At 38.8% G+C, this 72,089-nt stretch overlaps 2 protein-coding genes across 3 annotated transcripts; both read left to right on the top strand.

Moving 5' to 3' along the window:
• Positions 1-40,815: 40,815 nt before the first annotated feature.
• LOC131151506 (uncharacterized) lies at positions 40,816-41,736 on the top strand. The gene has a single exon (XM_058102747.1). The coding sequence runs from the start codon at positions 40,816-40,818 to the stop codon at positions 41,734-41,736; it is 921 nt and encodes a 306-aa protein (XP_057958730.1).
• Positions 41,737-51,327: 9,591 nt separating this feature from the next.
• On the top strand, positions 51,328-54,526 carry LOC131150786 (peroxidase 46). Of its 2 annotated transcripts, none has more exons than XM_058101745.1 (4): positions 51,328-51,788; positions 51,910-52,089; positions 52,281-52,446; positions 53,090-53,627. In XM_058101745.1, the coding sequence occupies exons 1-4, from the start codon at positions 51,546-51,548 to the stop codon at positions 53,305-53,307; spliced, it is 807 nt and encodes a 268-aa protein (XP_057957728.1). In that variant the 5' UTR covers positions 51,328-51,545; the 3' UTR covers positions 53,308-53,627. The 2 variants fall into 2 exon arrangements, with proteins under 2 accessions (XP_057957728.1, XP_057957727.1); XM_058101744.1 differs by lacking the exon at positions 53,090-53,627 and adding an exon at positions 54,000-54,526 and having other exon boundaries at positions 51,330-51,788.
• Positions 54,527-72,089: the final 17,563 nt, after the last annotated feature.

Raw genomic sequence — 72,089 nt, 5'->3', positions numbered from 1 at the left:
ACTGTCACAGGAGGCCATATGCAAGAACCTTAATACACCGAAGAAAAATGATTTTCTAATGGTATTGAATCCATTACTACTCAAAGAGATGGGTGTGATGACCTAAAAATATATATATATGATTAAAGTACAATAATAATAAAATAATAAAAATAGTCATTAAGTTAATATCAATACGGAAGTGTTTTTCTGTAGGATCCTTGATTCCATGTTTGATGCCTAAGAAAGACCTTATCTTAGCGAGTGCTCAGAGACCATTGCGGCTCAGTCGCTCCCTGGAGGTCGGCCTGGTCAAAATGGAATTTCATAGGATAAACAGGATAGACACTGTTTGTACACGTAAATAAGTATATATACATAAAATAGTGTTTTGACAGACATAATTTGTAAAAATACATAATAAGATGATAATAATATAGGTATCATATGTGGGGCCCACAAGACTATGTGGGGTCCACATGAGTCCCGGAGCCACAAGACACTGTTTATATACGTAAATAAGTACATAAAATAATGTTTTAACTTATATAATTTGAAGAAATATATGATAAAATAATAATAATATAGGTATCCTATGCTGGGCCCACAAGACTGTGTGGGGCCCACATGAGTCCCGAAGCCGTATGGAGGTTTACACAAGTCTCAAAGTTATGTAGGATGCATAAAATCGTATAAGAGTTATTTAAGTTACGTAGGATCCATTCGGATCTCGAAGTTGTGTGGGGCCCACAAGACCATGTGGGGCCCACATGAGTTTTCAAAATTTAAATTTAATTCTTGTTCAAAAATAAATAATAAAATAAATAAATACTAAAAGTAATTTAAAATTAATAACAATGATAATAATAATGATTAGGAAAAAAAAAATAATAAAATAATAAAATAATTAATTGATTAATTAATTAGGTAAGTAATTAATTAAAAAATTATTTAGTGGTATTGGTGGCAAGCACTCCCACATGGCCTCCATCCCTATCCCATACACAACCCATACCTTGCCCATTCTTTAATTTTTAATAATTATAATTTCACCCATCTCCCCACACTTTTACAAATTCCATTTCTTCCCCAAAATTTTCCTATAAATAGGGAGCTCTCAACCTTCATTTTTCACAACAATTTTCCAAGGAAGAGAAGGATTAGTGAGTGAAAGAATTTGTGGTGGAGAGAGAATTTTTGAATAAATTCTCAATCACCCACTTTTTCCGATCTCATTTCTTAAAGATAATTATTGTGTTCGTAGCACACGGTAAAAGAAGAAGGTAAGTAAATTTTGATTTTGTTAGTTTTTTTTTATTTAAAATTCATACCCGAGTTTATTTTATAAGTAAATTTCAATTATGTTAGTTCCACAAAATTTCCATGAGTTTATTTTTACGCGTATTTAATTATACCAGTTCTATCTTTAATATACTTGCATCTATTTTTGGGTTAAGAAATGTTCTAATCGCCTAGGGTAAATTTTCAGCATTTATTTCTTTTCAAAAATAAAATTATATATATTTTTAACACAAAAATTGTGTGGCATGAGTTTATTTCTACGTTACATTTTTTATGAAAATATGAGTAAAGATGAGATTTTCGCGATATTATTTTAAATTGCATAAATTATAATAAGATGATTTTAAAACCCCTTATGGTAACGAAAGTTCAAAGTTACAGATGCTCGGTACCGTAGCTTAAAGTTTATACGGATCAGAGTGCACCCACACTGTTTACAGAGTGGTTATTTATGTTAGTGGATTTCTCCTGAGTGCACACCTGGTTCCGAACCAGGACTTAATAAGGAAAATCTCACTTAAAGTTTACGTACGTTGATTTAGTTTGGTCGGCCAGCCAGCTAAGTCCAGTCTTCGGACCGCACAACCCAGTCATGGGGGTAAACATGACTTACGGCAAACAGGCCTAAGGGTGGGTTTTTATAATATATATTTATACATATTTAATTACGTGTACAAAGTTACTGATGATTTGAAGGAAAAGTGTAAGTTTACGTGAAAAGGATCATTTTGGTACTTAAATGACGATCTAAGGAAAACGTATAAGGAAAAGTATATGTATGTTTATCATTAAATATTTTTACAGTTTTAAAGTTAAAAGTTTAATTTAGCAGTTATAGTATATGATTGTAAAAATTTACTGTTGAAATTGATGACAAAAGTTTTATGCAGAAATTTTTAAATTTATGTTTATTCTAAAAGCAGTCTTGAAGTTATAGTATTAAATATTATTTTACGAAATTCTTTAAAAGCTCATTTTGACCACACACTAATAATAATCTTATTTACTTACTGAGCGTCGTCTCACCCCAATCATATTTTATTTCAGATAACTCTGAAGGACATGTCGGAAATCAGGCTTAGTAAGCATACGGGTGGGGATTAGAAAAATAAAGATTAATTAGAAATATAGTATGATTTCAGATATTTACGTTTGTGTAATTTTCTTCTTTTGAAATAAGTGATTGTAACATGAATAATTAGCGCTCTGGTTTGAATAAAATTGAGTTTATTTGCTTCCGCTGTAAATTAGTAGTAAAAAGTTAATATCCCAGGCCCCACTCGGGGTCGGGGTGTTACAATGGGATTGCCATTCAGTCCTTCGCCTTATGCAACACAGAAAGGTGAAGAGAATCGAGATTCAAGGCATCCTGAAATTAAAAGGAAGAATATTGAAGAATCTAATGTATCAAGAACACTGGGCACAGAGGACACGAATACTTCCATGTCTGACAATGGGAGAGTGTTCATGAAAAATGGTAGGAAGGTACCATGGACTAACTTATTTGCAAATAACAGGCAACGTAACTACTGTGGAGAAGTTTCTGCCTTTGATTCAACTGGCAATGGTGCAAAGATGGGCACTGAGGACGTGGAAGATCATTTAGGGCAATGGAACAACTGCTTGATAGGGTATTTTGTGGGGAAACACCTAGGTGTTATTGCACTAAATAACCATGTTAAATCATGGAATGTGAATGTTGAAATCATACATCATGGGAGTGGGTGGATAGTCTTCAAGTTCTATAGTGTGATTGATGTAAATCAAGTTCTTCAAAATGGACAATACATGGTGTATGGAAGGGCTTTGCTACTTAAGAAGATGGCTAGGTTGTTCAGATTTGGCAAGGAGGAATGAGCATATTGCCAATTTGGGTACAATTACAAAACCTACCTCTTGAACTCTGGAATCCTACTGCTCTTGGTAAGATCTGTTCTGAAATTGGTAGGCCTCAATGTATGGACAAGCTTACCACAAATAAGGAGAGGATAACATACGCTAGGATTTTGGTAGTAGTTGATGTGGCAAAAGAGGTTCAAAACTGCATTATTGTTTGGCTTCCAAATGGTGAATCTTTTGAACAAGAAGTGGTTTATAAGAACTTAGAAAAATATTGTAAAAGTTGTAAAATGATGGGGCATTCAGAGGGGTTTTGTAAGCCTAAGGTAACAACCACAACCAAGAATGCTAAGGAATGGAGACCTAAATCTCAAGACAGTACTGTGAATACAGCTAATGCAACTAATCTGGTGCCTCTGATAGAATATCCAAGAAGTGAGGAGGATGAACCTCAACCTAAGAATGATGATAAAGAGAATCAAAATCAGGATCTTGATGAGGTCTCAACTTCTGAAGCTAAAAGAAATCATGAAGGAGGAAAAGGAGATGTAAATTCAAATGACAGAGATAGAAATGAAACACTGAACCTTGATGCTCAGAGAAATGACTTGGAAGTTGTATACACTGTGGTAGGCTCGCCAAGGCTTGGGTCCTTAACTACCAAAAATAATATTTATAAACCTAACTATCCCAAGTTCAGTAGAAAGTGGGTAAGTCGGGTATCGATCCACAGGGATTTGAAGTGCAGTTCGTAAACCACTTCCAAGTTAGTTTATTATGGCCTTGTTAAGAAGTAAAAGGTGATGTTTTGCAATGGTGGATGTTTCTAACTACTGGAAAGTGATTAAATGAAAGCAAGTAAGTCTACACTATAGGAAAGCAAGTAAATTTAAGAGCTACCCTACACCTACAAAGCAATACTATGATCTTAATCAGACGCTGGACGCCATGCCTTTATCTACGTCCATCCAAACTTCCATAGAAGTACTAACCCGAGCGGGCCAAAGCGGAAGAGGGGCAATCAAGGGCACAGGGTAGCAAGGGTGCACCAACCGTCTGGAGCATGTTCGGGAACCGGAGTATACCTTGTCTCAACGATGAACAAACACCTCTGTGGTTCCGTAGCCGACTATTTCCCTCTGACTGATATGCAGAAGTGTTTATCCTTATTTGCAATCCTTCATCAAACACACAACAACTAAATGGAAAGCAGTAAACGAAAGCATGTAAATGAAAGCAATAGTAAAAAGATCATCCCTTTATTATTCAGAACGTCTGTCACTAACTTCAGGAATTAAAAACGGAGTGATCTTGTAATATACATGGATAGCACACGAACGCTTCTGGTTGTCACAAGCCGACAAACACTTCATGCACACGCCGAAATAGGAATTGAAAACTATGTTACTCCTAATCTATCTTGGCTCTCAATGATATCTTAAGTCTGTCACTAACCTAAGAGAGGCCAAAGAGGAACCCAGAGCTCGTGTTCATAGCGAATACTTATAGGCTCTAGAGTTTAGAAAGTTTGTTTTACAATTTAGGAAAGTTTGCAGCAAATCTCGCATAGAAGATCGTCACTGTCGACCAAGTCGCTCCTTCGTCATTCTTGTGCCCGCCCTGGTTGAAACCCGTAGGAAGTCAGGGATTCAAATCTCCAATGCCTTCGACTTCGTCGTGCCTCAAGGTCTTGATGGTCGAGACTTGCAGTATCTCGATCTTCAGGAAATCTCAATATCTCGACATAGTCACCCCTAAAGGTCTCCTGGTCGAACACTTCGTTGAGACTCTCGATACTTCTGAGTTTCAGTTCTTTCTCCGCATCTTAATGTGGTCGCCTCAATGGGTCACTTGGTTGAGCACTTGGTCGAACCTTGCAGCATTCTAATCTTGATTTGAACCTTGGAGTTTGCAGTGGAAGACTAAGTAGTCCCTGTGGTTTGCTGGTCGCGCCACATGGTCGAGCATCATCTTCTTGCCCATTTATGCTTTGAAGCTTCTGGAGCTTGGCTAAATGTCTGGATTCGAGCTTTGAATCCTCCAAATTCTCTTTGGCTTCTTGTAATGCTTAAATCCATGGTTTTTTCCTAAAAATACAAACAAACCTTACATAACTCTGAACAATGATAACTCTGGGTAAATATATAATAAATTGAGAATAAGCACATGTAAATGAAGGTCTAAAATTATATATTTTAGGGACTCATTATAACCCCCAACTTACACTTTGCTAGTCCTCGAGCAAAGAAAAATCTTAGAAAACTACCAAATCCTACATATATCCTCTTTCGCGGGAAACACGATTGCATTTACCATATGCAACAAGACTTTAAACCCTTAGGTTGATCCTAGTGGATGAGTTCTAGTCTCATGAGGGTTTCCAGAACGATAACCACAAACACCAGTGTAGTGAATAAAAAGTGGAAACACATGTAATATAATCATGCCATTTTATATACAGAAATATAACCTTATTACATACAAATAACTCCATACATGACTCCATCGTACACCCACTCTGCAGCATTTCAATCATGTAAAACTCGACACAACACAGCCTTTTCAAGATACTACTCACAGACAATTTACCCATGATTATAATTCAAAGTTAAGATTAGCATGCAAATCCAAGTATGAATAGGCCACCTCACGAGGCATGTGTACAAGATATGATTTGTCTCACTCAGAATGCTCGAAGGCACCTACAGAACGGTTGTCTTGACTAAACCTTACTGGTTTGTTCCCTCAAAATTCACTCAAGAGAATGGGTTCACTCTCATATGTGAGGAAGAGTGTCATGATCAAACGTCCCACATATTTGAAGAACTGACGCTAGAAGTGTGGAGTGACTAGTCTTATAAGAAAAGAATCCAGCCTTCGTTGAGGTGTCGGGTCCTTCACCCTAACATCTTCTCACTTACTCGCCACATTTAATCAAGACCACCCTAGAGGAAATTATTCCCAAGTTTTCGTGAATTCAGTAGAAGCATTGGTTAGAAGATTCTTCCTATGTGCTGACTTATAGTGTATGTTCTTAGCTTGACCTGTTTATTTTTTTCTCAGAGCAGGTGTATATTTTTGTTGTTTTTCCTTTTTCTCTACTCAAGTTTCTCTTTTCCATTTTATTTCTTACATGGTGAGTTTTTCACTTCTTTATGTTGTCTTCATGTTTTCTAATGGGAGTGTAGCTCTGAATGAGCCCATGGAAAAAATTAGTCTCTAGGGTTGGCTTAACCTTTCTGTCTTGAGTAAGCTACAAGACCTAGATTTATATCTCCCCATTTGATGTCACCTCTAGGTTAGCAAATACAAGAAAAAAAAAATACTAGTTGACAAAGGAAATCTAGTAAAATGAGGATAATTGAGTTTTGTAAACTCAGAGTTTGATGTCAAAAACTCGAGAAATGAACGGATGACTCAAATACCTCACAAGGTGTCATAGTTGTCTCATCTTGAACCTAGTAATGGGACCCAAGGGTGAATAAGTAAACTAATTCTGTCCTTGTATCATACAAATCACTAATGACACAGTACAATGAATGAGGGTCTATTCCCATGGGGTTCCTAGGCACCCTATACACATTCACATATATCACGGAAACACAGTGGAAGATAAGTCTTTCTATACACGTATAGTACCATAATAGAGTCTATACAAAGGAGTCTAACTCCACAAAATACAACAAAAATTCGGTTGGCAGTCAAAACCCCCAAAAGACCACCCAACATAAGCTTAGTACTTACCCATTTACTTCCTGTAGTACACCAACACTACGCTTCTACACTAGGTAGCTAGCTCCGGTTATCCGAAGGACTTAAAAAATATGTACGTACAGTAGGAGTGAGACACCTCTCCGTAAGGCAGATACATGTTATATTGGTGTGTGACATTTGAGTGTTATCATGATAGCAAAACATACATAGTTAAATGCAATTCGAGTACTTTCACAAAACAGTTTCAAAATAGTGCATACACGCACACACACACACATGATCAAGTAACTCGGTGTCGTCACACCCTTCGGCCTGAAGTCGGCCCGCGATACCCGGTGTTGGGTTGTAGCAGGCCCGCAATACACGACGTCCTTGGCACATGGTGAACCCCAGGCTTCCATGGCATCGTACCTGTACAAACTGGTGGATCCACACCCTTCGGTGATCAGCCAGTAAGGCTCACGCCCTTGGATATAGAGCCGGACACTCTTGTCAAACATGGCAGGCGATAAATACACGCCCTCGGATATAGAGTCAGACACTCTTTCAGTACCTGGAACAACTTGGAACCCAGGTCCTATTGCATTTCACTAAAACACAACCATGCATGCTCAGATAACCAAACAAACCACACCCACTTGGTAATCTATAAATCATGATTTTCCAAGCGTATACAGTTTAATAAATTCAAGGCATGACCATCCCTAACACAATACATAACACAGTATACCAAAGATTTTCCAACAAAACCAGGGATTGCAGCCTAGTACCTCCTTTTCCCCAAAAACTGTTACATGAAAAACCCACAGTTTTACTTGTTAGATTTCCTCAAATGAGTAACCAAAACACACATAGGACCGTGAACCACAGTTCTACCAAGTTCGATTTCAAACATAAACTGAATCGCCTTACCTTTTCCCGAATGACAAATCCTGAACTCCAAGGTCCCTAAATCGCGAACCGAGTTCCAAAACCTACAACCCGCAATACAAAACTCACTCACAACTCTATTACCTACAAGACTACTGAATCAAAACTGAAAACTGAGCCTTACCTCTATTTGGGATCAAAAACCCGAGAATACCCAAAATGAAAATCCAATTCGTAGAACTTGTAGAGAATCCTTCCCTGATCCTCGTGGTAACGTCAGATCTATGATTCCCGCAACATACAACGAAGAAATCTAGAGAGATAGAGAGTAGGTTGAGTTTCTAGAGAGATAGAGAGAGAATTTGAGTTTTCTTAGCTGAGAAGGAATGAAAATATCTATTTATAACCCTTTGACCCAGCCACTCCTCATCGATGAATGGCTTCTTCATCGACGAGACCATATAGACAGCTCGTCGACGAGACGATGGCCTCGTCGATGAGCCTGAGATTTTTGATTTTTCAAAACCCCTCGGCTTCTCCTCGTCGACGAGACTCTGCACTTCATCGCCGAGAACTATAAAGACTTCATCGACGAACTCTGGTTTCATCGACGAAGCTTGCTTACTTACCAATTTACCCCTCTTTTAATTAATTAATTCCCTATATCACGATTCTAGTTCTTACAATAGTCACCACAGTTGTTCTCTTAGTATTCTCAAAGAACCCTAAGTGTTACAAATCATGTGCGAGTGTGTTCTTAGCTCCATGAAATACCATGTAAATATAAGATTTTACATTGCAATATTAACCCAAACAAACCACTTGGTTATTGCCTAGAGTAATGTCAAGTTGTCAGTCATGTTATGCAAACTTTGTACAACTGATTTACTACATTGTTGGTGAGCGTATTGAAATCATATAATTAGAAATTTTATGCATGTACCCTTAGGTTATATGGGTGTATGTATAAAGTATAAATATGTTAGCATGGTTCCTTGGAATTTGCAAAAAAGTTTTTTTTTTTTTTGTCCATTGTGTCATTTTTATGCATGAAATAATGCCATGCAATGCACTATCCCCTACCCCCAACTTAAAACTTCAGTGTCCTCACTAAAGTCTTGAAAGAGAATAGGATCCGAGCAAAGGATAAGACAATGCATAGTGCTAGGAAGAACAAATAGTGTCCTACAAAATATAATAACCAAAGTAAATGCAAGCAAGACAATACCGTAACACATAAGACAAATATTGGTTAAAATAAAAGTGTGCTGTAAAAACACAACTCATACAGTATGAACTGAAACGTGGGTAGCCAGCCCATGCCCTAAATTAATTTTCACCAGATGAGTTGTCGTTTTCATATTCAGAGTTGCCCCCTCTTAAATCACCAGATGCATTAGATGGAGTTCTAGATGCCGATTGGTGGTCTTCGGACACCTGTACACTCGAGGCGGCCTCCTCCTTTGCTGAAACGTAAGCAGGGGAAATTGTGGCTAGTGATGGCATTGAAATGGGTGCCTGAGAAGCAGGTTCGAGTGCCTCTGGGGGAGCAGAGGAGGTCAATGGTGGAGAGACAGTCCTCGATCGGCTATAGCTACATATGATGGGAGGAGGTTGGATTTTCAGCGGGACTAGTAGCAACGGTACGTCGACCAATACGATAAGAGCATAAATTATAGTCGGGGCGGTGGGGTGAGTGCCGATGGAAGCATAAGCACAGAGGCAGGTGCTATTCGGCTAGTGGTTGTAGGAAGCTGAATGCGGGATTGAGCCTCACCCACTGTGGTAGTAATTATAGAGGTCACCTCGCCCCTCTCGCCATAGGATTCAATTTCAATCATGATTTCTGGGCTAGCTGAGGTTTTGGCATTGTGAGCAGGAAACAGATGAGATGGCGAATGTTGGATTGGGGAGACTACTGGAGACTATGGATGACCTGGAGTAGCAACAAATGCAAGAAGGTGGGATGGAGGTACATGTTGGTTTGCTGCAGTGGCAAATGTAGGAAGGATAACAAAGTCAACTGCCTGTGGAAATATGGATCACAAGATCCCAAACAAACTCTAAAAATCCTGGCACATCTCAGCACACATATCCATCAACTCAGAGGGAACCAGATCTAGATCGTGGCATAAACGGTCCAAGTCCTCCCCCGTCAGAGGCACAGAAGAGGTTGCTGATGGTGGTGGTGCTCCAGTTGATGTAGAGGGTACATCTACTACTCTCTTTTTCCTTTTCGGTGTGTGGCGAGGGGGTAGACCTAGTAAATGTATAGGTTCATCCTCAGGGATATGCCAAAAATTCAATACCAGCAACTCGAATCTCTGAGGTCCATCGAACGGGGCCCACTAATGAACTTTCAGTCTGGCGGTGGCTACCAATTGTAAACTATGCCACTATGACCTCTCAGTTGTTACCTCGCCAATGGGAGCGTGTGCCTCTGGATTCCTGAGGTTAATTCGCAGGTGTTGAAGCATGGCCATGATAAGTTGAGCATAGGGGATATATGGTCGTCGCAACTCCTTAGGGGGTTGCCCACAAGTGAGCTTAGGTCGCGGCCTTTTCAACTTTGGGTGTTTCACATGCCTCAAATAAAAATTAGTCATTTCGTCCAATATTAGCTGAGGGACATTCAATTGTATTCCTTTATGTACTGTATATAGTGCCTGAAAATGAATGCCTCGCCGCTCAGAGTGATGCCCCGAGGTGCAGATGTTGCACTAGAGAATCAAGTCCCAAAGAAGCAAATAATCAGGTAGTCTGCTGCGGGCTGTTCATGTGCCACGTACCATGTTGCCACCATCATAATACTGATCATGGAACATGTGGTGGATGATATAATGTATGTCGGCATAATCTAAAGCCTCCTATGGTGTGTTGTCAGTTTCGGCATGTGGCCAAGCCTTGTCAATTAGGGCGGAAATAAGCTCAATCCCAATTCCGTGGACCGTCGTAGACCATGCCCTAGTTGTTGGATCGTGGTGCATATTCTGATAAAACGCTAGAATCAGTAATGGATGATACAAGGTTGTTGGGGGAGTCATATAATGGTCGAATTTCCTCATTTCGAGGATATTTATGCAGCATCTTTTCTTTTCGTGTGCTTGTGTCTTATCTAATTTGAATGTGTACAGTGAGCGAAAGTTGTAATCTTCAAGGGTAATTATTTGAAGGTTCCGCCTTTCGTGGGTCCTTTCGAGCTCTAATAAAGATTAGGATGACTGACCTCTTACATTTATTGGGAGAGGTTCAGAGTCGGGTGACGTTGTGTCACGTAGCTGAGTGGGGATCCTTCTCTGCCTAGTAGGGGTTTGATAAAATTGAGGTGGGTTAGGTGCAACCCTAGATTTAGGTTGACAAGGCATTCTGGTGCTAGGGGGAGGACAAAGAAAAAAGAGTTGATTTTGAAGAGAAATGCAGGAAAGGATTCGTACCAGGACCCTAGGCGGCGCTGGACTGGTGGTGCACCTAAGTGAGAGTGTCGCTGATGTTCTAACTTCCCGAAATGACTGTCGGAAGGGTGTTGAAGAGCCACAGATGCTGGCAAAGCTTGGACGACGAAGTCTAAAGTGTGAGCAACGAAGGCGACATGGGGTGGTGGCCTGTGGAAGTTTAAACGATACGAGGGGAAAATGGATTTCTGAACGACTTTTTGTGTTGCATCAACCAAGTCGCACCGAATGCTCACATGGTTGCACTTGGTCGCCCCTTTTCTTACCCGGATGTTCCCTTATATCCCGGAGACTGTATTTAAAAGAATATATTTGTAAAGGTCATCTGGGTTAGATAGAGGGTTACTCTCAGGTTGGCTCATTTCCTTTAAAGGATCCCTCTATAAAATTGAAGGGGCAATGTCTACAACGCACTCATCGATCATATCGACGTCCATCTCATGGATGTCTTCATGTGGGTGTTGGGATGCATGGAATACATTCAGCAGAAGCTACATATTTCCAAAAGATACATCCATGATCCCTGCTCGACGTTGAATACAAGCATTTGCTGTGGCCAAAAAGGGACGTCCTAATAGAACAATGATTTGATCTTTTGTTGGGTCAGAGGGTTCCATATCCAAGACTATGAAGTCAATCGGATAGTAGAATTCATCAACCTTAACTAAGACATCCTCTATTACACTCGGTGTTTTTTTACCGACCGATCAGCAAAACTCAATGTCACCAGGGTGGGTTTCAGTTCTCCTAAATTAAATTGTTTGAAAACCGAGTATGGTAGGAAATTCACGTTGGCTCCTAAGTCCAAGAAAGCCCTATATATTGGTAATTACCAATTACACATGAAATACTTGGAGCACCGGGGTCTTTGAGCTTAGGAGGGAGGTGACCCAAAAGGATTGAGCTTGCCTGCTCGGTCAGCTTGACGTGCATATGGAATCTACGAGCCTGGTCTGCTCGCCTACCTGGATCACCTGAAAAATGATTCAACACTGGGATGAGCCAACGCTTAGTAAGACGAAATATGCTATTAATAGTGTGTGGCAAATGAGTTACAATATTATGAAAATCTGGTTTCATATAATCATGTATAACTGAATATGTAAATATAGTACAAGTGATAAAATCCACCACCCTTTCCATGTTGCTTAACATAACAGTATTGTAGGTTACTATTCAAAATACTTCTGGTGTACATAAATATATTCCCTCCTTGTTTCTGTAAATCTGTATATACGTAATAGTAACTGAAAATTTTCCTTGTGGATAACCGTGTGTCATGATTTAACCCCTAATGACAGGGTTGTGCGGCCCGTAGGCGGGATCTACACTAGCAGGCCGATCAGGGTAAATCACTATATTCCCTTGGTCTGATCTGCCCTCCTCAACCTATATCTGATGGGGAGCCTATCCACGTCTAGGGCACTATACGATCGACCTACTACCACATATTATCTGAATAGGTGGTTGCACTCTGTAAACTGTATGTAGCTACAGTATCATGCTTTGTAACTGTATGGTCCAATAAGGTGTGATACTATATAATACATCTCTATATACAACTATCTGATTTACCATGATTCTGAAATAACTGTAATAACCATGATACTGAAATAAACTGTAACTGTGTCAACTGTATTTCTGAACTGAACTGTAAGCTATAAATCATGGTACTGGAAACTGTATAATCATGGTACTATAAATTGTATAATCATGGTACTATAAACTGTATAAACATGGTATTCTGTAAATCATATCCTGAAAAATACTGTAAAACATACTTGTGTACTGTATTTATATTCTCAAGCCACACAATGATTTAATACATAGTATTCATAATTAATAATCTATATAATGTTCTGCTGTGAATAATAAACTAACAAAAATATACATTTTATATTGGAAATCATTTTAGAACTACCTAGCATAGCATATTTCCTTTACCTGATTACTGAAAAGCCCCTATAGTATACTGGCCTAACACCCACAAGGCCTCCTACACAACACCCTGAAAACAACATTTTCCAGAACAGAATATCAATATTTCTTTGCCCACATCATTTCCTATAACTGTGAGAAGGCCAAAAATTGACTAAAAGGTCTTACCCTGAATTTGGGATGAAATCCAACTTGATCCCACCAACGATCCGCCCCAGCAAACTTGAAGAGAACTTCCCTAGGAATGTCGTGGTGGCTTTAGATCGTCGATCCGGCGACTGGCAGGGACAAAATCGAAGAGAGAAGGGAGAGAGACCGTAGGAGAGAGAGAGAAGCAGTGAAATTGAATAAAAATCCGAGTTTGCACTATTTATAGGGCCAGATTCGTCAACGAGATAGATCACCTCGTCGACGAGTCCTTGAGTAAATTCGTTGACGAAACTTACCCTTCGTCAATGAAATTCAGAGTAGCCCAAATCCTTCTCTCGGTATTTTCTCTTCGACGAGACGGGACCTCGTCGACGAACCTTTGTATTCGTCGACGAAGCCTACTGCCTCCTTCTGTTTCTGTTTCTGTTTCTGTTTCCATTTCTCTCCCTCATGATTATTTAAATATTTTTATTCTTCGGGTCACTACATAGGTCCTTGAGGAATTTGGCGTATGCAGGTATTTTTTTGATTGCGTCTAAGAGAGGGATGTTCACCTTAACTTGCTTAAATGTGTCCATGATGGATTCATTAGTTGTCTCCTTTCTAGATTTAAAGGGTGCATGGAGAGCTGCAGGGTAAGGGGCTATAAGAATATGATGGGAGGGTGCTTCATTTGTTGACAAGGTGGATGCTTTGGTGTTTATTGTTGACTCATAAGGCAGGGGACGCCTATTTCTATGTGTTCGACCCTATTCTTTTCTTTACCTTTTGCTTGGCTTATTGGCTCCCTGACCCGATTATTGATCTCCCTGCCACTTCTAAGCGTGGTTATCGCCTGGACATGTATTTTATGCGATGAAGGGTCTATTGTAGTCTCACTTTCTATTCTATATTGCCTCTGAGGCATTGTTTGTTGCTGGTTTGGTGACTCAGCTTCGTTTCTCTAACTAACTATCTTGGTGAGTTATCCTATAGTGGTCTCTAGCTTAGCTATAGATTGCGAGTAAGACTGGAGTATTTTCCACTTCACGTGGTAATCTACTTCAATGCTTTGCAAAGTTTTCAACACCGTCTCTTCTAAAGACTCATGGTTAGTTTGTTGAGTAGATAGTTATTGCAACAATGAAGGACTCTGCGTTGCAATAGGGGGATCATGGATGGTTGGATATGGTCAAATGAGTGAAGCACTCGAGTTCTATGGAGATCTTTGAGCTTTAAAGCCTTGATCTTGTGGCCTCCAAGGGAAGTTAGGGTGTTGTTCCCATCCGGGACCATAGGCACTTGGGTCATAGTTATTTGTATGTTGGTATTACCAATGGCGGTTGGCCCTTACTTCCTCATGCATAAGCTCAAGTTAGGAAGGCGAATTTGGGCAATTATAGCATGTGTGGGAAGGGTCGGAGTAGATTGCACGTACCTCTGCACACGCCATTGTTCGTGGTTGTTGTTATAGAGACAAGAACTGATCAAGTTTCGGGGATATGGTGCGCAGAGTAGGGTTTAGGTCTTGGCTTATGGCTAACTCATAAACTCCTTTTGGTTTAGAGTTTGATGGATTAGGAAGTCTACAAGTGGCAACCATGTGCTGCTGAGAATTTTCTACCAGATCTTTGAAGAGAATCTAGGCCTCATTCTCGTGCTTAGTGAGGAAAGTACCTCCGCATGACGCATCAACCATAGACCTATCTCTCTCAATCAATCCTTTGTAGAAAGTTTGGACTAATTGCCACTTGGGGACCTGGTGATGTGTGCATTTATGGAGCAGGTCCCCAAAGCACTCCCAAGTCTCGAAAAAGAGTTCCCCATCCATCTATGAGAAAATTGTGTCGACTCTCTGAAGCTGATTAGTCTTCCCAATTTGGAAGTACTTTTTAAGAAATTCATGTTGTATGGTGGCCCAGTTGGTCACCAAATTCGGTTCTAAGGATGTTAGCCAATATTTGGCCTTATCCTTCAGAGAGAACAGGAAAAGCCTAAGACGGAGAGCATCATCACTAAAATTAGGGATGCGGATGGTAGAACAAATTTCCAAGAACTCATCCAGATGCTGATAAGGTTTTCAGTAGAGTTCCGATGAAAGTTGGGCAGCATCGAGATGATTGAAGTATTAATCTCAAATTGGGCCGCCTGAACATTCGGCAATCGGATGCAAGATGGCGATGTGTATGCATTAGGTACAAAGTAGTCCCTAAGAGGCCATAGGGGTTGCTCTCCCACCACAGGTAGGTGAGGAGCATGGGGTTCCAGGATTTGATCAGCGGGAACTGGTGGGTTATCTTCGGCCATTGCTTTCAGTTTAGATGACTCAGCTTTCTTTGGATTAGAGATAGGTTTCCTAAGGGACCTATAGGATTTTTCAATCTCTAGATCTATGGGAATTATCTCAGGTTCCAAAGAATGCAGCCCAAACATACACACGTATAAGCACACAAATTCATACTTCAAAAATAGAAAACAAAAATAAAGAAAGTAGAAATTAAGTAAGAAAGTGAAAACAAAAGGAAAGCATGTCACGCCCCAAACCCAGAAATGGGCCCCAGGGTGTGATTCAATAACCTAACCTATCTCTGTATCATACAACATCCATGATACTACACAAAATGAAGGTCCGGCCCCGTAGGGCTCACGAATACCTTGTACACAATCACATACACATGATATACGCAGCGGAATAATTCAATGTATTACATTCATTATACCATACCATACCAGAGTTTAGGTTCAACACAATACAAAACATAACTCCTGGGTCTCTACATAACCAAAATGATGCCCTAGCTACAGTTTAGTACTTTCACAAATACATATACAACACTAACCAGAACCACGCTCCCAAATTGCTAGCATGGTACGTTCGGCTACCTGAAGGACCTGAAACACATTTGTAGGATTGGGGTGAGACACTTTTCAGTAAGGGCGAATCAGGTTATATCAGTGTGTGAGCATATGAGAGTTATTTCAACATTAAAATATAACATTTTGCAATTCCAGCATGTTCACAAACACTTGTCCACATCGGTAATTAAACCTGATTACAACACTTGTCCACATCGGTAATTAAACTAGATTACAACACTTGTCCACATCGGTAATTAAACCAGATTGCAACACTTGTCCACATCAGAATTAAACCAGATGTCTCGACTCATCGGTATTAAACTAGATGTCTCGACTCATCAGAATTAAAATCGGATTACAACTCTTGTCCACATCGGAATTAAACCGGATGTTTTGACTCTTCATAATTAAACCAGATGTCTCGACTCGTCAGAATTAAAACCGGATTTGAGACCCATCAAAATTTAACTGGATGTCTTGGCTCATCGGTAGCGAACCGGATGCCATAGCTCGTCGGTTTTTAAACCGGATGCTAACCAACATAATAACAATCATCACATAGAACCTCGGTATTTAATCGACATTAGTTTTCCATAGTTTCCTAAAAATAATTTTGAACCACATTTCCTATATCTCATTTTAACATTTCACAACTCAAATTATTTCAAATATATTAGCTCAAGCCACACTTATTTGGGTACATAAATAATCACATAACATTTGTTCCACGGATACAGTTTAACATAAATGAAGGTACGGTTATGAAACAACCTGCTTATTTTACCACTTTTTTTCCCTAATAATAAAGACCAATATAACAAACCCAGCAGATCATAATCAACCTGAACCTGTGGGTACCAGGGATACATCAGAAATACAACACGAAAGCTTAAGCAGCAGGAAACATAAAATCATACACATCTCATAGTACCATTCAACACAATGTCAAGGTTTACTACATACATCATAAAAAATACACATAACCCAAAAATGTCCCAAAAGTGGCCTAGGGTCACCGCCCACAAATCCGTCAGACCTTAGCAACAGACTTACCCTTCAGACAGGGTAAAATGGCTGAACTCTAATGCTGCAAAGCTTTATCCGCTCTCCTACTTGGAGCTCCTGAAATGTTCATTAATTTTGGGGTGAGACACCTCTCAGTAAGGGAAATAAACTAATACCAGTGTGTGGCAACATGAGTATTTCCGTGTTATACATAAAACCATACATAAACATATTTAGTGAAACTGTTTGTATCAAATCTGGAAAAACATATATAATCATATCATGATAGAACATACTGAATTTCCATAAACATAATTCATCTCATATAATAATAATAATACAAAAGCAACCCTGGAAGGTTAGATGGCTGGTGTCATGTCTTAGCCCCACATGATTCGGTTGTGTGGCCCGAAGGCGGGACCTAACAATGGTTGGCCAACCACTACCAAGTCAAAAGTAAAAGTCTGTAAGTACGATGGGTCTGCCAGACCTGGCCCGTACACAAAGGGCGCCAACACTTCAATAAACCACATTAACTATCCATCCTCACGTTGCCCCGTACGACAGTGATAACAATAACATCATAATGATCATGATCACATAGTTACGGTACCGTGCTCGTGTAAGCCTAAATCAAATCAACCAGGTTTTGATAACATATAACATATTTCACATTGTGATACATTGCTATTCCATAATAATAATTGTCAAATCAATATCATCACATTTCATAGCATAATGTGAAAATCTTCGGCCCTTACGCCGACATTTTGTATTTTATTAATCACAGACCGTATGCTATATCACATATCAAAAAAAGGCTCGGCCCGTATGCCGGCATATCATGTAAAAACATCCTTAGCCAGTATGCTGGTATATCATTAAAACTCTTGGCCCGTACGCCGGTATATCATAGTAAAATTTTGTATCATTTTACATTTTCCTAGAAACATTAATTCATAATAAATTCTACTCATGCCACACAAAATGGGTATTACACATATTTAAAATATATTGTCATTTACAGTAGTATTTCCCCAAACATAATGCTAATATATATTTATTTTCCTAAAATTAAATGCTATAAGATCATACATATATTTTTATAAAAATAACTAGCTTAGTTTATCCCCTTACCTGATTCCTAAAGAGCCTCTAAAATATACCAATCCTGCACCCTCAGGGTTCCCCATTCAACACCCTAAAAATAACATCTCCCAGAACACAAATTCAGTATTTCTTCGACTACTACATTTCCTACAATTGCGGAAAAGTCAAATACTGAATAAAAAACCTTACCTTGAATCTAGGGTGGAATTCAAGTTAGTCCCACAACGATCCACTCCAGAAGATTTAAAGAAAACTCTCCCAGGAGTGTCGTGGTGGCCTCAGATCGTCGAATCAGCGAGAATCCGACTCAGAAACTTAGAGAGAAGGAGTGGAAACCGAAGTGGAGAGAGAGAGAATTTGTTTTGGGTTAAAACCTGCGCTGAAATCCGGATTTGAGCTATTTGTACATTGGCCTTTGTCGACGAGTCACGTCACCTCGTCAACGAGGTCATGAAGGAAGTTCGTCGACGAACGTTTGTTTCTCATCAACGAAATTTAGAGATGATAAAATAGCCTCTTGGTATTTTCTCGTGGACGAGACACGTCCCTGTCGGCGAGATCCTCATGTGTTCTCGTTAACAAATCCCCTGTGTTTGTTGATGAGATCCTGAATAATTTCCCAATTTTAATTCTTTTCTCTCCTTCTCCCATTAATAAATTATGAAAATTATCCGGGTCTCTACATTCTCCCCTCCTTATAAAATTTCTTCCTCAAAATTTGCTATTCGTATGATTTATCATCCTTTAAAGGCAGAACGGTCTACTTATTTTATTACGTATCCTCACTATTGACTTTTTGAGTCTGATCCTTGTTTTGATGCTAACAAAGCACATGTTTCTTATGTGTGTTTTTTAGCATGTGGTCAGGTCCATTAATTTAATACACACATAAGGAAACAACGGTGGAAGCTTGCAGGACTTAAATACTATATGATCAAGCGCATTCCATGAAGTCGGAAGAGCAAAAAGGTGAAGACATTTGTTTTTAATTTGTATATGCATTTAATTTTATATCTCTGGTCTGTAATGATACATGCATCTGCATGATGTGTTTGAATGCTCAAAATGACCTTAGATAAACCTTAGGGACTAGCACATCTCACCAAAAACCTTTTTCTAAAAAGACTAAAATCATACAAAGTTTTTGAAATAACTTTAGGGTCAAGATCGGGGCTAAAACGAAGTTTACGAAAGGTCGACCGACACCGAATTTTTTCAGTGTCTTCAAAAGGACCTAGAAATGACCCTAGAACACTCACCTATACACTTATATAAGTTAGTCATTTGAATAGGGTGTTTGTTGTCTGAAACAAGATCGAAATGCACAAAGTGTGCACACTCGGTCGACCGAACGTTCACGTTCAAAAGTCCCTGGTCGACCGAACCCGGACCAGGTCAATAGTTTGACCACAGTCCAGTTGACTGAGCTTATATAGTTCATTTGACCCCAGTGGACCGAACCTCTTAGGAGTCAACTTTTTGATTACCTGGTCGACCGAACTTCTCAGTTCAAAATGTCCCGGTCGACCGAACCGTGCTATTTTGAAAAATTGCCCTTTTCGATCGACCGACCCTGCAGTTCATTTTTAGCCCGGTCGACTGAGTCTCAAGAACTTCGGTCGACCGAACCCTTCCTAGTCGATTGGTGCTCTCGGGTTGGAATATTTTTTATGCTTTAAAACGTCATTAAAAGTTAATTAAACTTTTCCAAAATACCGAGCGTGTCCCTCAACGGTCAAATTTGTTGAAAACCTATAAATACCCCTTCATAACTCCAGATTAGTAACTTTGATGAATCTAAAATTTCGCTTAATCCTTTGTTAATCAAAGTTCCCCCAAACCTATTTTTATTGCAAAAATTCCTTCTTTGAGGCAAAAATTTTTATACAAAACTCTTTATCTTTCTTCCACTCCTTCATTTCAAAATTACTCTTGAAGAGAACACATTTATATTTGGGCATTTATTTTTATGTGCTTACTCTCACTTATTCTTTGTTTTTGAAAATCATTTTGAGAGTATAGGTTTGGTGTTCTCCCAAATTATTTTCTTGATAAATATATTTTGGGAGAAGTTATTTATTGCACAAATATTTTATTGAGTTTAATTCTTAGATTCTCCAAGTATCTTTGTTGGAGAACATAATACACATTTTTTCATACACATTCTATTTGAGCAAAAATCATTAAAAGAGCAAAACCTTAGGTTTTCCTATATTATTATTATTGAAATACCTTTTTGGAGAAAACATCTTATTAGGGTTTAAATATAGTTAAGCACCCTTACTCCCCTTAGCATTATTTCATATCATTGGAGTGCATACTTTTACTGAGCTTATTGTGTACATATCTGCTTGTATTTTTCAGAAGCGTTTTCATGTACAAAAATGATTTTATTGTAATGGTTGGGTTCAACCAGTTAATTGAACTGGGGAGTCTCAGCCCCGTAAATGAGACCGGTTCGGTTCAGCCCAAAATTGAACTAAAGAGTCTCAGCCCTGCAAGTGAGACTAGTTCGGCTTAGCCTAATAATTGAGCTGGGGTTTTCCTTGCCTTGTAAAGAGAGGATGTAAAAGGATTTTGCTCCGCCTAGTTAAGTGAACAGGTATAGTGGAATCCTTGGGGAGTATGCCCAAGGTGGGGATGTAGGCTGGTTTGGCCGAACCTTGATAACAAACTTGATGTCGCTCTCTCTATCTTATTTAAATTCTTGCACTTTAATTTCAGGATGTGTATGAATGTTTATTTAATGTCAAAATTATTCTCATGCACACATTTGATTTAAATAAGATACTGCACACGTGTATGTTTGCTTTTATTGTTAAACTCGCTTTACATGCACATATACGTGTTGAATGAGATATGAACTGTGGTGAATCGACTAAATTGTTTAAATTAACGAAAAATGTTTTAAAACCCAATTCACTCCCCTCTTTGGATCACACCAATTCCAACACTCACTTATAGCGGAAGAATACCGTGGTTACATTCCAAATCCTAGGAGATTACATATATAAAATAAAATTCTTCCAAAACTAAAATACTACTAACTAAATTACTACATGTACCTGCAAAAGAAATATTACCTACTATTACACCTTCTTGAATAATTTTGGATATCTCTGCCTTATCTGTTCCTCAAGTACCCACGAAGCTTCTTCTATTGCATGATTTCTCTACAAGACTTTCACTAGAGGAATCTTCTTATTACGTAACTCTTATTCTTTCCTATCTAGAATCTGTACTGGTACCTCCTCATAATCTAGTGAATCACTGAGCTCTAATTCACCATAACTGATCACATGAGAAGGGTTTGGGATGTATTTCCTCAACATAAAAACATGGAATACGTCGTGTATCCTAGACAATATAGATGGTAAAGCTAACCTGTAGGCAATTGGCCCCACTTTCTCTACAATTTTGAAGGGGCCAATGAACCTAGGGCTAAGTTTACCCGTCTTCTCAACATCAAACTCTAATTTCCTGCGGCAGGTATCAGCGTAACTCTTCTGTTGGTTCTGAGTTACACTGATTCTATATCTGATAAGACGAACCTTATCATATGCTTTCTGTACTAATTCTAGCCCTACAACTCTCCGTTCACCCATCTAATCCCAGTATAATGGAGAATGACATATCCTACCGTAAAGCGCCTCAAACGGTGCCATGCCAATACTGGCTTGATAACTATTATTGTACGCAAATTCCACCAACGGCATAAATTGAATCCAACTACCCCTAAAATCTAGCACGCACGCTCAAAGCATATCTTCTAATATTTGAATCGTCTTCTCAGCCTGCCCATCTTACTGAGGATGGAATGCCGTGCTAAAAGATAATTGAGACCCTAAAGCCTCCTGCAAGTTCCTCCAAAATCGTGACGTGAAATAGGATCTCTGTCTGACACTATAGACACTGGCACCCCATGAGAACAGACTATCTCCTGAATATAAATCTCTGCCAAACAGTTAAGGGAATAGTTGATCTTGATAGGAAGGAAATGAGTGGTTTTAGTCAAATGGTCTACTATCACCCAAATCGCATTCTAGCCATGCAACGCCGATGGCAGCCCTAAAACAAAATCCATGGATATATGATCCCACTTCCACTCTGGGATAAATAACGGCTGCAACTGACCTACTGACCTCTGGTGCTTAGCTTTTACCTATTGGCACGTCAAACACTGTGCTACATATTCAGCGATCTCTTTCTTCATACCGCTCCACCAATAAAACTCTCGCAGATCCCTATACATTTTTGTACTGCCGAGATGAACTGTGTACAAAGATCTATGAGCCTCCTTTAAGATGGTATTCCTGATGTCAATATCGACAGGAACACATAGTCTGGATCGGAACCGCAAAGGTCCGTCATCTGCAATACATAATTACTACCCCTGGCCATTCTGCACTCTGACTAATACCTCTGCTAATTCTGGATCGTCTTTCTAAGCAGCTTTAATCCTTTCCTGTAAAGTAAGCTGCACCACCAAACTGGCAATACATACTTGAGGACCACTCTCAACCAACACTATACCAAGTCTCTCTATATCCATCATGATCGGATATTGGATCTCCATAGCTACCAACGCTGGTCCCACAGACTTCTTGCTCAAAGCATCAACTATCACGTTCGCCTTTCTTGGTTAGTAACTGATAGTGTAGTCAAAATCTTTAATAAGCTCCAACCACCTTCTCTACCTCATATTTAATTCCTTATGAGTGAAAAAGTACTTTAAACTCTTGTGGTCGAAAAAAATTTCACATCGCTCGCCGTAGAAGTAATGCCTCAAAATTTTCAATGCGTGTACTACTGCAGCCAATTTGAGGTCATAGGTAGGGTAGTTCTTTTCATACTCTTTCAATTGCTTGGAAGCATACGCTACCATCCCACCATGCTGTATCAGTACACAGCCAAGTCCCTTCAAGGACGCATCATTGTAGATAACATAACCCTCACCCCCTGACAGGATGATCAATATTGGTGTCATGACAAGTTTTTGCTTCAATTCTTGAAAACTCTGCTCACAGCTGTCGTCCCACTCAAACCTAACATTCTTCCTAGTCATTCATGTCAGAGGCCCTGATAACGCTGAAAATTCCTCAACGAAACGACGGTAATACCTAGCTAACCCTAAGAAACTCTTAATCTCTTGGACGTTCCTCGGTCTAGTCCAATTCACTACCGCCTCAATTTTATTAGGATCCACAGAAATACCATCTCTTGAAATGACATGCCCCCAAAACACAACATTCTCAAGCCAGAATTCACATTTACTGAACTTAGCGCACAACTTCTTTTCCTTAAGCATCTATAGAACCTACCTCAAATGCGTCTCATGCTCCTCATAACTTCTCGAATAGACCAGTACATCATCAATAAAAAAAACAACAAATTGATCTATATATGGATGGAAGATCCTATTCATCAAATCCATAAATATCTCAGGAGCATTCGTCAGACCAAATGGCATAAAAAAAAACTCATAATGCCCATACTTGGTCCTGAAGGCCATTTTCAATACATCTTCTGTCCTTACCTTTACTTGATGATAGCCTGAACTGAGGTCAATGTTAGAATACACCCGTGTACCCTGGAGCTGATCAAATAAATCATCTATACGGGGTAGAGGATACTTGTTCTTGATTGTCACTTTATTAATCTTCCTATAGTCTATACGCATCCTCATAGACCCGTCTTTCTTCTTCACAAATAATACTAGAGCTCCCCACAGAGATACATTGGGCCGTATAAAACCCTTATCAAGTAAATCTTACAACTGACTCTTTAATTCTGCCAACTCTACTGGTGCCATTCGGTAAGGTACTTTAGAAATCGCCGTTGTCCCTGGAAGCAGATCAATAAGAGAATCTACCTCACGATCAGGTGGCAAACCTGGTAACTCATCTGGAAAAACATCTGTAAACTCCTTTACTACTGGTGTACTAGCGAGTTTCAATTCATTCCCTAACATTTCCTTCTCAAAAGCCACGAATCCCTGATAACCACTCAGTAATAGTCTCCTCACTTGAATAGCTGAAACTAACTGAGGCGGGGATTACACTCGCGATCCTACAAACCTGAATTCTGCTCTTCCTGAAGGTCTAAATATCACTTCTCGTGAATGACAATCTATACTGGCAAAATTAGCTGCTAGCCAATCCATACCAAATATTACATCAAACACATGCATGTCCAATTTCTATTAAATCAGAAAACAAAATTTTCTCCTGTATATCAACTGACCAACCCCGGACCATCCTACTACACCTCACTGCTGACCCGATCGGTGCAGATACCAACAGTTCAGTGTCTAACAACTGTGTTTTCGCCCCACATAGTCTAGTGCACTCAAGAGACATAAACGAGTGTGTGGATCCAAAATCAAATAATACAATAACTTTAAAGGAAAGCATGCTAACCATACTTGTCACCACGTCGCCGGCTATCTCAGCGTCAAAGCAAAAACTCTGGCTAGAGCCATATTTCTCTGCTGGCCTCCACGTGGAGCCTGATAACCTCCCCGGTATGGTCTAGGAGCAAGAGCAACATTTGGCGGTGTAGGGCAATCTCGCACTAGATGTCCCTATCTACCACAGCGATAGTAGACAACTCTCCTCACTCGACACTCTCCCCAGTGTCTCCTCCCACAAGTCTGACAGACAGGAGGATTCTGCACTGTTTGAACCTCACGATCCCCAGTCTCCTGTCTCCACCCTCTACCATAGTTTCATCTCCTCCACTGACCATGCCTAGGACCCTACTGATAGCCTGAAGATGTAGATCTCTTCTTCTATCCATGTTCCTCTGCATCCATACGCTCACCAACCTTTGCCAAGGTCGCTCTGTCGACTAACTCAGCAAAATCCTGAATCTTTAGCACTACCACCTGTTTGTATATGTTTTTCCTTAAACCTCTTTCAAACTGTCTCGCCTTTTTTCACCTCATCAGGAACAATTGACGGAGCGAAGCAAGAGAGCTCTATAAACTGTGTTGCATATTGTTGGATTAAAAATTGTCCCTATTTCAGACTCAGGAACTCTTCCACTTTAGCCTCCCTAACAGTGGCTGGGAAATACCTGTCAAAGAATAACTCTTTAAATCGGTCCCATGTCATAGCTCTCGGTATCGTCCTTTGCTGCTCTAGAAGTCTCACAACAGTCCACCACCTCTTGGCCTCCCATGTCAGTTTATAGGTGATGAAGAGGACCCTCTATTCCTCCGTACACTACAATACAGCCAGGACTTTCTCGATCACCTGCATCCAATTCTCAGCGGCTGCAGAATCTACTCCCCCTGAAAATGCTAGAGGATTCGTCTTAGTAAACTTTTCTATCATGCACCCATGGCCTACAGACAGGCCTCCCTGCTCCCTGGAGCTCCTAGCGATCTCAGCCACAACCTGCTGAGCCACGTTGCATAGTATTGCATCAGAATCAGTCCCACCTGCACTCAACGACCCTGCTCCATCACTACCGCTCGCATGGGCACTACCTCCTCCTAGATCCATCCTAAAAAATAATAAACGTAACTTAGGAACCCTATACTTATAATTTACACACCTAACATAGTTCCTTATCTTAACTTCCTCAACTCATTCCTAACTCCAGTCCTATATTCTAGGAACACAACCCGACAATAGTTTACTATGGTTTTCCTAAAATCGTCACCCCAGTAAAAACACATAAACCACCATGGAAGTCTTGCCTTCCAGACTGTAGAACACCACCTTAAATCATTTTCATATACTCTGGTATCGTTTCTGTTACACTCTAAAGTCTACAGAACCTAACAACCTAGGCTTTAATACCAAACTATAACGACCTGCTTATCTTACCATTTTTTTCCCTAGATAATAAAGACTAATATAACAAACTAAGCAAATCATAATCAACCTAAACCTGTGGGTACCAAGGATACATCAGAAATATAACACGAAAGCCTAAGCAGCAGAAAACATAAAATCATACACATCTCATAGTACCATTCAACACAATACCAAATTTTGCTACATACATCATAAAAATAAACATAACCCAAAAATGTCCCAAAACTAGCCTAGGGTCACTGCCCACAAATCCGTCAGACCTTAGCAATAGACTTACCCTTCAGACAGGGTAAAACGACTGAACTCTAATGTTGCAGAGCTTTATCCGCTCTCCTACCTGGAGCTCCTAAAATGTTCATTAATTTTGGGGTGAAACACCTCTCATTAAGGAAAATAAACTAATACCAGTGTGTGGCAACATGAATATTTCCGTGTTATACATAAAACCATACATAAACATATTTAGTGAAACTGTCTGTATCAAATCTGGGAAAACATATATAATCATATCATGATAGAACAAACTAGATTTCCATAAACATAATTCATCTTATATAATAATAATAATAAAACAACCCTAGAAGGTTAGCTGGTTGGTGTCATGTCTTACCCCCATATGACTCGGTTGTGTGGCCCGAAGGTGGGACCTGACAATGGCTAGCCAACCATTGCCAAGTCAAAAGTAAAAGTCTGTAAATACGATGGGTCTGCTAGACCTGGTCCATACACAAGGGGCGTCAACACTTCAATAAACCACATCGACTATCCATCCTCATGCTACCCCGTACGACAGTGATAACACTAACATCATAATGATCATGATCATATAGCTACGGTACCGTACTCGTGTAAGCCTAAACTAAGCCAACTAGGTTTTGATAACATATAATATACTTGAAATTGTGATACATTTCTATTCCATAATAATAATTGTCAAATCAATATCATCATATCACATTTCATGGCATAATGTGAAAATCTTCGGCCCTTAAGCCGGCATTTCGTATTTTATTAATCAAGGCCCGTACGTCGTATCTCATATCAAATAAAAGGCTCGGCCCGTACACCGACATATCATATAAAAGGCTCGGCCCGTATGCCAGCATATCATGTAAAAGGCTCTACTTGTACGTCGGCATATCATGTAAAAACATCCTCCGCCCATACGTCGGTATATCATATAAAACTCTCAGCCCGTACGCCGTTATACCATATAAAAACTCTCGGTTCGTATGCCAATATATTATAGTAAAATTTTGTATCATTTAACATTTTCCTAGAAATATTAATTCATAATAAATTCTATTCATGCCACACAAAATGGGTATTACACATATTTAAAATATATCGTCATTTACAGCAGTATTTCCCCAAACATAATGCTAATATAGATTTATTTTCCTAAAATTAAATGCTATAAGATCATACATATATTTTCATAAAAACAACTAGTTTAGTTTTTTCCCTTACCTGATTCCTGAAGAGCCCCTAAAATATACCAATCCTGCATCCCCACAGGGTTCCCCGTACAACACCCTAAAAACAACATCTCCCAGAACACAAATTCAGTATTTCTTCGACTACTACATTTCCTACAACTGTGGAAAAGTCAAATACTGAATAGAAAGTCTTACCCTAAATTTGGGATAGAATTCAAGCTAGTCCCACCAACGATCCACTCTAGCAGATTTGAAGAGAACTCTCCCTGAAGTGTCGTGGTGGCCTCAAATCGTCAAACCATCGAGAATCTAGCCCAGAAACGAAGAGAGGAGTGGAAACCGAAGTGGAGAGAGAGAGAATTTGTTTTGGGTTAAAATCTGCGCTGAAATCCGAATTTGAGCTATTTATACACTGGCCTTCGTCGACGAGCCACGTCACCTCGTCGACAAGGTCACGAAGGAAGTTCATCGACGAACGTTTGTTTCTCGTCAACGAAATTCAGAGATGGGAAAATGGCCTCTCGGCATTTTCTCATCGACGAGACACGTCCCCGTCGACGAGAACCTCATGTGTTCTAGTCGACGAATCCCCTGTGTTCGTCGACGAGACCCTAAATAATTTCTCAATTTTAATTCTTTTCTCTCCTTCTCCCATTATTAAATTATGAAAATTATACGGGTCTCTACAGGTCATCTCTATATTATAATTTATTCAAATATATGATTTTCCAACAGAAACTGTGATGATACCCGAAACCCCAATTTTTCCAAAAATTGTAAACCTGAAAATCTCATAATTTCACCTAGTAGAATTTCCCAAATAAGTATTCAAAATGTACATATTATCGTAAACCACAATTTTACTGATTCAGATTTCAAAAATAACTAATGTAAACAAAATCCCCTTACCTTTTCTCGAAAATCGAAACACGAACCTAAACGGTCCAAAACAATGACACGGGATCCCCAAAACCTTAAAATTGAAGAACACAACTTCAATACAATCCTATTTACCACAGATCTACAGAATCGAAAATTGATTTAGACCCTTACCTTGATTTTAGGGTACAACCTAAAAATCCTCAAAATAAATATCTGATCCCCTATAATCATAGAGATTCTCCCCCTGATCCACGTAGTAACATCAGATTGTTGATTTAGGTAACATGAGGCCCGAGATCTTAGAGAGAGAGAGAGAGAGAGAGAGAGAGAGAGAGAGAGAGGATTTGAGTTTTCTTAACCATTAAGCAACAAAAATTCAACTTATAGACATTTGACCCGACCAGCCTCGTTGACGAATTGGAACTCTCATTGACGAGCAGAAGAATGGCATTCATCAATGACGGAGTTGGCCTTGTCGACAAACTTAAGATTCCAAAATTCCAAAAATCTCTCGATATCATCTCGTCGACGAACCTCTAAATTTCACTGACAAGCCACAAAAGAGACTTCGTCAACGACAGAAGGAGCCTCGTCGACGAGTCTTGTTGTTTTCACCTTTTCAAATTCCTTCCCCTTTTCTTATTTATTTAATTCATATTTCTCGGTTCGGGTTCTTACAATCTCCACTCCTTACGAAAATTTCATCCTCGAAATTTGCAATCTCTCGCCAGCGGCGACCTACATAGCAGCCCCATCCCAAATATATTACATACCCTCACTTATGGCAAAAGAATACCATGGTTACATATGCATTGTCTCGGGAGCTCACAATATCATTAAACTCTCCCAGATCCCAACCACACATCAATTACTCTAATTAACAAAAACATTACATACCTAACTAATCGACTCTACAACTCTATTGCTCAGAACAAATGTGGATATTTTCAGCGTATTTTCGTCTCTAATTTCCAACAAGCTTCCTTAACCTTATAATTTTGCCACAACACTTTCACTAACGGTATCTCCTTGGTACGCAACTTCTGTACCTTCTACTCCAAAATCTGAACGGGTATCTCCTCATACGCCAAAGCATCCCCAATTTCCAAAATTTTTTAACTAATCACATGTGATGGATCCAACACGTATCTCCTCAACATAGATACGTGGAACAAATTGTGGATCCTAAAGAGTGTTGGGGGTAGTGCAATTCTGTAGGCCACTGGACCCACTCGCTTAAGTACCTCGAATGGTCCTATATACCTTGAGCTCAACTTGTCCTTCTTCCCGAACCTCATCACTCCCTCCATCGGAGCGATCCTCAAGAATATCTTACCCCCCCACCTCAAATTCCAATTCCCGATGGCACACATCCGCGTAACTCTTCTGCCAACTCTGAGCTGATTTAATTCTATCCTAGCACAATCAAACCTTGTCAGAAGCCTGCTGCACGAGTTTGGGTCCCAATATCTGCCGTTCACCGACCTCATCCTAGTACAGGGGAGACCGACACCTTTAACCATACAATTCCTCGAATGGTGCCATCCTGATACTAGCTTGAAAGCTATTATTCTAGGCGAACTCCACCAATGGTAGAAATCGTATCCAACTACCGCCGAAATCTAACACATAAGCCCGTAACATATCCTCCAAGATATGTATCGTCTTCTCTAACTGTTCGTTAGTCTGGGGGTGGAATGTTGTACTGAAAGTAAGCTTTGTCCCTAGTGCTTCCTGAAAGCTCTTCTAGAACCAAGAAATGAATCTTGGATCTCGATTTGAAACAATAGATACCAGTACCTCGTGCATTCTGACTATCTCCTGCACGTATAGGTTTGCTAGCCTACTCAAGGAGTAGCTAACCTTCATCTGTACAAAGTGAGTATTCTTAGAAAACCTGTCAACAATCACCCAGATTGCATTTTGTCCGTGAAGTGCTGGTGGCAACCCAATGACAAAGTCCATGGGGATATGCTCCCATTTCCACTCTAGAATGCTTAATGGCTGCAACGGCCCTGCCGGCCTTTGATGTTCAGCCTTTATCTATTAACACATCAGACATTACTCCACAAATCAAGAAATCTCCCCTTTCATGCCACTCCACTAGAAGGATTCGCGCAGATCCCGATACATCTTCGTACTACCTAGATGAACCGTATATAAAGAACGATGTGCCTCCTCCAGAATAGTCCTCTTTATCTCCTTGTCGTTTGGAACACATAGCTTGGTTCCAAACCTTAATACACCACCATCAAAGATACTAAAATCTACAGCTAACCCCTGCAGTACTTTCTCCGTAGTCTCCACTAACTCCACATCATTTTCCTGCGCGACTTTAATCCTCTCAAACAATGTCGGCTGGATCACCAAGCTATCAATGAAAACCTGGTGATTTCCGTCCAAAAATTCCATGCCAAGACCCTCTAGATCCCTCCTTATGATGCTGATCTACCACTGCGGATACTGACGCATGTTCTGACTTCCAACGCATCAACTACCACGTTAGCCTTTCCTAGGTAATTACTGATGGTGCAATTGTAGTCATTGATCAATTCAAGCCACCTCCTCTGCCTCTTGTTCAACTCCTTCTACATGAAGTAGTACTTAAGGCTATTGTGGTCTGTGAAGATCTCACACTGTTCACCGTACAAGTTGTGTCTCCAGATCTTTAATGCATACACCACTGCCACTAACTCCAAGTCATGCGTAGGGTAATTCTTCTCGTACTCATTGAGTTTCCGAGAAGCATAAGCAATTACTTTCCCTTGTTACATTAGAACACATCCCAAACCCTTCAAAGATGCGTTGCTATAAATCACAAAACCACTGTTCCCAGATGGGATGGTCAAAATTAGAGCAGTGACTAGTCGATGTTTCAACTCCTAAAAACTCTGCTCATAATCATCGGTCCAAACAAATTTCATGTCCTTTCTTGTTAACCATGTTATAAAACAAGATAATTTAGAGAATCCCTCCATGAACCAATGATAATACCCTTCCAATCCAAGGAAACTCCAAACTTCTTACACGCTTTTCAGTTTCACCTAGTCAACCACTGCTTCAATCTTACCTGGATCAACTGAGATACCACCTCTCGACACGATATGGCCTAGAAATGAAACCTGGTTCAACCAGAACTCGCATTTCTTCAACTTAGCATACGACTTCCTTTCCCGTAATATCTGAAGCACCAACCTCAGATGGTTTTCATGCTCTTCCGAACTCCTAGAGTATACCAGAATATCATCAATAAACACCACCATGAACTGGTCTAGATATTCATGGAAAACCATGTTCATTAGGTTCATAAATACCACCGGAGCATTAGTTAACTCAAATGGCATGACTAGAAACTTGTAGTCACCATATCTAGTTCGAAAAGCAGTCTTTGCAACATACTCAGTCTTAACTTTCACCTGATGATACCCTGACCGTAATTCAATCTTCGAGAAGACGTGCGTTCCTTACAGCTGGTCAAATAGATCATCTATACGAGGCAATGGGTATCTGTTCTTCACTATTACCCTGTTAATCTCATGGTAATCAATGCACATCCTTATTGACCCGTATTTTTCACTATTACCCTGTTAATCTCATGGTAATCAATGCACATCCTCATTGACCTGTATTTCTTCTTCACGGAAAATACTAGAGCTCCCAAAGGCGAAACATTGGGTAGCCTTTATCCAGTAGTTCCTACACTGCTCCTTAAACTCTTTAAGTTCTGCTGGAACCATTTGGTATGGAGCTTTAGAAATTGGTGCTCGATCTAGCAGCAATTCAATAGAAAACTCCACTTCCCGATTGGGAGGTAAACTGGGCAAGTCCTCCAAGAATACATTTGAAAATTCATTAACCACTCGGATATCCTCGAGCTTTAGATCATCTGGAGGTGGTTCCTTTACACAAGCTATGTAGCATCCTGCTTAATTTACTACATAATAAATCATGTTAAATACCATGATACCAATAACTAATGGTATAACAAAGTCAACTCACACCCGTGGGTAACAGGGACGCACCTGTCATACACAACGGACATCTAAGCAGCAGTAAATATAAATTTCATCCACTCAACCATAAAATATAATACCAGAGTTACTTACATTCCACCATATTTATGTAGATGTATATATACAATCCTAAAAAACACCAAAAGATAAAACTAGGATCTTTCATCAAAACCAACTGACCCTAGTTCAAAACTCACCCTTCTAGCAGGGTATTATAAACTACCCTTAACGGCGCAGAGCTCGGTTCACCTGTCTGTCTGGGTTTCCTGAAATATTTTAAGTTGGGGTGAGACACCTCTTAGTAAAGGAAATAAACTAAATATAATTGTGTGGCAACATGAATATTTTCATGCTATAATAAATATACAGTACATATTACATGCCTAAAAACACTGATAATATCATAACTGAATAAACATACAATTTCTTGGTTATACTAAATCATATTGTATCTCATTGTTCATAAAATCATTTTCTATACTAGTAGTACTGAAATATACTCAGGATAAAATAGCTAGTTGGTGTCATGTATTACCCCCCATGACGGGTTATGTAGCCTTAAGGCGGGACCTGACATTGGTTAGTCGACCACTGCAGAGTCAAAAATGTCTGTCAGTATGATGGGCCCGCCACACCCTGGTCCGGACTGCTAGGTGGACGTCTACAACTCTATACTTAAAGCCACATCGACTATCTATCTCCCACCCCCTCTACTGGCAGGGGTGGTTAGCACAAGTCTGAACTGAACTGAACTGAACTGTATAGCTATGGTATTGTGCTTCTGAAAACTGATCTGAACTATCATCCGGGTTCTAATAACATATAGTACATGATCATATATTGTTTTAATATAAATAGATTGATAGCATTTTCTGAATTCTGTCATAACATAAATAATCATAGCCTTGTGCTGGATAACATATATAACTGTGGCCTTGCGCTGGATAACATACATAACTGCGGTCTTACGCCAGCTATCAATCACGGTCTTGCGCCGAACATATCATAGATACTGAATTGAGCATATGTACTGTTTATCATATATTTTGAAACCATAATTTCCTATATTATCCATGTTATTTTCGAAAATAACTGTAAACATGCCTTTTCTGTAAATCTGACCTAACATAATACAATATACGTGAAATTATTCATGCCACATAAATTGAATAAAAACATGAAATCTGTTCTAGAATTACATTTTCTAGCATTTTGCACTAAAAACATATTCCTGTGTAACAACAGTATTTTTCCAAATATATTTTCCCAAATATACTCATACATAATACATGCTTTCTGAAAATTAATTTGCTATTAAATAATAATAATTTTTCATGGAAAATTATTTCTTTAGTTTATTCCCTTGCCTAACTATTAGAAAACTTCTAAAACGACTAGTCCTGCACCTGGAGGGTTCCCCGCTCAACACCCTGAAAACAACATTGCCCCAAAGAAAAATTCAGTATTTCTTCAAATGCTAGCTTTTCTACAATTGTAGGAATGTCAAATACTCAATAAAAAGCCTTACCCTGAACTTGGGATGGAGTCCAAGTTAGCCCTACCAATGATCTACTCCAGCAAACTTGAAGAGAACTTCCCCAAGAGTAGCGTGGCAGCTTTAGATCGTCGATCCAGCAAAGAACGGACCCAAAATCTTAGATAGAACGAAGGAGAACCGAAGAGGAGAGAGAGAGAAGTTCTTCGCGTGAATTCTACGGTGAAAATCGAGTTCAAGCTATTTATACACCTACACTCGTCGACAAGAAATGTCACCTTGTCGATGAGGCCACAAAGGGAGTTCGTCGACGAACGCTTATTCCTCATCGACGAAATTCAGAATTGAAAATAGCCCCTTAGTAACTTCTCGTCGACGAGACGCGTGTCCCCATCAATGATCCCATCAAGTGTGTTCGTCGACAAAAGCACTGCGTTCATCGACGAGACCCTGTTGAATTCCAAATTTACAATTTCCTTTTCTCTCCTCCTCCTATTATTTAATTAATATAATTCACTGGGTCTCTACAAGTTAGGTACCCTTGACACCCGTCCAAGAGTAACCTTCTCGCCTGTATTGCCGATAGAATTGGTGGCGTCGAATGCACACACGATCCTACGAACTTATACTCCTGCTTCCCAGGTGGTTTGAACACCACTTCTTTCCTATGACAGTCAATCACAGAAAAGCTAGAGGATAACCAATCCATCCCCAGTATGACATCAAACCCGAAAATATTGAATACTACCAGATTCACCGGTAGGGGCCTTCCTTAAATTACCAATGGTCAACTCCGTAACATCTTCCTATAAATCACCACACTCTCAGACGGTGTAGCCACAAACAACCCCTCATTCATCATTTGGGTTTCAACCTCACACAGTTTCCCAAAGTTTACAGATATAATGGAGTGGGTTGCTCCTAAATCAAATAAGATAACAACTTTATTTGAAAGCAGTAACATGGTACTTGTCACCATGTTGCCAGCGTGCTCTGCATCGGCTGGAGTAAGCAAGTACACTCTCGCTTGAGCCATGTTTCTCTGAAAGTTTCCTCAGGGCGTCTGGTTATTTTTCCAGTTCTGATTTGGTACAGGCATATCATTCATCAGCGCACGATAGTCTCAGGACATGTGGCTCAGTCCGCCACAGCGGTAACAGTTACACGTGAATTGGCACTCACCGTCATGCCACTTGTGGCACCTAGTACAACATTCGCAAGATTAGTCCCCTTGTGGATTCTGCGGTTCCGCACCTTGGCGACTACCCATACCGTAGTTCTTCTTCTCTCACTACCCCTAATGAGAACTAGTCTGAGAACCAGGAGGCCCTGGCCTTTTCCTCTATTCGTGCACCACCTCATCCTCCTAGAGACTAGCCTCAATCACAGTGGCTTTATCCACCAGAATAAGGAACTCTCGAATTTGCAACATTACGACTAGCCTATAGATATCCTTCCCAGACCCTTCTTGAACCCTTTGAGTCTTCTCATGCTCATTCTATATCAAACACGGCATAAAGCGAGATAGCTCAATATATTTGGTTGCATATCTATGCACCATCAAGGTCCCCTAGGTCAGACTCGAGAACTTGTTTGCCTTGGCATCACAGATGGAATCCGGGAAGTATCTCTAAAAGAATACCTCCTTAAAAAGGCTCCACGTCATCCCTGATGGTTCGGCCCTCTGCTCCTCCAATAGACTCACAGTTGTCCACCATCTCTCGGCTTCTTATGCCAGCTAAAACGTAGCATAGAGAACTTTCTGCTCATCAGTGTAGTGCAGAACCTTTAGTATCTTTTCCATCTTCTGCACCCAGTTCTCTGCCACGATCGGGTCAGATCCTCCAATAAACTTTGGAGGATGCATGTGGGTGAACTTCTCAATGGTGCAACCCGCAGCCATAGGCGAATGCTCCCGTTCCCCAACGCTACGCCCAATCTCATGCATAACCTACTTGGTCAAACCCTGAGGCACAGGAGGTAACCCATCACTCGAAGTCCCCTCCGAGCTACTATACAAGTTGCTATCCTTGGGCTCCATACTGAATATAGAATGGGAATAGATTAGTATTCCTATATCATATCACAATTAACACAATCATTATGGAATAATCATGTTAACTTCTAAACTCTCGGGACCCAGGTTTGCCTCACCGCACAGACACGAAACCATCAATGGTTTGTCATGGTTTTACAAAAATCGTCATTCTAGGAAAAATGCAGAACACTGTCAATGAATCCTTGTCTAGCTACAAGACAACCCTTGACCTACTCTACCCATTCACCTAATCAAGCCTAACCAAGTCTACAAGACTTAACAACCTAGTTAGCTCTGATACTAAGCTATCACGCCCCGAACCCCACAATGGGCCCCAGGGTGTGATTCGATAACCTAACTTGTCTCTGTATCATACAACATCCATGATACTACACAAAACGAAGGTCCGACCCCGTACAGCTTGCGGATACCCTATACATGATCACATACGCATGATATACGCAACGAAATAATTCAACCTATTACATTTATTATACCATAACATACCAAAGTCTACATTCAACACAATACAAAACATAACTACTGAGTGTCTACATAACCAAAATGACGCCTCGGCTACAATTTCGTACTTACACAAGTACTTATACAATGCTAACCAAAACCACGCTCCCAAATTGCTAGCACGCTAGGTTCGACTATCTGAAGGACCTGAAACACAATTGTAGGATTTGAGTGAGACACTTCTCAGTAAGGGTGAATCAGGTTATATCAGTGTGTGAGCATATGAGTGTTCTTTCAACATTAAAACATAACATTTTGCAATTCCAGTACGTTCCACATCGGTAATTAAATCGAATTACAACACTTGTCCACATCAGAATTAAACCGGATGTCTCGACTCGTCGGTATTAAACCAGATGTCTTGACTCGTCAGAATTAAAAACAAATTACAACACTTGTCCATATCAGAATTAAACCGGATGTCTCGAATCATCGGTATTAAATCAGATGTCTCGACTCGTTGAAATTAAAATTGGATTTGAGACCTATTGGAATTTAACTGGATGTCTCGGCTCATCGGTAGCAAACCAGATGCCACAGCTCGTCGGTAATTAAACCGGATGTTAACCACATAATAACAATCATCACATAGAACCTTGGTATTTAACCAGCATTAGTTTTCCACAGTTTCCAGAAAACAACTTGGAACCACAATTCCTATATCTCATTTCAACATTTCACAACTCAAATTATTTCAAATATACCAGCTCATGCCACACTTATTTGGGTACATAAATAATCACATAACATTTGATCCACGGATACAATTTAACATAAATGAATGTACGGTCATCTCTATATTATAACTTATTCAAATATATGATTTTCCAACAAAAAATGAGATGATACCCAAAACCCCAATTTTCCCAAAAACTATAAACCCGAAAATCATATAATTTCACCTAGTAGAATTTTTCAAATAAGTATTCAAAACGTACATATCATCGTAAACTATAGTTTTACCAATTCAAATTTAAAAAATAAATGATATAAACAAAATCCCCTTACCTTTTCCTAAAAACTGAAACACAAACCTAAACGGTCCAAAACAGCGACACGGGATCCCCAAAACCTACAAACTGAAGAACACAACTTTAATACAATCCTATTTACCACAGATCTATCGAACCGAAAACAGAGTTGGACCCTTACCTCGATTTTAGGGTAAAACCCAAGAATCCTCAAAATAAAGATCCGATCCACTATAATCGTAGAGATTCTCCCCTTGATCCACGTAGTAACGTCGGATCGTTGATTCAAGTAACAGGCGACTCGAGATCTTAGAGAGAGAGAGAGAGAGAGAGAGAGAGAGAGAGAGAGAGAGAGAGAGAGAGAGAATTTGAGTTTTCTTAACCATTAAGCAATGAAAATTCAACTTATAGACCATTGACTTGACCAACCTCGTCGATGAATTGGAACTCTCGTCGACGAGCAGAAGAAGGGCTTTTGTCGATGATAGAGTTGGCCTCATCGACGAACCTGAGATTCCAAAATTCCAAAAATCTCTCCATATCATCTCATTGATGAGCCTCTGAATTTCACCGACGAGCCACAGAAGAGACTTCGTCGACGAGAGAAGGAGCCTCATCGACGAGTCCTGCTATTTTCACTTTTTCAAATTCCTTCCCTTTTTCTTATACATTTAATCCATATTTCTCGAGTTGGGTTCTTACAGAGCAAATCAAAAGAACAAGACAATAATACTCTAAATCGGAGGTTAACTTATAACCATAGCCAAGTCCTCGGCAATGGCACCAAAATTTGGTAGGCTTGCTAAAGCTTGGGTCCTTAACTACCAAAAATAGTATTTATAAACCTAACTATGCCAAGTTCAATAGAAAGTGGGTAAGTCGGGTATCGATCCACAGGGACATGAAGCGCAATTAGTAAACCACTTCCAAGTTAGTTTATTATGATCTTGTTATGAAAAAGAAGTAAAAGGTGATGTTTTGCAATGGTGGATGTATCTAACTACTGGAAAGTGATTAAATGAAAGCAAGTAAATCTACACTATGGGAAAGCAAGTAAATTTAAGAGCTACCCTACTCCTACAAAGCAATACTATGGTTTGAATCAGATGCTGGACGCCATGCCTCTATCTACATTCATCCAGACTTCCATAGAAGTATTAACCCGAGCGGGCCAAAGCGAGAGAGGGGCAATCGAGGGCACATGGTACAAGGGTGCACCAACCATCTAGAGCACGGTCGAGAACCAGAGTATACCATGTCTCAATGATGAACGAGCACCTCCGCAGTTCCGTAGCCGACTATTTCCCTCTGACTGATACGCAGAAGTGCTTATCCTTATCTGCAATCCTTCATCAAACACACAGCAGGTAAATGAAAAGCAGTAAATGAAAGCATGTAAATGAAAGCAAGAGTAAAAAGATCATCCCTTTATTATTTAGAATGTCTTTCACTAACGTTGGGAATTACAAACGGAGTGATCATGTAATATACACGGATAGCACATGAATGTCGCCGGTTGTCATAGGTCGACAAACACTTCATGCACACACCGAAATAGGAATTGAAAACTATGCTACTCCTAATCTATCTTGGCTCTCAATGGCATCTTAAGTTTGTCACTAACCTAAAAGAGGCCAAAGAGGAACCCAGATCTCGTGTTCGTAGCGAATACTTATAGGCTCTAGATTTACAAAGTTTGTTTTACAGTTTAGGAAAGTTTGCAGCAAATCTCCCGCAGAAGATCGTCACTATCGACCAAGTCGCTCCTTTGTCATTCTTGTGCCCACCCTGGTTGAGACTCCCAGGAAGTCAGGGATTCAAATCTCCAATGCCTTCAACTTCATTGTGCCTCAGGGTCTTGATGGTTGAGTTGATGGTCGAGATTTGCAGTATCTCGATCTTCAGGAAATCTCAATATCTCGACATAGTCACCCCTGAAGGTCTCCTGGTCGAATACTTCGTTGAGACTCTTGGAACTTCTGAGTTTCAGTTCTGTCTTCGCATCTCGACGTGGTCACCCTAGTGGGTCACTTGGTTGAGCACTTGGTCAAACCTTGCAACATTCTAATCTCGATTTGAACCTTGGAGTTTGTAGTGGAAGACTAAGTAGCCCCTGTGGTTTGCTGGTCGCGCCACATGGTTGAGCATCATCTTCTTGTCCATTTATGCTTTGAAGCTTTTGGAGCTTGGCTAAACATCTGGATTCGAGCTTTGAATCCTCCAAATTCTCCTTGGCTTCGTGTAATGCTTAACTCCATGGTTTTGTCCTGAAAAGACAAACAAACCTTACATAACTCTGAACAATGATAACTCTAGGTAAATATATAATAAAATGAGGATAAGCAAATGTAAATGAGGGTCTAAAATCATAAATTTTAGGGACTCGTCACACTGAAAAGCCTCTGAATGACATTCAGAATTCCAAGGAAGTTGCTTGTGCCCTGCCTTGTGTTCCTCAAAATATAAAATCTAAGGATGACAGTAATAAGGATAAGAGGAAAGGTATAGCTCTGAACTAAAATAATCAGAAAAGGGGCAGGGATAATGGCTTCACAACAGTAAAGAATAAGAAGAAGAAGAATAGAGCAGCAAAGGGTAAACGGGGAGCTGATCCCCATGGTTGCTTATGAAGATAGCATTTTGGAACATTAGAGGTTTCAATAAACCTCTGAAATAGAATGGAGTTTTGGACTTCATTCAGAAGAATAACATAGATGTAATGGGTCTTTTAGAAACTAAATTGAAAACGGATACACTTGAAATTCTGATAAGGGGAAAGCTTCAAAACTGGGAGCAGATAAATAATTTCAGTTATCATGATGCTGGTCGAATTATGGTGATTTGGAATTCTCATAAAACTCATCTCCAGGTTGTAGAAAGCAGTGCTCAGGTAATTCACTATTACCTGAAATGCTGATTACTTCAAAGTGCTTTCATGTAAGCTTTGTTTATGGTTTTAATATAATTGTTACTAGAAGAGAGCTATGGCTAAATCTAATGCAATTCAGTAAAGATCATTATGGTCTCTGGATGACCATAGGAGATTTTAATAATGTACTATCTACAGAAGAGAAAAAGAATGGAGCCCCTGTCACAACTTATGAAACTAGAGAAATCAAGGAATGTTTCATGGAAACAGGATTAGTATATGCTAATTCCTCTGGATGCTTTTTAACATGGACAAATGGCAAAACATGGTGTAAATTGGATAGAGTGTTGATTAACACAGAGTGGATTCAGGATGATTTGGGGGTTCATGCAAACTTTCAGCTCCCAGGGCATTTCTCAAACCATTCAGCTTGTCTGGTGTCCTTGTTGGAAAATAACAGCATGGGTGGAAGGCCATTTAAATTTTTTAACATGTGGATTGATCATTGTGAATTCCAGTAACTAATTAAGAAGGGGTGGAAGACCAGAATTAAAGGTTGTAAAATGTATCGTCTGGTTAAGAAGCTGCAGATCATGAGGAAACCTTTAAGAGACTTGAATACACTTCATTTCTCTCACATTTCTTGCAAAGCAAAGAAAGCAAATGAGGAGCTCATTGAACTTCAACAGAATCTGCATAATTCCCCTGAAGACATGGAATTACAGATTCAGGTTGCTTCAAAAAAGAATATGGCCATTAAGCTTGCTGAAGCTAATAGGAGCTTCCTAACTCAACAGGCTAAGACCAAATACCAGATGAATAGTGACAGAAATACTGCCTTTTTTCACTCTTTGATGAAGAGACACACAAGGGGGAACCACATAGTATCAGTCATCAAAAGTAATGGGGAAAGTACAACATCTCAAGTGCAGGTAGCTGAGGAATTTCTGTCCTTTTATAAGAGTCTCCCGGGGTCTGATGTGGAACGTTCTTCAATAGATCCTCAAATAATTGCAGAAGGCCTTGTTCTTAATGATGAGCAAGCTCAACAAATGATTGCCCCTATTGCTGATGAAGAAATTAAACAAGCTATGTTCAGCATTGGAGATGAAAAATCATCGGGTCATGTTGGCTATACTTCATGCTTTTTCAAGAAATCTTGGGGCATAGTTGGAGATGAGGTCATACTTGCAGTTAAAGAATTCTTCGGGCATGGGAAGTTACTCAAACAACTTAATCATACTACTATAGCCCTGATTCCCAAATCTACTCATGCATCTTTAGTTCAGAACTACAGACCGATATCCTGGTATAATGTGTTCAAAGTTATATCCAAAATCCTAGCTGGCATGATTAATCCATGTCTTGATCAGATTGTTAACCTTACTCAATCTGCCTTTGTAAAACAAGGATGCATGGTAGATAATATCTATCTCGTCCAGGAGTTGGTTAAGAAGTATGCCATAAAGAGGATCTCATGTTAAAAATAGATCTAAAGAAAGCTTATGATTTTAATCTCTTGGAAATTTATAAAGGCGATGCTTGAACAATGAAATTTTCCGAGGAAAATGATTGATTGGATAATGCAATGTGTGGCTTCTACTTCTTTCTCTATTGCTCTAAATGGGTGTTATTATGGTTTTTTTTGAAGGAAAGAAAGGGCTCTGACAAGGGGACCCCCTCTCCCCTATCATATTTGTGATTTGCGTGGAATATTTGTCAAGATTGTTAAAGTCCCTTGAAGAAGAACCTGATTTTCATTACCACCCAAAGTGCAGTGAATTGAAAATCAATCACTTAGTCTTTGCGGATGATCTGATTTTATTTGCTAGGGGGGTGTTCCATCAACTAAACTGATTGTGGATCGTTTGGAGAAATTTTCGGATTGTTCAGGCTTAGAGGCTAACAAGAACAAATCGAACATTTTTACTGCAGGAATAAGAGATAATGACCTTAATGACATCATGAGTATTACTAGTTTTTCTGTTGGAGAGTTTCCCTTCCGTTATTTGGGTATCCCTCTTACTTCAACTGGACTAAATTCCATGCACTATTCCCCTTTGATAAATAATATTTCCAGTTTTATTGGTTCATGGCCGAAGCAAATCATCTCTTATACAGGAAAACTTGAACTAATTAACTCAGTTATACAGGGTATTGATTGCTTTTGGCTCTCCATTTTTCCCATTCCAAGCTCTGTTAGAGATTATATTATAAAGCTGTGTAGAGTGTTTTTGTGGGGCGATATAAGGAAACCCCTTGTGGCTTGGAAGGATGTTCGCTTACCAAAAGAAGAAGGGGGTTTGGGTGTTTTGATTTTAAAGTTTGGAATAGAGCCCTATTAACGAAAGCGTTGTGGAACATCCATGAAAAAAAGGATTCTCTATGGGCAAAATGGGTTAACCATTATAATATGAGAGGTAATAGCATTTGGGAGGCTTCATCAAAACACGAAGACTCACCTTTGTTTAAGGTGATTATTGAAATTAAAAATGCCATTCTTCAACATTGTAGAGAATGTTGTTGGGGTTTTTACAGATCAAGTAATTGATGGATAAAATAAATAAACAAACACATACCAATATTGACACCGGAGTTACGTGGTTCGGCCAAATTCCGGCCTACGTCCACGGGAGCGAGAGGTTACTATTTACTCGGAAAGATACAGAGAGGAGGAGGAGGATACAATCACTCAACTCTCACTCAACTCTCTCATGCACGCTGCACCACACTCACAGCTCTCTTATTTCTTATTTCTTATATCACTGCATATACAACTCCACACACAGCACATATATATATACACAAGCGGGAGCAAAAACTTCAACGGGCGGCCGGAAATGTTGACAGGTGGAGCAGCAAAGGTTGACGGAGATCCTGCCGGCGCCGTAGATGTTGAAGAAGCAGCAGCCGTAGCAGCCATCTGCTTTGACTGGGTATGGATTCATCAATTCTCCCCCTCCATACCCATAGGAGGAGAATAATATGTTAATCTTCAATTGACATCCATCCCAGCTATATCCCTACATAGCTGGAGCTTCTCATAGGTTACTCCCTTTGTTAACATGTCTGCCGGATTTTCTTTAGTATGAATTTTGACTAACTTCAACAGTTGTTGTTCCATCACTTCGCTTATCCAGTGATAGCGAATGTCAATATGTTTTGTTCGGGAATGGTACATTGAGTTCTTGCTCAAGTCCAGTGCACTCTGACTATCACAATGTACCTTGTATTCTTCCTATTTGACTCCTAACTCTTGAAGAAACCGCTTTAACCACAACATCTCCTTCCTAGCTTCCGCTGCGGCAATATATTCTGCTTCTGTTGTGGATAGGGCAACACACTTTTGCAATTTTGACTGCCATGATACAGTTCCCCCTGCAAAGGTGAACAAAAAACCTGATGTGGACTTTCTTCCATCAAGATCACCAGCCATGTCTGCATCAGTGTAACCCTCCAAGATTGGTTCAGCTTCCCCGAAACATAAGCATAGTCCCGATGTACCTTTCAAGTACTTGAGAATCCATTTCACAGCTTCCCAATGGTCTTTCCCTGGATTGGAAAGAAACCTGCTCACAACACCTACAGCGTGGGCAATGTCTAGTCTCGTACATACCATTGCGTACATCAAGCTTCCAACTGCTGATGAGTATGGGACTATTGACATTTCTTCCCTTGATGAGTGAGCCAACTTCTTGCTCAGCTTGAAATCGTTGGCCAGTGGAGTACTTACTGGCTTGGCACTTTCCATGTTGAACTTTTTGATTACCCGTTCAATATACTTCTCCTGTGATAACCATAACTTTCTGGCTTTCCTGTCACGACTGATCCTGATGCCTAGGATCTGCTGAGCTGGGCCTAAGTCCTTCATTTCAAAAGACTTAGACAACTCCATCTTTAGCTTGTTGATCTTGCTTGCATCCTGACCAATGATCAACATGTCATCAACATAGAGTAGTAGCATGACAAGACTACCATCCGGAAATATCTGAACATATGCACACTGATCTGCTATAGTTCTTTTGTATTCGTGACTCACCATGAAAGAGTCAAATTTTCTATACCACTGTCTCGGTGCTTGCTTAAGACCGTAGAGACTTTTCTTCAACCTGCAGACTAGATGTTCTTTCCCTGGAACTTCAAATCCTTCTGGTTGCTCCATGTAGATGTCTTCTTCCAAGTCTCCATGTAAGAAGGCTGTCTTCACATCCATTTGTTCAAGCTCTAGATTCATCTTGGCTACTAATCCGAGTATGACTCGAATTGTTGTCATTTTCACTACTGGTGAAAATATCTCGTCAAAGTCAACACCTTTCTTTTGTTCGAAACCTTTGACGACTAATCTGGCTTTGTGCGTCACAATTTGTCCACTGCCATCTTTCTTAAGCTTGAACACCCACTTGTTCCTTAGTGCTCTCTTCCCTTTGGGAAGTCTTACCAGCTCATACATTTGATTCTTGTGTAAAGAATTCACCTCTGCTTTCATAGCTTCTATCCATTTGGCTTTGTCGGTATGAGACTGGACCTCTTGGAAACTTTCTGGCTCCCCCTCATCAGTGAGTAAAAGATATTCTGATTCTGGATATCTTCTCAACGGAATCAGAATACGACCTCTTTCAGATCTTCTGGGCTCAGCTTCTTCTGGAGGAGGATATACCTCATCATCTGACTGATGTGATGATTCTGCAATTTCTGGTGAAGGGGGTTGTTGCTCCCCCTGCTCAACACCTTCTACATCTGTTTCCAAAGGATCATCCTGCAATTCTCCATGGTTTGTGGGAGAATATGATGGTGTAGGATCTGTTACAATGACTGGATCATTGGAACTAGGCTGGTTAGACTTTGTTTGTGGTTCAAAGTCCTCAAACACCTGGTTTTCATGGAAAACCACATCTCTCGATCTGATGACCTGCTTCCTCTCTGGATCCCATAATCTGTAGCCGAATTCACCATCTCCATAGCCAATAAAGATACATGGAATGGACTTCGCGTCGAGCTTTTGCCTCTGCTCATTAGATATATATGCAAAGGCTTTGCACCCAAACACTCTTAGATGAGTGTAAGAAACTTTTCTTCTGGTCCATTCTTTCTCTGGAATTCCATAGTTAAGTGGTGCTGACGGTGATCTGTTAATAAGGTAACATGCGGCACGAATAGCTTCCCCCCAGAATGGCTTAGGTAATTTAGCCATACTGAGCATGCTTCTAACTCTCTCCATAATGGTCCGATTCATTCTCTCAGCTACACCATTATGTTGTGGGGTACGTGGGACCGTCTTTTCATGCCTAATACCACGTTCAGTACAGTATGCTTTGAACTCGTTGGAAGTATACTCGCCTCCATTGTCTGTCCGGAGGCACTTCAATTTTTTTCCTGTTTGCCTCTCCACCATAGCATGAAATTCCTTGAAATATTTTAAAACCTGGTCCTTTGTTTTCAAAAAATATACCCACACTTTCCTTGAAGCGTCATCAATAAAGGTAACAAAATACCTGTTGCCGCCGATTGATTCTACTTCAATGGGTCCGCATACATCAGAATGTACCAAACTCAATGGCTTTGACCTTCTCTTCATAGAGAAACTAAATGAAACTCTATGCTGTTTCCCAAATAAGCAGTGATCACATGGGTTTAAGGCAATACCTTTTGTGATTTTTATAAATGCCTTCTTCGCCAGTGTAAGGAGTCCTTTTTCTCCCACGTGTCCGAGTCTCTTGTGCCATAGGTTTGGTGATGCTTCATCTTCCACTGCATTGATGGCATCAGTACAAATCTTCACCTGCGTTTTGTACAATGTGCAACAAATGCGTCCTCGTGCTATTGTCAAATTACCTTTTGATAATTTCCAAGCACCTTTCCCAAAGTAGCTTTCGTAGCCCTGTTTATCAAGGGCTGCCCCAGAAATAAGGTTTAGCCGAAGGTCTGGTACATGTCGTACATCCTTTAGTGTTATGGTGCAACCAATATTGGTCACAATCTGCACATCTCCGATTCCCACGATCTGAGAAGAACTAGTGTTCCCCATCTTTACTGTACCAAAATCTCCAGATTTATACATCGTGAAGAATTCTTTGTGGGGAGTGGCATGGTAGGAGGCTGCTGTGTCTACCACCTATTCAGTGTCGTGGTTCCCAATATGACAACATGCATCTTCATCAATTGAGAAAACTGATATATCTTGAGTTAAGGTGACCGAGTTCTCACCTTCCTCCTTCTTTTGTTGCTGGCGGCTTTGACCATGATCCCGTCGAAATTTTAGACAATCTTTCTTCATGTGGCCTTCAATGCCACAATAGTAGCAAGAGATTTTCCCTCTCTGCCAATTTTTGCCATCACTGAATCTGCTGCGATCCTGGGATCTTCCTCTAGATTTGCTTCTACCTCTGCCTCTACCTCGACTTCTGGTACTGGTACTTTCTTGAGGTCGGCCTCTGGTTTCAGTAACAAAGGCTTGTGACTGATCTGCACCTGTTTCTTTTCTCCTGGCCTCTTCATTGAATAAGGCATCTTTTACCATCGCCATGGTAAGTTTGCCGTCAGGAGCTGAATTGCTGAGAGTAATAACCAATGTCTCCCAGCTGTCTGGTAAGGAGCTAAGAAGCAACAATGCTTCTGCTTCATCGCCAAGATCCATCTTTACTGATGAAAGCTGATTTACTAGATTTTGGAACTCACTAGTATGTTCAGCTATAGAGGTCCCGCTTTTTAACTTCAGATTAACAAGCCGTCTCATTAACATGGCTTTGTTGCGAGCAGTCTTGGCCTGGTACATGTTTTCCAGCTTCTCCCAAAGACTATAAGCATCAGTCTCTTGTGCGACGTAATGATATACCTTGTGGTCAATCCATTGTCTGATTTGACCAATGGTCTTCCTATTCATTCTTCTCCAATCATCATCTTTGATGGAATCTGGTTTCATACCTCTATAATCCAAAGGGTCTGCCAAATCCTTACAATTAAGGAGATCCTCCATCCGAGACCTCCATAGAGTGTAATTGGAGGCTGTGAGCTTGATCATAGTACCCGAGTCTGACTCCTCCATTGATTTTAAGCACTAACTTGCTTGTACAGAAAAATCGGGGTAGAATCTCAAGAAACCGAATATACGGTTGCGTCCGGAACGGTCAAAAACCATGGAAATGGCTTAAGTTGTTTGAAAAACGGACCTGAAATGGCCTTTAAAGGCTTGGTCAAACTTCGGTCAAAATTGGTCAACGTGTGCTGACGTGGCGTTGACCGGTTTGCTTACTGGGCGCCACGTGTCACTGACCGCGCGGGTCCTTGCTGACGTGGCAGCTGACGTGGCGCTGACGCGTCAGGCTAACTAGACGCTGACGCTGCGCGGGTCCCTGCTGACGTGGCGCTGACGCGTCAGGCTGACTGGACGCTGACGCGACGCGGTCCCTGCTGACGTGGCGACATGGCGTCGTCTTCAACCTTCCACCGTCCGGCCGTGCTCTCACCGGCGCGTGGAGGCGCGTGAATTGTTCTGCCGAGGCGTCGCCGGCGCGTGGAGGCGCGTGAGACCACTCCGGAGCTTCAGCCGGCGCGTGGAGGCGCGTGTGGGCGCGTGGAAACGTCCCCTAGACGTTGGAGGCGCGTGCGGCCTACTCTGATGCTCTTTGGAGCTCCGGTTGACACTGTTGGCTTCGTCTTGATGAGAGGAGTTCGGTGGTAGCCTCAAAATTAAATTTTGAGCTACTGGACAGAGGCTCAAAATCTGGGAATTTTCTCCGATCTGGAATTCTACTCCAACAACAATGCTCTGATACCACTTTGTTGGGGTTTTTACAGATCAAGTAATTGTTGGATAAAATAAATAAACAAACACATACCAATATTGACACCGGAGTTACGTGGTTCGGCCAAATTCTGGCCTACGTCCACGGGAGCGAGAGGTTACTATTTACTCGGAAAGATACAGAGAGGAGGAGGAGGATACAATCACTCAACTCTCACTCAACTCTCTCATGCACGCTGCACCACACTCACAGCTCTCTTATTTCTTATTTCTTATATCACTGCATATACAACTCCACACACAGCACATATATATATACACAAGCGGGAGCAAAAACTTCAACGGGCGGCCGGAAATGTCAACATTTCTGGCAGAGCAGGTGGAGCAGCAAAGGTTGACGGAGATCCTGCTGGCGCCGTAGATGTTGAAGAAGCAGCAGCCGTAGCAGCCATCTGCTTTGACTGGGTATGGATTCATCAAATGTAGTGAAGAAGACAATCAGCTAAGGCAATGGGTGCTTGATGATCATCTGGTATGTTCGAAAGTATATCACTTCTGGAGAAGGAAAGGAAATAAGATACCCTGGTACAATGTGATTTGGATGAATGCATGTACTCCTAAGCATTCTTTTATCCTTTGGTTATGTGCAAAAGGTAAACTGGCCACATCTGACAATATTTTTTTGGAAGGGATTGATCAATCATGCTGTTTCTGTAGCACTATTGAGGAGACAATAGTTTACCTTTTCTTTAAATGCACGGTTACAAGTGCAATCTGGAGACACTTGAGGAATTGGTTAGGTCTCACAAGATCCCCAACAACACTAAAGGCTGCTCTCAAATGGCTCCACAAGGAAGCAAGGGGAACAGGAGTGTAGACAGTCGCCAAAAAAGTATGTACGGCTGCCACTACTGTTTATTACATATGGCACTTTAAGAATAAGAGGAAGTTTGATGGGAAGATTACTCCTCGAGAAGCTATGATAAAGGTGATAAAATGCCATACATACAGAACAGTGTTTGATAGGTTTCCCATGTTTGCAAAATCGTGGGAACCTAGAGTTTTGGAAGAAATCTAATTATGTTTGATTAAATTCCGAATTTTTGCTATGGCTACTTGACTGGGGTATGTAGGTTTTGTTGAAGGAAGCTTTAGATTCTTTGAAAATGGCCTGTTGCAGCCTCTGAAATTTCTGATTTGCTGTTTTTACTCTCAGGGTTTTCCAATTGTGCTCTGCCCCTGCAACTCATTTTTGAAGTTTGCAACTCTGGTTTTCCTTTCAGAGCTGTTTGTGGATTCTTTATCTAGTCCTTACCAGTTGATTCTGGTGCTGAAGTTGGTCTGTTTTCAACTACTGTTGATTGTTTGCGGTTTATTTGTGCTGCGTCCTTGATGGCTTTCCCTCTGTTGCTGGTTCTATTCAACATGGGTTCCTTTCCAATGGAGATTTGGTTTTATTTTAAGGTACACAAATTTTGTGCCTTGTTGAGTCTATGTTTAAATGTTTCATTTTGTTTTTAGTTTTGATGGTTTTTGCCCCTGGGGATGCTATTTGGTTTTTTTTTTTTTGTTGATTGGGAGACTATGTCTCCCTCCTCCCTCCTCCCGAGTATGCCCAGAGTTTGTTTACATATCCATTTGGTTAATATAATTTATCATTTATTGATAAAAAAAATAAATAAATAACATAGGATGTCTATCCCTCCTCAAAAGTAAGTCATGCATAAAGGTCAAGATTTTACTCCTAACTTTAAATTTGGTTTTACTAGCTATAATTTTAAAAATATGTAAAAGTTGTTCGAATCACTTATGTATGTATGTATATATGTATATATGTATAAGAACTATTAGAAAGGAAAAGTCACTTTTAATTTTGGTAAAAAAATTTCAAGCAAAAATTTCTACAATAACTAAATAATTATATATTTTAAAGATATATAATTTAGAATAATATAATTAAAAAGCTAGCTTTAGATTTTAAAATAAGTTTGAAGTTCACAACTTTTAAAAGTTCCTATTTCCAATGATAATTGAAAGTTAATTTTTTTAAAAGATAAAAAGTTGTTTATCAAATGCATTAACCCAGATTTAGTTTTTTAAAAAATTAAACAAAAAAAGGAGGTCAAACTCATCCTTAGTTGACTAAATTTTATAAAAAACAATAACTTTGAAATTTTTTTTATTATGACAACTCTATATATATCAAATTTATTTCAAAATCTATCATTATGTTCGACTACTCAACTTAATTGATCAAGTGAAAAGAATTTTTATGCACATAGAAATTCTGAAAGATCTATATTAATGTATTTTCAATCAAGAACAAACACATGGAAGGGATGTGTGTCAACCACGATTTGTTAATTATGGGAGGAGGTCATGAATGAACTCCTCTTGCTATAATCTCTCTCTCTCTCTCTCTCTCTCTCTCTCTCACACACACACACACACACACACAGACTCACTCAAATAAGAATGATGTTCGAAGAAAAAATTATTGATTTTCATGATAAAAATGAATGATGCTATTAAGTGTGATATTTATATAGCAAGTGATTACAAGTACATTATTTCTTTTATTTTTTACTAATTGCTTATAATAAAAGAAACGATTCACACATAATTAGTTCACCATTGTTCCAAATTCAACTAAGCAAGACTTTGGATCATTTGATCATCACTACTAATTAAGTTGATTAACTAAGTAAAGATTATGATTGAACACAATATAGTAAAGACCCTTCTACAATTGATTTTGAAATTATTGAATGGTCAATTTGCAACAAAATATGAATCCGTGATATACAAATTGTTTGGATATGTAAGAATTTTTCTAAACATAAATATGGTGTATAAATTTTAATAAATTAAATAAAAATATTTTCATGTAGAATATCTCAGCATTCCATTTAAATAATACTAACATGCATCATTGAACTGAGGAGAGAGGGGAAGCCGGCCATGAGCTAGCCAAAAGGCAACCCTAGTAAATGAGAAATTATTAGGGATGTATATATTGATTTCATCGTGTATATGCATTTAATTAATTTAAATATTTTTTTTCTATATATAACAAAATCATATGTGATGATTTATATCTTTTTCTAGCGAATGGGTAGGGTTAAAGCATCAGCAGATCTCATCTTCTCTCACTGTCGCTCTTTGACGCTATGAATAACCCCAGCCAGCTTCTCTCACTGTCGCTCTTTGACGCTATAAATAAGTCGTAAGAACACTCATTAATTGTTATGAACTCCTGCCCATCAGTACCCCACCCAACCGAATGCACCTTTAATTCATTCATGACCCCTAAGTTAAGGCCACCTCTCTCTCTCTCTCTCTCTCTCTCTCTCTCTCCTGCCATCAGTACCCCAGCCAACTGAATGCACCTTTAATTAATTCATGACCCCTAAGTTAAGGCCACCTCTCTCTCTCTCTCTCTCGTGCCATCAGTACCCCAGCCAACTGAATGCACCTTTAATTAATTCATGGCCCCTAAGTTAAGGCCACCTCTCTGTCTCTCTCTCTCTCATCGTGTAAGACCCGACCCTTATGGAGAAAAAACCAGGAGTAGTTTGGCAAGATTTGCTTCGCAATAGCCTTCTCACTATACTTGTTATCTTGATCTTCACACGTACTGCTGCTTCTGCTACAGGCCTCTCCTTCGACTTCTACGCAGCTTCATGCCCATCTGCTGAATTTGTGGTTAAGAACGCAGTAAGATCAGCTTCCTTCTCAGACTCAACCATCCCCGGAAAGCTCCTTCGCCTGCTCTTCCATGACTGCATGGTGGAGGTCATAGTCCAACTACATATCTACATTTTTCAACTTCTTTTAATTTCATTTTTTGAAAAATAAGAAGACATGCAGGCAGTATTGTGGTTTAATTCATTGCTGTGACTGAATACTACTGCAGGGCTGCGATGCATCTGTGCTGTTGGAAGGAAATGCGACGGAGCGAAGCGATCCGGCAAACAGGTCCGTCGGAGGATTCTCAGTAATAAGCTCAGCTAAAACAGTTCTTGAGATTTTGTGTCCCCAAACTGTTTCCTGTGCTGATATCCTTGCTTTGGCCGCCAGAGATGCTATTGAACTCGTAAGACATATGTACATATAGAGAGAATTAATTAGTTGCATGCATGACTCACTTCCCTTCAGTTCCCCACTGGTCGATCTATCTTTACTAGTTTAATTTCATCTTTAATAGTTTACTCGGGAGATAATATTATTAATTATGTGTTAATAAACTAATAAATGAAGGTTGGTTGGTGATTAATTAATACTTAGGCTGGCGGACCAAGCCTTGGGATCCCAACAGGGAGGCGAGATGGGAGAGTCTCTTCAGCTTTAAATGTAAGACCAAACATGGTAGATACAAGTTTCACCATGGATGAGATGATTAACCTCTTCTCCTCTAAAGGGTTGTCCTTGGATGATCTCGTCACCCTCTCAGGTACACACACATATGGCTATGTCCTGAGCGTGCAACGAAAGAGATGCTTCAGAGTTGTGTATATACCTATTTATTATTTCTCCAATTTTCTTTCTTTCTTTTCTTAAAAAATAAATAAATAATAATGTCACCTATATGCATTGCAGCTAGCAAGGTCATTCATGGGTTTGTGAGTGTCTTATATACATGAATCGTGTGCCTAATTAGATGGTTATTATTTAAGTATGGAAAGATATTGATATTTATAAATTTATATTTTTGACATATGTTTTTTTTTTTTTTTCATTCTGTAAGATCTCAATCCATTCTATTATTGTATATCAAACATTAGGTAAAATAATCTTAGGTTAAATTGGTGCATGTTTGTCCATATATGTCAAACTCGTTGCTAAAGATTCTACCAATGTCATTAGCAAGTGGTACTAAAATTGATAATTTGGGATTAGGCTCAAGAGAGTGCATGTGATATGTGGCAGATACAGATCCCATGGAAGATATGGGAGTATAGGAATAACGGATTTTAGGAATAACAGATTTTATAAGATACTCATGTTAATCTCGTAAATGAGTGAGATAATGCTAAGAATTTCACTTGTGAATTTGTTTCACATAAAAAATTTAAGTTGCATCTCTACATGGATAGGCCTAGAATTGGACCTAAGGGGTTATAAGCTTCTGGGCGATGTGCGCTTTCACATAATGCTGCGTCGAGGGATGAGTTCGATCTCAGGAGTCAGTCTATCTGCATACTCCTCTGGACAGTTGTGTGGCAAGCCGACTGATTCTACTACTTCTTCTCTTCCGCGAACCAATGCTGGATTAGATGACGCTTTCGACAGCAAGATTGGATATAATTGGTGATACTCCTGTGCAGTCTAAGCCGGGCCAGCAAACCATCGCGGATTTGATCGCAAGCGTCTGTTTTTTTTTTTTTTTGGCGTCTATGTTGTAGCACATGGCTGACTCCGAGTGGCCTACACATATAACATAGAAGACTCTTTTGTTTTTTATGCATATGACTTTGTGGGTTTTACTATAAATCATTTTCACAAAAAAGTTAAGATTGCTTGAAGTTGGACCTAAAACATTATTTGTCGTCCAATATCTTAGTTTAATGCTAAAAGTCACAAGCCTTTGACCATAGAGACCTCCCTGATAGAAAGTGAAAGGATTCACCCTAAGTGGGGCACCCACGCTACCTTATCTATTCACTTCTTGCTATGTAAGCTTGTAATATCATGGATCTATCTTTTAACTTTTTTCTTTTAAGAATTAAGCTTTCTTTATAAGTGCTAAGTTCAACATTAAAAGGCTGGTAAAAGGATAGAAGATGGATTACCTTTTCTTGCTGCCCAAAAAAAAAAAAAAAACTACTTATTACGAGAAAGCTTATTGCAATCCTGTCTCTTGAATCCACAAACACTAGAAATATAATCTGTTTTACCTCACAATGCCATGAGAAATATGCAATTTTATATGTTTCTGTGTCACACTAAACTTATCAGAATAATTGTATATATGAAAATGAAATTTATATTCATATGTTTGTGCAGGAGCACACACCATAGGGCAGGCTCATTGTAGTGCATTTAGCGGCCGTTTCCGAGCAGACTCGACGGGAAATCTCACGCTCATAGATGCATCCCTAGATGGAACCTATGCTGCAGAGCTAGCAAGGCGATGCTCCGCAGGCGCAAGCACTGCATCTGTAACAGTAAACAACGATCCGGAGACGTCCGCCGTCTTTGACAACCAGTACTACCGGAACCTGCTCGCCAGCAGAGGACTGTTTCAGTCGGATTCTGTGCTTTTTAACGACGAGAGGACGAAGAGCCAAGTGCAGGATTTTGCAAATAACCAGGACAGCTTCTTTCAGAGTTGGGGCCAGTCGTTTCTGAAGCTTTCTAGCATTGGAGTGAAGATGGGTGGTGAAGGGGAAGTTCGAAAGCTGTGCTCAGAAACTAATTAATGGGTGATTTGGGATTGTTTTTGAGAGTATGGCACGGATTCTAGCTTTATATTTGAATTTATGAGTTTTATCGTAGCTTACAAATTTAAATTCAAAGTTGAAATTTAAATTCTACATATGATTGAATTATCCTAAGCTAAAAATTGATGGGAGAATGAACGACTTCTATGTATATCCAGATTCAAAAAATTTGCTGAATCATTTGGGTTATGTTAGCATAAATACCCTTGTATATTTTCCTAAAATACCCCTGTAGTCTGTCTCATTCCCCTATAAAAGGATGGTCTTGTACGGTTTTATTTGTACAAAAAGAATTAATAAAGTTTTATTAATTTTAACATGGTATCAGAGCCTCCTAAATCTAATTTCCTTTTCTTAAACCTCCTTGCCATCGTCCACTGTTTCTGAACACCCTTCCTTGCCGTCGCCGGTTCCCATCCTTCTTCCGCGGCCTCCTGGGGTGCCGCAATAGCCCCGCTTTGGAACTGAAGATCCGTCTTGAAGTCCTGAGCAATCTCTCGAACCAACCTTTGGAAAGGGAGTTTGCAGGAGTCTTCGTCCGGTGTCGTTCCTTGAGCCCCCCTGTCAATCTCTGGTCCCAAAGAAGACGACTTGCTTGAGTCACCGTGCTCGACGTAGCCTTCTCCTCTCTCCTGCCCCCTTCCCTCCCTCATGCTCGATGCAGCCTTCTCTCTCCTACCCCTTCCCTCCCTTTGTAAACGATGCCACGAAGCACAAACACCCCCGACGGCGACGTCAAAACCAGTCTCTCCATCTCTAGCGACACCCAAAATTGCCGAATCGAAACCCAATTGCAGAAAAATTCCATATCCAAGGCTCAAATCAACGAAGAATCACAGGGTCCCGAAGGATGGAATCCCTCACTTCCGCATACTAAAGAATTTCTAAATTTCTGAATTCTCCACCTGGCTTCACCGTACACTGCTCCCGGCACATCGCAGGCTTCCACCCAGCTTCCCTTTGTTCTGCGGAAGCAAACAGAGAGTAACCTATTCTGAGATAGAGTTTATGAAATCTAATAATATATTGGATTGATACAGGTGTTCGGGAATTCATTCTTAACGTTTGAGACTTGATTATTTTTTTTAACTGTGCTTCAATTTTTGAGTATTATCCATTTTTTTATGGCATCTTTAACTGATGTTGCCCGCCCTATAGAGATTTTCTTGAATGGCTCCAACTACAATACTTAGGTCCGACAAATGTTAGTTTTTTTGATTGGTCAAAGATTATGACGTTTTGTCACTGAAACAAAACAAAAACCCACGAAAACTAACACACAATCAATATAAGAGTTTAATGAGGCTCTTGATGAATGGGAAAGTACACATTATAAGATCCTTTCCTAGTTTATTAATACATTTGTTCCTACTATTCAGAGTCTACTTCCTAAATTTCGTAATGCCAAACTTGTTTGGGATTTTTTGGCCAAATGATACAACTGTGACAGTGATGCTACTCTCAAGTTTCAGTTGGGAACTAAGCTTTCCCAAATGCGTCAGGAACCTGGACAATCTATTGCCGAGTTTCATGCTCAAGTTAGTGGCCTTTGGGATTAGCTTTCTCAAGTTGACCCAGCTTTTTCTAATAAGCAGTCGATTAAACTTTTTGCTGCATATCAGGATCGTCATCAGTTTTATATACTTTATAATGCATATACGGGATGAATTTGAGAATGCTCAACCTTCTTTGTTACATCACTCTCCTCTTCCTACACTGAGGTTGCTCTTGTGGAGCTTATTTCTGAGAAGACACGCCAAAAAACTCGTTGGGTTCATTCTTCAGATCTGATTTTAGCTATTACTCTGTCTAGTTCCTCTACTCCAACTACTCCTACTGCAGCTGTTGCATCTTCTAAACTGCGTCGTTTCAATGGCCAGTGCCACTATTGTAAGGAAGACGGTCACTGTATTTCTAATTGTCCTAAGAAGAAGGCCAAGGATGCTAAGGTTGCTCTCAAGGCTAAGGCATCTTACTCTTCTAAGCCTGTTGCTGCTGTCTCCACCAGCTCCTCAATTTCTGCTCCTTCTTCTGCACCTCCTTTGTCGTCTCTTTTTGTAGCTGACCTTGAGGCAATTATCACTCAGGTTCTATCCCGCACTTCTATTGCCTTATCAATCTCCACAGGTACCTCGACACCTTGGTTTATTGATTCTGCCTGTTGCAATCATATGACCTCTGATTCCTCTTTAGTGACACATAAGCAATTTTTAAATCATGTTCCCTTAATTTATACTGCTGATGGTTCACATATGTCTGTTAGTCAACTTGGTCATATTTCTACTCCTACTTTTTCCTATCTGACACGTATGTTGTGTCTAACTTGTCTCTTAATCTCCTTTCTGTTGGTCAACTTGTTGAATATGGTTTGATCTTAACTTTTTCTCACAAAGGTTGTGATGTGCAAGATCCGAAGACAGGCCAGCTTGTTGGGACCGGGCGTAAAGTTGTTTGCCTTTTTGAGCTCACATCTCTGCATTTGCCTCATTCGTGTTCTCCTCCGCCTCTTTTTGTTGCAGTGTTTTCCAGTGTTTGACATTCTCATCTCGATCATGCCTCGTTGTCTCATATTCAGTATTTAGCTTCTAGTGGTTGCTTAGGCAATGTTAAATTTGAACATTTTGATTGTATGCCTTGTCAACTTAGGAAACAGAAAGCTTTACCTTTAAATAAAAGTAATTCTTTGTCTTATGCACCTTTTGATTTGGTTCATTATGATATTTGGGGTCCTACTCATGTTCTTACTAAGGGCGGGTCTCTTTACTTTGTCATTTTTATTGATGATTACTCTCGGTATACATGGATTGATCTTTTGCATGATCGCACTAGGTTACTTAATGCTTTTCGTGACTTTAAGCAGATGATTAAAATTCAGTTTGCTCGCACCATTAAAGTCTTTCGATCCGATAATGCCTTGGAATATACTTCTACCCCTTTCATTAAAGAACTTCGAGAGGCCGACACCTTATCCCATTGATCCTATCTGTAAAGACCCAAAAATTTAAAAGGATTAAAATAATTTGAAAAAAAAAATATAATGGATAAAATAACAAATAAATAAATAAAAGGAATGGCGTGGGAAAAAGAAAAAAAATTAAATTAATTAAAATTAAAGAAATTAAATTAAATTAAGATAAATTAAATAATTAAATAATTAGTAAGTAAATTAAATATTTTTACATTGGATTAAAAAAAAACTTAAAACTAATTGAAATAAGTATGTATATATATATATATATATATATATATATATATATATATATATATAAATCTGTAAAGTTAAAGTAAAAGAAGAAGAAAGAAGAAGAAGGAGGGGAAGTCAGACACGCCGCCCCCCCCCCCTCTACAAATTTCCTGTGGCCAGCTCGCTCTATCTCCGTCTCTCTCCTTCTCTCAATTTCTCGATGAGCTTGTGGCGGATCAGGAAACGAAAGGTGTTGTTGGATTCCTAACTCCGCCACTTACATTTTTTCTGGAGCAGATTTGTCGTGAGAACGGCTTAGACACTGCTCCTGAGGAAAGGTAATTTTTTCTCATTTTCTCAATTTTGCTGTTAATCTCCTGTTGACTCAATGATTAGGTACCACCACGGGATCCTAATCGTCGTTGTCGTCATTTTGGCGCAGGTAGTTTTTTAATTGGGATTTTCTAGGCCCTACTCCAAAGCGAGAGTGAGATTTGAGAAATTTGGCAATTTGACTAAATTTAAGGGTATATTTATTTATTTAGAATTTATGGCCCTAGGAAATATTAAAATAATATTTTATTTAGGGTTAATTTAATGGAATTAGGATTCTTGATTCAGGGTCCAGGTGAACGCCGTAAGTATTTTTCGGGATCCCTGTTGGCGTAATTCAAGAAATCAGGTAAGGGGAAAAATGTATATTAAATCAGAATTTTTATGAATTTAATGGAAAAATAAATTGTGTTATATGTATGTGTACATGTTTCGGTATGGGTAAAATGTCAACTATTTAAATTATATTTTTTTCGAGTTTAGGGTTGTTATTAGATATGTATATGCAAAAATGAACTGATGAAAGTGAGAAATATTTTCAGGATAATTATGTAAGAAATGAAAGGTATTTTCACTATATAAATATTAAATGTTGATTGGCTTATTTTATAGGCAGTGTATGAATTTTATTGCTAAATTGTGTGATATGAGTAAATAGAATGCTGTGTGGAAATATATGTTAAATGTATGAGAAGCAGGTTAAGTAATTAATGCATTGTGAATAAAACATGACATGGACTATGTTGCTTGTGTGTGTTAAAGCAACCATGTAAACAGCTGAAAGATGCTGGGTAAATGTACGATAGCTGAAAGCCGGGTTAGCAGATTCTAATGCATTTCTATGTGGACTAACTGTTAGTAGATCTAACTCATTTATATGTGAACTAATTGTTAGCAGATTCTAGCGATGTGGACTAACTGATGACGACTAAAGAGCGACTGTAGTACAAAGGAATGAAATGAAAACGTTATGCAATGAAATGACAATAAAATGACAATGCAATGAAATGAAATGTGAAACGTGAATGATACGAATGGGAAAGAGTCACTTAAAGTGAAATGCAATGCAATGTTAAGTTATGAATATGAACAGATGTGTATGGTTGAATAATGATAGAAAGAATGAGGTATTATGATATTAGAAGTATGTATGTACGTAGAACATGTTACGATTGGGTGAGGCATACTCTTCGCCTGAGGGCATGCTGAGTAAGGCGAGTGCACTAGTAGCTTCAAATGTGGCAGTAGCTATATAACGCGTTAGGGCAGAGGGAACCTACTTGTATGGGCGGGTAGAATTCCCTATTCTTAGGGCCTTAGCCGGTAAACTATTGTTGAACTGTGTGAGTATGAGATTAATCTTACACTTGAGGGCTTACTGAGTAAAGTGAGTGTTCTGGTATGTTTTAATTGTGACCTTAGGGTTACCTAAGTATCAGAGCATAGGGGTGCTACTTGTATAGGTGGGTAATCACCCCTATCCTTGGGTAATCTCGTGGGTTAAACATTTGCATGTGTTTGATTAGGATCAGAAAATGGTTTCAAGAAATTATGTTAATGATTTGCTAATATTATAAAATACTATGTATAATCTCATGATGGCCACACGCCGAGTTTAATATATTGTTTCTTCCCTTACTGAGATGTGTCTCACCCGAATATGAATTCATCTTTTTCAGGATTTTTCAGGATCGAGCTTTAAGAGCTCGAGATTTTACAACATTTTTTGGAAGATATAAGAAAAAGGGTATATTTTTATGTTAATTTTGATATGTATATCTTATGTTTTATGATTTATGTTTTAAGTTTTATAAGATATGGATGGTTGTGAAACCTACTGGTATTAGTGAATAATGTTTTGGAGACATGTAAATATTTGAATACTGGTGGATGACTAATTTATTATAGTTGGTAGTTAGAATTAGTAAACTCCGGTATTATGTTATATGGAGATTATGATTTATGTTTTTCGCTGCGTATGTTATAGATTACGATCTATCAAGATATTATCAGGTACAACGCGCCGGACCCGGGTTTAAGGGTTCGGGGCATTACACTGTCCATCCACCTCCCAACATAATGGTTGTGCCGAACGTAAGCATCTTCACATTCTTGACACTGTTCGCTCTCAACTCTTCTTTACATCCCTCCTAGAATCCTTTTGGGGTGAAGCTTCTCTTACCGCTATTTACACTATTAATCGGGTTCCAACCCCTACTCTTTCCAATAAATCTCCATATGAAGCTCTCTATGAAAAGGTACCTGATTATTCTCTTCTCAAAGTCTTTGGTTATGCTTTTTTTTTTTTTGCTTCCACCTCATGAACATACAAAACTTGAACCTTGCTCTCATCTTTGTTGCTTTATTGGTTATGACATTAAACACAAGGGTTATCGGTGCTATGACCCCATAGCCAAGCGTCTTCGAGTCTCTCGGCATGTTCAGTTTTGGGAACACAAAATGTTCTCTAGTATCTCTCCATTTTCTTCCGATTGTCCCTCACATTCCCCCATTTTCATTGATCCTGCCATCGATCCTTCTCTCGCTTTCTCTTCTAATGCTGGTCATGCAAGCTTATCAGGTGATCCCTCCGCTTCTGCTGCTCCCAAACCTAGACCGTCTGATGATTCTGTCGTCGCTTCCACTCCGTCTGCATCCACTGATTTGGATGCCCGTCGTTCTAGTTAGGTAAGGGAACCTCCTACCTATATTAGTGATTATCACTGTTTTTCTACTCTTGACTCCCTTCACGAGCCTCGCAGTTATCGCAAAACTTGTTCTATTCTTGTTTGGCAGTAAGCTATGTCTGAAAAACTTGACGCACTTCACAAAACTCATACTTGGGACCTAGTTGACCTGCCTCCTGGTAAGACTGTAGTTGGGAACAAATGGGTGTATAAACGGAAAACAAACTCAGACAGTTCTGAAGTATGATATAACACTCATTTAGTGGAAAAGGGCTTTACTCAGGAATATGGCATTGATTATGAGGAGACATTTGCCCTTGTTGCTCATATTACCTCCGTTCGCTCCCTTTTGGCTGTTGCCACTGCTCGATGATGGCCTTTATTTTAGATGGATGTCAACAATGCCTTCTTACATGGTGATTTGGCTGAGGAGGTATATATACAGCCCCCTCCTGGGTATCCTCATTCTCCTGGTTAGGTATGTCGTCTCCATTGTGCTTTATATAGGCTTAAGCAAGCTCCCCGTGCTTGGTTTTCCAAGTTCAGCTCCACTTTTGCCCAGCTTGGGTTTGTTTCTAGCTTCTATGATTCAGCCTTTTTTACCCGTCACACTGCTACTAGCATCACTCTTCTATTACTATATGTTGACGACATGATCATTACTGGGGATGATACTTCTGGTATTCATGAGCTTAAGCAATTTTTGTGTCAGCAGTTTGAGATGAAAGACCTCGGTTCTCTTCGCTACTTCCTTGGCTTAGAAGTGTCCCCTAGCTCTGATGGCTACTCCTTGACCCAAGCCAAATATGCCTCTGATCTTCTCACACGTGCTGGTCTCACCGATTGTAAGATAACTGATAGTACGCTGAAGCCCAACATCAAACTCCGTCCTACTGATAAGGAGCTCCTTCTCGATGCCACTCGTTACCGACAGCTTATTGGGAGCTTGATTTATCTCACTGTCACAAGACCAAACATTGTCTATGCAGTGCACTTTGTTAGCCAGTTTATGTTAGCTCCTTATTCCGTTCACTACGCAGTTGTTCTTCGCATCTTACAACATATGAAGGGCACCTTATTTCATGGCCTTTTTTTTTTTCCTCTCACTCATCCTTGACGTTACAAGTTTATTCAGATGTTGAGGGCAAGGGACCCTACTGATCGTCGGTCTACCACTAGTTTTCTTTTTTTACTTGGTGACTCTCTTATGTCTTGGCGGAGCAAAAAGTAGACTGTTGTTGCTCGTTTTAGCACTGAGGCTGAGTATTGGGTGCTCGCTGATACTACTTCTGAGCTTCTTTGGCCTCGTTGGCTTCTCCAAGATATAGGAGTTCCTCAGCCCTCAAGCACTCCTCTTTATTGTGACAATCATAGTGCTTTCCAAATCGCTCACAACGATGTTTTTCATGAACGCACCAAACATATTGAGATCAACTGTCATTTTGTGCGTCATCATCTTCAGGACGGGACACTTCGCCTCTTGTCAGTTCCTTCGCTGATCAGTTGGCCGATATTTTCACGAAAGCTCTTCCACCTGGTCGTCATCGTGCTTTAGTTTGCTAACTCTAGATGACATCTTCGATACCACCTTGAATTTGAGGGGGGATGTTAGCATAAATACCCTTGTATATCTCCCTAAAATACCCTCGTAGTCTGCCTCCTTCCCCTATAAAAGGATGACCTTGTACAGTTTTATTAATTTTAACAACTGAGTTGGTGTTATTTCATGTATAAGCGTGATGCTAACTCTCCTATATGAACAAGCAACTTTAAAGCCTAACCTAAGTTGAGCTAGGTGTTTGAGCATGTCATCCAACAGATATATTGGAAAAGGTTGAATTTTTAATTAAATAGAACATGTTAAATATTTTCAAAGATGTGCATAACAGAACCATCCAAAGAGAAGAAAGACTTTTTTTTGTTGGTAGAAAAAGATTGAAATATCTACACAGATCGACAGGCTATTGAAGCTTTTTTTTTTTTTTTTTTGTAAATTGTTTTAAAATTAATTTATATCTTAAAATTTTAGAATAATATTTTTTTTTTACCTTTGGGACAATTAAACTATTTTTAAAAAATTAAAGACAAAAAAAATAATAATCCATAAAGTAACAAATTATATAATGCCAATTTTATATTAGAAGTTTTGGGAGTATGAAATCAAAAAGTCTTACGATAATTGAACACTATATTTTGATTTTGGGCCCGAAGCACTAAGTTATGAGATTTGAATAATGTGTGTGTCCTATTTGCACAAGGAGACTGTAATGGGTAAGGTTTCCTTACATTAGTATTTAAATGACAAGGAGAGATTCTGTTTTCACTCGAATTCAATATGGTTCCTAACCAGGTCGCACATTACAGAAAAATCTAAGAGGGGAGCTCTCCATGGAAATACAAAGAACCGATTTAGACCTCAACAATTGAGTCATTAATGGTGCAAGATACACATATTCATATTTTCCATTAACTATTTCATATTTTTATGCTTAATTGTGATCCATTTAGAAAAAAAAAAATTATTGTTATTGTTATGAATATATATATATATATATATATATATATATATATATATTTATTAGTTGGTTACAGAACAAGAACCCATATATTTGTGGTTGTGCCTTTAATTTCTACAAAATTCCTTAGATTTAACAATTTTGTTTTCTTGATGTAAGATTTTGTTTTTGACTTCAAAATTTTGTTTTCTTGGTAAAGATTTGTTCCTTGGATTCAAGACTTCATTTTCTTGATGATATTTTATTTTCTTCAAGATTTTTTATTTTCTTGATTGATAGTTTTATTTTTTGACTTCAAGATTTTGTTTTCATGATGTAAAATTTTGGTTTCTTGGCTCCAAGATTTTGTCTTATTTTATCTATATTAAATTATGACAAAAGGAAGAGGCTTCCTATGGTTTCTTGGTTTCTAAAAAATATCTTTGTATATAGTAAGTCATCAAAAAGATATAATTGAAAATTGAATCATAGAGGAGGTTGAGTATTAAACGAAGGAAGCTTCAGGCATGGTGTTGTCCATGAACTTTTGAGATATTCGAACACAATCAATCTTTATAATGTATTTTAGTAAATTTTTTTGGGGCTCTAAAACTAAATTGAAAAAGTCAACTAGGTATTAAGGAAAGATTGAAGAGAGTGAACAACCTGTATGACTAAAATTTGGGTCAATGTTGGGCGGCCAACTGAGAAGATGATTCTGGAGATTACATGATGCCCATGCATGGGCCACAAGTGTGTGGGTGCATGAGCCCACGCAAGGACCCTGTTGAATTTTTTTTTAATGAGATCGGAGTTGGGATCTCGTGATAGTGTCCGATCGTCGATTCGACTGAATAGTGGAGAGAAATCAAAGAGAGAGATATATATTGAGGAGAGAGACGGTCCGGGGGTGGGTGAGATTGAAATTTTAATCTCACAACACTTCCTCTCAGGAAGTATCCTGAGCATATATAATAATAATAATAATAATAATAATAATATATTATATTAATTTATTAATATATTATATTATATAATTAATTAATAATAATTTATTTATTTAATAAATTATAATTATAATTTTATTTTATTTCATTTTATTTATTTTTATTATTATTATTATACATTTCCATGCATACAATTTTTGAGGTCATTATATTCTCCCCTCATAAAAATTTCGTCCTCAAAATTTGTTACATATCACTTTGAATAAACTTCTTGTCAAGGAAATCTTCTAGTTGTACTCTAAGTTGTCTTAGTTCAACTAATGTCATTTTATATAAAGCGATCAACAAGGCTCCATTCCTAACACCAAATTAATATTGAATTCAATCTCTTTTTGGAGGCAACTTCGATAAATCGTCTGAAAAAAATATCTAAAAATTCACCACCTATGGGTAAAAAAGTTTAGGTTTTATTAACTTGTATATTTTCTTTCATTGCTATTACAAACCCCAGACATGTTCCCAAATTCCATCATTTCACAAGCACTCAAGATATCAAATATGAGAGCTTGTTAGTAGGAAAGAAACTGTCATTCCATTTGAATCTCCGAGTACTACTTTTTTTTGGAAATGACCAACTAAGTGTATGATAAATAGATAACCACTTCATTTATATGATTACATCATAATTCACAATATTCATGTTAATAAGTCGACTAGGAAGTCATTCCCACCAATATTTAAAATGCATGTCTTGCATATTCTGTCCATATATAGTCTTCCCCAATACAATTGATTTATCTGCAAAATAACTCTTAAACAAGACCTTCTCATCGACTCCGAATTCAACTCCTGAAACACAAGAAAATTGTGCACCCCATGACCCTCATAATAGTTGCTTCATTTTGTAACATTAAATTTAAGGATATATGAAAATAAAACTTACCAAAACTAAGGTATCTGAAGCCTTCGTTATATTACATCACCTCACTAAAGATTTTGGAACTCCCGGGTATGGAAATGTAAGTGAAGGTCAAAGAAACTTTCCTACATGCAGTGATACAAGATCAATATCAATCCAACAACTTTAATTCTTCATTATAATCCCTCAAAACTAATGCATGCGAGCCTTCATAGACTTATGCTTGGAAGATAAGGAAACAGAATTAAGCAAACCAATTGAACAAAAATATCAATTTCCTAAATAACCTAAAATCTTACTTCCTAAGCAATAGTATCCTAGAATTCCAGAGATTTGTTCACAATGAAATCACCATAAATAAATAACCAAAAATATACCATCAAGATATGTAAAATAAAATAATCTCTTGGTAACAAATCACATTATTTCTCCACTATCAGAAAGAATTCAACCTCAAATTGTAAAAATACAAAAGATGAAGAACAAAGACCACAAATATTTCTCTTTTTCAACTAACTCAACATGTGGGTTGAACCCCAAATGCAATGGTTCAACAATTTCAGTAGCAACATTCTCAACTATCCTTTCCTCATTGGTTGACCTCTCTTTGAATAAACTGAAAGGAAGACTTCCCTTCTAACTAACAATGCTTCAGTATAAAATGATACCCATTCAAAATCATTGAATTTTCCACAATGCCCCCACTGTTCACCAAATCTTGAACAACTGGATATGATCTCTTTCCAACCTCGAGATAACAATTTGCGAATTGAGACACAACTACGCTCGTCTTTTCCAAACCCACAATCACCTACAACTCTTGCAAGAACCTTTACTATTCATTTGTAAACCCAACTCTCTAAGCTTACCATTCTAATTTTCTTTTGTCCCCATCCAAGTATTTATTTCACTAACTTTTGTAAGGAGTACTTTTCTTCAATTTTTCAAAAGCAAGGCAAACATTCCCAAATCCATCTAAGCACCAAATAAGGGATTCTAACCCCCCATTAGCTGCAAATTTGGGTTTTTTCCTCCAAGCAACCAAAACACCCCATCTAACTTTTCCACTTACAAATTGAAGGGTTCTCTTTCAATCTAACACTATTCTATGGAAGTTTCGCTTCCATACTATATACGTGCGCTTGTTTATTTGAATTCTAATTCCATACATTAAAGAACTTTGATGGTTTCCAACTAAATTTTTCCTTAACTTATCAACTTAATATACTAGATTATCTTATTAAACAGATGTAAGAATTGTAACTTCCAAATATGATATGACTAGCTTGACTGATCATGGGACGAGTCCTAAGACACCTTATGCATCGCAGTCTTTTTTACATGCTGATATTCCCTTGGGTGTTGCATACATCTTTATGGGTTAGTAATATGACTTCTTATTATAGGATCTTCTCACACTCACTTGAGTTAATTATTTCCATATATTTTTGTGTGTGGCCCCCATTTAATTTAAATTTATCCCATTTTTTTCTTATTTTCTTTAACCAATTAAAAAGATCCTCACTCTTTGAAATTCTAAATTCATTGAATGCTTGACTCATGGATTATAAAAGAATATCTTCTATTCCTCTTTTACTCAAACAAAATCTACATTTACTTCCGTGACATTTTTATGGTAGTCTGGAATTGAATTTGGCCCTCTACTTTCCTTAGAAAGTGATCTAAGGACCCATGGCTAACTTATGGAAAGATTGAATATTTTCTTTAAGCACAAGAAGTACGAGAGAGAATAACATACACTAAAGAACTATAATTTTTCATGAAACCTTAGGATAATTAGTATCCAGAAGGACTTCACCATTAAAGTATCCCCTGAGATTTCTAAGCATCTAAATTCGAGGATAACCACTAACATTCTTTCAGTTACTCTCAGATCTACGCACACTAAACCATAAAAGAACCATAGAGAGCTAGGAGTATACTCTAATATGCAAAGGTGCGCACATTCTAAAAATGCACAAAATTCTATTTCAAATATTCCATTTTTGCAAATGGTAGCTCATTCCTTGCAGCTACTATTTACACAAGAAAAAGATCATAGTGCAACATTCCTGGAGAAAAACGTCGATGGTTTGCCATGACTTTTCTAGAACTATCGATTGTTCCAAAAAAATCATTGAAAACCCTCAATGAATTTCTGCTTTCGGCTGCGAAACAAAACTCCAAAATTCCAATTTGCTTATTGTACTTTACTCCGCTATGTATCCTATATCTGATCGCTCCTACAACACCTATCCTACCCATTCCTATCCTCATTGATCCTACTTCATATCTATACTCTAGTAATAATCATTCCTAGAGTTTACAGAATCTGTATCCTAAGCTCTAATACCAATTGAAATCACTTGAAAATTTTCGTTCAAATTTCTCTGATATGACATGTAATAACCTGAATATTTCATATTATAATAATCATTGATAAAGACAGCAGAAGACCTTAAATGCAAATTACCAGAGTACTAAACTATCCTAATATAATAATATCAATCTTATTATCATAATAAAGATTTGAATTCATTAAAAGCATAAATAAATAAGTACAATACTAAACACGACCTTCTATCCCACCCACGCTTCACTATGCTACTCAAATCACTGCTATACTCCACATGGCATCTACAAAATATTGGATAATCATGGGATGAGACACCTCTCAATAAGACGGAATAAATTTTTGTCAGTGTATGACAAACGAGTTTTATATATTTAAACATAGCTATTAATTAACATGTAACTGAAAAGCATCTGTATAGCAATTATAACTCACACTTATACATTTCAAGGTACATATTTTCTACTCAAACATACTTTAATGTAATAGATAATTCTATTTTCATAAAACTACATATATACATAAGATACTTCCTTTTCTTTCCCTCGATGGTTCTAACTTAACATCATGAATTAACCCCGCATGATCGGGTTGTGCGGCCCGACGACTGGACTCAACCATGGCTGGCCTACCAGGCTAAGTCAAACATAACATAACTACGCATGATTGCCCACCCAACCTGGTCCGCCCATCCTACGCTTTTCATCGCTTCTCGGGTCGACACACAGTGGGTATCTTACGCTCCTCAACACTTCGGGGCTAATCGTGTCCGACACCGACACTTTCGGAATAGTGTGGCAGCAGTATCGGCTATACACTCAACTTGGTCCACCCATCTTACTCTTCTCAACACTTCTCGGGTCAGCACACATGGGGATTACACTGTCCGATCTTGCTAACTAGCTATGATATCATGCTCTGAACATACCTAGTGCATCAGGGTTCTGATATCATATGGTATAATTTATATAACATAACTGATAATTTAATCTCATTTCATAATCATCATTTCATAAATCTGTATAAAACATGTTTTCACTATCATATCATATCTATCATATCATAATCGATATAAAATCGTCATATCATAACTGTCTCGGTATAAAACCGGTATATCATATCATAACTCGGCTTAAAGCCGTTATTTCATAACTTAGCATAAATCTGTCATGCCAAATTACCACATAAAATTGTCATATCATATTTTTATCATATTCATAAAATTCTAAAATCAGTATAAAATCATATACATAACATTTCCTGTACTCAATATAAAATCATAATCTGCTACGTATCATCATAAAATATTCTAATTTTACTCGTATAGTCATTTCTCACGCCACACAATTTGATCGAGTAATAATTTTGTTGACCTAATAGGTCAGATCTCATTTTGATTATGACAAATGCCTTGGTACTTAATGTTTGATGAGTTTGTGTGCAGGATCAATTGGAGGTTTCTATATGATGCACATGGACTTGAAGAAAATAAAAACCTGGAATATTTATCTGTTGTATTTTTATTTTAATTGGGTCTGTAATATTTAAGGCATTATAGTATGTAATAATTAATGCATATCATGCGTGATAAGGTTTAAGCTTAAAAAAACCTAGACTGACCTTAGGTCCCCTATGCATGCATAAAAGAGTGTCCTATTAAAATTAAGTTAATCATCATATGAGTAAGGACAACATTTAAGAGAAAAAGACCGAAAATGCCCAAATTGGCATGTTTGGTCGACCGAACCTTGATAGATAGGGAAGTTCGGTCAACCGAACCTCCCTAGGTCAACATATTGACCCCTCGGTCGACCGACCAAGAATATATATGTAACGCTCTGGTTGATCGAAACCCCACTTGGGAAATTCCAATTGCCTGGTCGACCGAACCTCCTAGTTCAAAATGATCTGGTCGACCGAACCGCATGGATTTGGAATATCGCCTTCAAACCCTCAAAATGGTCGACCATCTTCTCAGTTCAATTTTTACCTGGTCAACTGAACTGGATACTACGGCCAAACTAACCTCAAGTACGGTCGTCCGAGCCTCTCGGGTTGTTGATTTTTTACCGAGAGTTAAATTGGGTTAACTTTAATTAAACTTGTAGACACCCCATTTTTACCCAGGCCTAATATTATTATTATTATTATTATTATTATTATTTTTTAATATTATTATTATTTTTCTATTATTATTATTATTATTACTATTATTATTATTATTATTATTATTTTATTATTTTTATTATGAGTGTTTTTATAATCTTTATTTTATTATTATAATAATAATAATTATTATTATTACTATTTTCATTATTACCATAATAGTAAAAGCAGAAAAAGAAAAGAAAAAGAAAAAGAAAATCAAAAAAGGAAGTTTTTTTAGGGTTTTTAGAATTTTTTTTTTTATATAAGGGGGGGCAGCGGAGGCCAAACGGAGGGCGAGCCATTCAGACCAAAAAAAATAACAAAAACCTCCTTTTGCTTCTTCTTCTTCTTCTTCTTCTTCCGGCGCACCTTGAATCCATCCTCTCTGCCTCCCTCTACCTCTTTGCTCATCTCCCAAAATCCCTCTGTCTCGCCCAGCCGGCTGCCACCATCTTCTACAGCAACCCAGCCACGGCCACACATCTCACTGCAACCACCGAGTCTGCTGCCCAGCCGAGGCCCGAGCACAACTGCAACTCTCGGCCGATCCTCCTCACCAGATTCCCAGCCAAGGTCCCTCCCCTTCTGCTCCGCTCCTCGCCTCTCACAGCCAATACCTCACACCCACAGCTTTGGCCACTCCTTGCACCGGCAAGCATCTCCAGCAATAGCCGTCCGCACCAGCATCTGCCAGCAGTCACGCCGGATCACCCGCCATCGCCGCCGAGAAGTACAGCAGCCCAGCCCAGCCCCGGCCTCTCCTCTGTACGTCTTCTCCCCACGGCCACGCACAGCAACTCAGTAGCTCCGTCATCGTCCTTGTCGTCGTCGTCGCCCTCTCACTCTCGCCGTCATCGTCGCTGCCACACCAGCTCCTGCTCCCGACGAGATCCTCCTGCTACAAGCTCACGCACACAACACCTATACATACACACACACACGGCTCCTACTCCAAAGGTAATATTTTTGGGCATTATATTTATGTTTGTTATATCCTCATATATATATATATATATTATTGTTATATTATTATGTAATATTTTGTATTCACATTATTGTTGTTATATTGTGACTGTAGTTCAGTGGTGAGAATTCTAGGCTATTGCCGATAAGTGATTTTGTATTATTTAGCATGTATTTTTAATTGATGTTGTATTATTTAACAATTTGTATTGTTTTAGTATTATTTTACATTTTGTTTTATATGTTAGTATTTATGTTTTTAAAGGTTAGGTTTATCATGTTAATACGGTTTAATTTTTCTTGTAGTTTATTTGTGTTATTTAAATTCGTTCACGATTTTGGTTATGATTGATTATTATTTAAATCATTTCATGTTTTATATCTAGGTTTGTTTAGGATTTTGGTAGTTTTCATGTTTTTAGAAGGTTGATAATTTTATGTTTAAGTATTGTTTTAGGGTTTAAGTTATTTTCCTATTACTATTGGTCTTATTATTGTACATTGATTTCTGTCCACATCATTGCATATCAATTTCTAGTATTTCTATATTATTGAACACTCTTTGATAAAATTAAATTTATTTCCATATTTATTTTTAGGGTTCCCCTCTTGTGGCATATTGATTTCTCTAGAATTTGTGTATATTTCCTATTAGATTCATGACTTGAATTGTTTCCATAATTTATTTCTTTCTCTTTACGTGTTTATATATGGTATATGATTTCTCGAGTTTAATTATTGGGTTATATTATTAGGGATGGATTGTTAATACTTGAGCTTTATCATGGAGATTTTGACTGTTATGATATTTACGTGTTATAATATATAGTATTAGTATTATATCATATTCTTTATTAACTATTTGAAATTTCGGTAAAATACAGAAAAATCATAAAAAATAGAAAATTAGGAGAAAATTCTAAAAATATTTTTGACTTGACTTTCACTATTTTCTTTAATTATATATATATATTTTTTGTTATTTCAAAAACCTCCAAGCTAGTATTTTCATACTTAAAAAAAAAAACCCTATAAGATTTCCAAATTTTGGGAGTGTATTTTTGTAAATTATTTTTTATTTTTATCCCTATGATTTTAGTGCGAGGGTATGAGCCTTCGGGCTTCACATACCTTAAGCTCTGAGGGAATATATATGTATATATTACATTTATTTATTTATTTATTTTTCATGTGTATTTATAAATTCATAAAAGGAGTAACTTAAAGACTTTTTAAATTAACTTAGGGATAATTTTAAATTAATTAGGTACCGTTCGTAAGAACGGGCGCATAGGGGGTGCTCGTACCTTTCCCTTGTGTAACCGAACTCCCGACCCCAGCTCTGGTAACATAAGCCCATTCTACCTCTAACGGGGTAGTAATCATGTGTTCTAACCACACTAAAAAGGTTAGTGACGACTCCGACATTCCTCATTTTTCCTTGAAAATTAAAAATGATTTTAATTTCGCCACCCGGGGCACTCGCGCTCCGGGACGTCGCGACAAAACTTACTTAATCTTTTTCAAAAATACCTAGTGTGTCCCCAATGTACACACATTGATTTACATCCCACTGAGAGTTACCACATTGGTAAACAAAATCTCACTTGAGCTTGAGATCCTA

This window comes from Malania oleifera, chromosome 3, assembly GCF_029873635.1.
Source record: "Malania oleifera isolate guangnan ecotype guangnan chromosome 3, ASM2987363v1, whole genome shotgun sequence".
In the NCBI taxonomy this organism is placed as follows: domain Eukaryota; kingdom Viridiplantae; phylum Streptophyta; class Magnoliopsida; order Santalales; family Ximeniaceae; genus Malania; species Malania oleifera.
This window is presented reverse-complemented; position numbering and strand designations above follow the sequence as displayed.

Bases quoted from the DNA above. Each gene is read 5' to 3' on its own strand.
- LOC131151506 (XM_058102747.1), top strand. From the start codon at position 40,816: ATGTATCGTCTGGTTAAGAAGCTGCAGATCATGAGGAAACCTTTAAGA.
- LOC131150786 (XM_058101744.1), top strand. From the start codon at position 51,546: ATGGAGAAAAAACCAGGAGTAGTTTGGCAAGATTTGCTTCGCAATAGC. The intron at 52,090-52,280 runs GTAAGACATATG...ATTAATACTTAG, and splicing joins CCAGAGATGCTATTGAACTC to GCTGGCGGACCAAGCCTTGG. The intron at 52,447-53,999 runs GTACACACACAT...ATGTTTGTGCAG, and splicing joins TGATCTCGTCACCCTCTCAG to GAGCACACACCATAGGGCAG.